This window comes from Physeter macrocephalus, chromosome 15 (assembly GCF_002837175.3).
Source record: "Physeter macrocephalus isolate SW-GA chromosome 15, ASM283717v5, whole genome shotgun sequence".
Classification (NCBI taxonomy): Eukaryota; Metazoa; Chordata; class Mammalia; order Artiodactyla; family Physeteridae; genus Physeter; species Physeter macrocephalus.
Window position 1 is genome coordinate 31,050,822 of NC_041228.1, and position 72,089 is coordinate 31,122,910.

Sequence of the window (72,089 nt, forward strand, 5' to 3'; positions counted from 1 at the left end):
CCTGTGTGTGTGTGTGTGTGTGTGTGTGTGTGTGTGTGCTGCCTATTTCTCCACTTTTTCCTGTGTGTGTGTGTGTGTGTGTGTGTGTATGTGTGTGTGTGTAAAATCTTCCTTTGCCTCTCTCTCATAAAAACCATTGTGATGGCATTTCGGGCCCAGAATGATCTCCTTATCTCAAAATCCTTAATTTAATCACATCCACAGACCCTTTTTCCAAATAAGGGAGCATTTACTCTTTCAACATATTAGGTAGTAGTCACAGTTTCCAGGGATTAGGAAGTAAATATATCTTCTGGGGAGGGGAGGCATCTTTTTCAGACTATCACAGTGGTTGCCATAAATTTAATGTAAACAGAAATGTTGTTTAGAATACATTTCTTTAAAAAATACTACTGAGAGTAAAATATAAAATGTATGAAAAGAAACACACAGCAAAGAGATAAGATTCTTAGAGACAGGAGAGTCTTACATCACTTTGGTCATGCCTAAAGTCTTCATGTATGTGTTTCTTTTTTACCATTAATAGCTAGGAATTACTTTTGTCTATGCTCCTCAATTTTAACTTGAGTTGAGTGAAAGAAGCTAGTGACACCATGAGAAGTTACAAAAATGGTACTGGGAGTTCACATAGCCAGCAGGTCTACACATGCCTTTCACTTGTTTACCTCCCTCTCTGGGATATTTCAGTTTTCCTAGGGAGGCTGAGAATGATTAGCACTTGTAGGTATCACATACACAGAAGATATTTAATAAATAGCTGATTCCTCTGTGAGATTTTAGCCTTTTCTTTTATAGTGACACATCAATATTTTAGATCTAAAAGTGAATCTTTGATTAAGAGCCTTGTGTCAACACAAAGGCAATTATTTTAACACTTATTTTGAAAAAGTCAAAATTAGTCAAAAGTAGTAGAAAAGGTGAATAAATACCAAAGCTGGTACTTTGAAAGGTGCAATAAAATAGATAAAACAATGCAATCAGATAAGGAAATAGAAAAAGCAGAAATATTCAACATTAAGATTGAGAGAATATGTAATCACAGATATAGAAGTAATTTTAGAATTGTGAGAAATTATTTTATGCAAATTTCTGTAACGTTAAAAGAATATATGGGGACTTCCCTGGTGGCATAGTGGTTAAGAATCCACCTGCCAATGCAGGGGACACGGGTTCGATCCCTGGTCCTGGAAGATCCCACCCACATGGCATGGAGCAACTAAGCTTGTGCGCCACAACTACTGAGCCTGCTTTCTAGAGCCCACGAGCCACAACTAGGGTGCCTGCATGCCACAACTACTGAAGCCTGTGCACCTAGAGCCCATGGTCCGCAACAAGAGAAGCCACTGCAATGAGAAGCCCGTGCACTGCAAGGAAGAGTAGCCCCCGCTTGCCGCTACTAGAGAAAGCCCATGCACAGCAACGAAGACCCAACGCAGCCAGAAATTAATTAATTAACTTAAAAAAAAGAATATATGGCAAAGAATTTAAGGATCTAGAGAAAATGATTTCCAACTAAAATATTATGAAATATTGGCAGGGTATCTAAATTAATCAATCACCATGAAAGAGTATGCAAAGGTAACTGAAAAATCATCATTTTAAGCAGTATAAGCCTGGTTTTGTAGCTGAGTTTAACCTAATTTTTAAAGAGAATACACTTCTAAATGGCACTGAAACTGTATTTAACAACAGAATAAACTTTTATGAGGCACAGCATAAACCCAACAGAAATATGTTAAAGTTAGTATGGAAAAGAAAACCTAGACCAATTAACTTATAAATATGTAAAAACTCTAATATCCACAAATTAAATTCAGTAGTAAGTTGAGATTAATTCAACATGACTAAATAGTTTATTCAAAAAATACAAATTTAAATCAATATTAAGAAATATATAATCATTATTAACAGAAAAAAGTACATCAGCAAATTATGGGGAAGAATTTCTTGCTTATATAAATTGATAATAAAAAGGCTTCAATAAAATTAAGTAGCTATTCCAAATGAAAGCCTTGACTAAAATAAGAATAACATGCATGATTAATTTTGGTTGGTTAGTATAATAGTTATGCTTTTCTCAAAACCTTTTTGTGAATTTCAATATATATAATATATAAGTATATTTACTGGTACTTTGAAAGGTGCAATAAAATAGATAAAACAATGCAATCAGATAAGGAAATAGAAAAAGCAGAAATATTCAACATTAAGATTGAGAGAATATGTAATCACAGATATAGAAGTAATTTTAGAATTGTGAGAAATTATTTTATGCAACTTTCTGTAACGTTAAAAGAATATATGGGGACTTCCCTGGTGGCATAGTGGTTAAGAATCCACCTGCCAATGCAGGGGACACGGGTTCGATCCCTGGTCCTGGAAGATCCCACCCACATGGCATGGAGCAACTAAGCTTGTGCGCCACAACTACTGAGCCTGCTTTCTAGAGCCCACGAGCCACAACTAGGGTGCCTGCATGCCACAACTACTGAAGCCTGTGCACCTAGAGCCCATGGTCCGCAACAAGAGAAGCCACTGCAATGAGAAGCCCGTGCACTGCAAGGAAGAGTAGCCCCCGCTTGCCGCTACTAGAGAAAGCCCATGCACAGCAACGAAGACCCAACGCAGCCAGAAATTAATTAATTAACTTAAAAAAAAGAATATATGGCAAAGAATTTAAGGATCTAGAGAAAATGATTTCCAACTAAAATATTATGAAATATTGGCAGGGTATCTAAATTAATCAATCACCATGAAAGAGTATGCAAAGGTAACTGAAAAATCATCATTTTAAGCAGTATAAGCCTGGTTTTGTAGCTGAGTTTAACCTAATTTTTAAAGAGAATACACTTCTAAATGGCACTGAAACTGTATTTAACAACAGAATAAACTTTTATGAGGCACAGCATAAACCCAACAGAAATATGTTAAAGTTAGTATGGAAAAGAAAACCTAGACCAATTAACTTATAAATATGTAAAAACTCTAATATCCACAAATTAAATTCAGTAGTAAGTTGAGATTAATTCAACATGACTAAATAGTTTATTCAAAAAATACAAATTTAAATCAATATTAAGAAATATATAATCATTATTAACAGAAAAAAGTACATCAGCAAATTATGGGGAAGAATTTCTTGCTTATATAAATTGATAATAAAAAGGCTTCAATAAAATTAAGTAGCTATTCCAAATGAAAGCCTTGACTAAAATAAGAATAACATGCATGATTAATTTTGGTTGGTTAGTATATTTATAATAGTTATGCTTTTCTCAAAACCTTTTTGTGAATTTCAATATATATAATATATAAGTATATTTATATATATCCAAATTAAAAATAATATAAACAAATATTTAAATATAATAAAGACTATTTGCTAAAAACCAAAACCAAATATTATATCAAATAGTGAATGATAAAGCCATTTCCATTAAAATCAGGAATAAGACAGGAAATCCCAAAATTACCTCTATATTTTAATACTGAAGGTGATTCTGCAAAATGCAATAAGAAAAAAAGTTTTAAATACTGCAAAAGGAGAAGCAAAATTTTTATTTGCTGATGATGTAATTCTATACCCAGGAAATCTAAAATAACCAATAAAATAAATTTAAAAATTAGTGAGGAACTTGTTAGGTATTAACACATTGAAAATTCACTGTAGACTTAGCAGCATGGTATCAGTACTGGAATAAACAAAAATACTGGCAAAAAAATGGAGTCCTAAAATATTTTCCTAAATATGATGAAAACTCAGTATATAGCAAAAGTTGGCATTTCAATACTGCAGGAAGGAAATATGATGGTTTATTTAATAAAGATGGTGGTATAACTAGCATTTAATCTGGGAAAAATAAAGGTAGATCCTGTCTCTTATCATATACAAAAATATATTTCAGATGGATTAAGAATATAGGCCTACAGTACAAAACAATAAAATGTTAGAAGAAAATTTAGTAGATTGTGTATTTCAAATTTGGTGTGCTTTTTCTTTCATTAGGTAGGAAACTCAGAAAAATGAAACACAAATCTTGAGTAACAAAAATATATAACAGCAAAAGGAACTATAAAAATAGTAAAGGATAAATGTTATCTTGGTAAAAATATTTGCAATTCATACTCAAAGGATTAAAATTCAAATTATACAATATATTTATATGAATTTTTGAAGCAAAAAACAATAAACAGTAATTTCAAAATGGACAAAAATTATAAAAATACAATCCCTCAAAGAGGAAATACAGGTGGCCAAAACATATTAAAAGATGCTCAATCTCATGAATTGGCAGAAAAGAACAAATTAGAGGCAACAGGCAAGAAAGAGATACAGCTGCTCCCTTCTGCTATGTCTGAAGGGTCTTTTCTTCCAGAGGAGCTATCAGGCTGTGCCCACAAGAACTCACCCAGAGTGGGCTTGCTGACTCTGCTAGTACTCATTCTTATTCTGTGTTATGCCTCATACAATCTAGAGTATTTTACACCTTCATATTTTCAAGTATTTGTTCAGCATCTGCCTGCAGAAGCTCTTTGTCTAGGATGGGAGTCAGATACATATAGAGATAATTTAAAATACAATGGAGTAGGTAGAAAAATGCTATAGAGGTCCCAAAGAGAGAGCCTCAAACCTTGCCTATGGAGGCCAGGAATGGAAAGACCAGTTGCCAGATATTCTTTTTCTTAATCTGTTGGTTAGAAAAACTGGATTCCCAGTTATAGCAGCTCTGTAGAGTCTGTAGTGATGTCATCACTCCCATCCCTGTCTTGGTCTTTTGTGTCTTTCCTCTTCTCTTTCCTGCACATCGATCAGTCTGATTAGAGTTTTATCAAGTTTATTGATCTCTCAAAGAACTAGCTTTAGATTTCATTGACTTTCCTTTTTTTAAAAAAAAATTTTTTCTATTACATTTGCTTGGTTCAGATAACTGGTGTGGTTTCTGTCTCCTGACTGGATCCTATTTATTTTTTATTTTATTTTTATTTTTATTTTTTGGCTGTGTGGCATGTGGGATCTTAGTTCCCTGACCAGGGATTGAACCTTAACCCCCTGCATTGGAAGTGCAGAGTCTTAACCACTGGACTGCCAGAGAAGCAAGCCCCTCATTGATTTTCTTTATTGCTTTAATTTTTCTTAGATTTCAATCTGACCTTTATAGTATAATTTCATTTTTTTCCGACTTACTTTGGGTTTAATTTGCTTTTATATTTTTCTAGTTTCTTAAGATGGAAGCTGAATTCATTGATTTGAGAAACTTATTCTCCTTTTTAATAAAGGTTTTTAATTCTATAGATTTCTCTCTAAGTACTTCTTTATCAGCACCCCATAACTTTTGATAGGTAGTGTTTTCCTTTTCATTCACTTCAAAATATCTTTCAATTTCCTTTTTTGATTTCTTTTTTGATCCATGAGTTATTTTGATGAGTATTTAGTTTCCAAATATTTCAGAACTTTTTCAGGAATCTTTCTGTTATTGATATAATTTCACTGTGGTCAGGGAATATACTTGGTATGTCTTGAATTATTTTGCATATTTTTGAGACATTTAATGGCCAAGAAAATGCCTAGAATATGTACTCTGCTGCTGTTGGGAGAATGTTCTATAAATACCAATTAGGTGACTGTTAAAATCTGAGTTAGTCTTACTGTACCTCTATTCCTGATTTTCTCACTTTATAAATTTAGTTTCTATCAACGTTTATAATTTAGAAAATATTATCATCTGCTCTTTAAGTTACTATGTACAGTGACATATAGCTCCCTCTAGTGACTAAATACAAACATTTGTATTTTAAAAATCATTTGTTTCTGAATGTTTAGAGAAATGCATTTAGTAAAAAATAAATACTTTGGGAATTACAGATTATTTTTAAACATGTCTCAGAATGGTGAATTTAATTAAAGTGTTACAAATAAAATTTTTGTCATATATATATAAGTTTAACTTTAAAAATTATATTTATCATTATGGGAGCTCAAATATCTATATCATTTTTCTAATCTTTTTGTCAATTCGTATATTGTCTAGAACTTTTACGTATAAACTGAAAGATGAGTCAATTTGTCACAAATACAGCTTACTGGTCAATTATAAACTCTACTCTGTCCACATAGGTGATACAAATTCTTCATTCCCCCAATCAATCAATTATTCCACATGCAATAATTGAATACCTATTACATGCTGTTATGGATTGAACTGTGTCCTTCCAGAATTCATGTGTTGAAGTCTTAACCCTCAGTTCTTCAGAATGTGACTTTACTCAGGGATAAGGTCTTTATTAAGTGAAAAGAAGGTAATTAGGGTGGGCTCTATCCGATACTACAGGTTTCCTTATAAACGGGGGAAATTAGAAAACAGAATAATTCATACAGGAAGAATATTATGTGAACATGAAGACGGCCATCTACAAGCCAAGGAGAAAGACCTGGAACAGATCCTTCTCTCACAGCCTTCAGAATGAACCAACCCTGCTAACACTTTGATTTTGGACTTCTGGTCTCCAGAACTGTGAAACAATAAATTTCTGTTATTTAAGCCACCTAGTTTGTGGTACTCTGCCTTTGTAGCCATAGAAAACTAAAACATGTGCCAAACACAGAACTTAGGGTAAAGTGTTCAAAGGTAAAAAGCGTTGTCTTGGTACCACAAATTCAAAATCTACTAGAGAGACAGTCTTATAAACTTTCAATCAGTATATATATGATTAAATTCATGTCACAGAGGAGAGAAATGCACTCCAGATATGATCAGGGTATGGGGCATCTTGTCTTTGAGGTAGAGACATCTGAGCTAATCTGGAAGACACAGTATGACTTAAAAAAACTGAAGGACAGAGATGGTGTTGGGAAGGAAAAGGAATAACATCGGCAAAGACACCAAAATAAGAGCTAACCTGTTAAATCATAAGATGAGCCAGGAGTTGGGAATAAGTGTTTTGAGGCTAGAATTTACGTTGTTCAGGACAGTGGTGAGAGATGAGACTGAGGAGACAGAAAGGGATATTACTGTAAAGAAGACAAATAAGCCTTGCATAAGGGGCTTACAACCTAGTTACAGACATAAAATTTAAATATGTGAAGAGCACAGAAAGGATAAACTTGTAAACATAAATGAATATTAACTCCATAAAACAGTAGTACTAATGACTTGTGGGTTTAAATCAATGTAGAATTAAGGTACTTAACAATATTACGAGAAGGTGGGAAGGGTAAATAGAATAAATATATTCGAAGCTCCTTGCTGGGAAATGGTGAAAGTACTCATTTGTAATAGATTCTAAAATGTCATAGATATGTGATAACATCTAGGGCAACCACTGAAAGGTAGTAAAAGAATGTAAAACCAACAAGTTAATTGAGCAAAATGAAATAATAAAAACAGTCGATTAATCAAAAATAAGGCAAAAAGGAAGAAAAAGGAACAAAAACCAATTGAACAAATAGAAAGCAAATGGTAGAGTTAAATCCTAATGTTTCAGTCATTATTTATAGCAACCAGTTAAATATAAAATTAAAGGGCAGAGAGTGGATTAAAAACAAACAAAAAAAACAGCTATAAAATTCAAGGTTGTGCTGCCTATAAGAGACACACCTCAAATATAAGGACATGGAGGTTAAAAGCAGCATAGGAAAAGATAAACTATGCAATTACTAGTCTAAAGGCAGCTCATGCAGCTATGCTATAATATATATTTTAAAAGAGGATTTTCAGGCAAGAAGCATTACTAGAGACAGAGATATTTCTAATAAAATGGCCAATTCCCTAGATAGACACACAATTCCAAATTTGTTTGTAATTAATAACATAACTTTAATTTATAAAATATAACCAGGCAGAACTAAATGAAGAAACTGATAAACTACAATCATAGTGAAAGATTTTAGCCACTTCTCTCCATTAGATGGCCACAGTGTTTATGTAATCACTACTCCAAGGTTTTGACATTTCTGTTTCATTCAAGTCAACAAAAGGGAAACCGCTTATAAAAAATGGGGAAATTTGAATGAAAAATAATATTTGAAAATATTTTAGGATATATATAATATATATTATATATATATTCCAAATTACATTTTAAAGTAAGCAAAACTTCTTAAGTGTATTTGAAAGAAATTTTTCAGATTAATTTTTCTGGGTGAGAGTTTGATTTCTCCTCTGAGATTTTACTGTATCAAAACTTGCATTTTAACTTTATTTTCTGTTACTTAATAGATCCAGAATTGCTAAATGAATTTTAATTACTAGTGATGAGAAATCTAAAAATGCTTATGGTCTTTAGGGAAGCTCAGCTGCAAGAAATCCAAGTATTTTATATTATTAAAGTTTATGCCCTCCAAGTAAGGTTTGTTGACAGGAAGAGAACATTATATTGCTTCCTGGAGAACATGAGAGATTTAGGTATAGATGACAGAGTTTACCACGGAGCTTCTTTTTATCCTTTGTATCCTGATTCTCCATCAGGTACTGAAGAAGACAGAGTCAAAACTGGCCACGTACTTCTAGAAATAGAGGCTGTCACTGAAGGGAAGTGAGCCCTGTGAAAGCCCATACTTAGAGTATCAAAGTTTGATTTTGCTCCTGAAGCAAATCTGGCCTTAAACTCTTTTGGATTTCCTTTCTTTGTTATTCCTGTATTTCCTGCATAGTTTTTTCATAATTCTGCCTGCAAATATCTTAACTAAACATTGGTTTCTACTGTGCCATGTTTTTAATTTTGTGTGTTACATTTTAAACAGATGGGATTTCTTCCAGTTATTTGAAGGTAGACAATAGAAGAGACCAGGGGAATTAAAATAATTTCTATATTGGATGTGTATTTCAAGTTGCTTTGATTCTCTCAGGTGCTTCAGAGAGAGTTATGCATTCTTCTTCATGGCTAGCTCTCCTGCATCCAACCCACAGATCAATGAATATTCATCACTAGTTCTCTTAAGGTCCTACTCACAGATCAATAAGCTTTCAGGCATACTAACCTCTTGGCATAATTAGCTTCTCGTTCAAACATGCCATCTGTGTTCCACCAGGGACATCTTTCTCTCACAAAACTGGCAACAGTGACAAAGTTCATTTGAATTCCTGGTCCTCATAATCACAAGCAGTCTGAGATTCTTTTTTGTAAATAGTCACCTTTCCTCGGAAAAACTCCTACTTCCTGTTATACTAAATCAAGGTTCACATTTATTTTCTGTGCTGCAAAAAGAATGCCTCATGGTATTTCTCTTAGACGTCTATCATCATTCTATAGTGTTTTTCCATGTTCCCCCAAACAACCTCCTCCTTTGCCATCACGCCTTTTCACCTAAATCCACGAACATGGAGGCTGAAGGAAATCGGCTGGAAATCTCTATGGGAGCTGTCAGACCATTCATTAATCAGACCTATAAGTTGTTGTTCAACAGTACAAGACATCAGTTCTCTACCCAGAGGTTAAGTATGTTGACTCAGAGGCAAAGTTCAGGGAAGCATTGTAGCCGCCTATGAAAACATGCTAACTCATCAGAGGTTTATTTCCTCCTTTAATGTCCGAAAACAACAAAAAAAACAGAAAGGTAAGCTCTAATAACAGGCCAGCACTCTCACTAGGTCTAAGCATATTTCAGGAGAGGTTAAGATGATACTCATTAAAAAAAAATGACTCAACCTGTTTTGAAGATATAAAATATAGATGCCAATGGATTTTCTTTTTTTTGCTTGTTTTCTACATCTAACAAGAAATAAACTACTGAAATGTTACTGCAAAAAAGTTTCTTTTCCTGGCTACTTTTAACTCTCCCAATATTTCAAGAGCAAATTTGTGCTCAGTTTCAAAATTGCTTATTAGGAGTCTACGAAAATGTTCATTTGTATTTTACCCTAAACCTTTTCAACTTCCAATAATATGAAAAAATGGAAAGGTGGCTTGGTTCATTGCTGGCACTTTTAGCTGATATCTGGTAAGAAAAATATTAATCCATTCTAAAATATTGAATAGATACCTATTAAATGGCAGGTGCTGCATTAGGGATTGATGTTGAAGAGGAAAAGCACGTATACAAATATACAGAATTATTCTTAGTATATGTTTGCTGTTTTGCAGATCAGATATATTTCTAAAAAATTACATGTAAGTCAAATTCTATAAATAGATTAAAAGTATAAAAATAGATGTATCTTGTCTCTCTTTATCATATATATATATATATGCACACACACACAGAGTATCAGAGGATGGAGAACCTGAACCTTCGTGTCTAACTCCAAATATATACATACATAAATTATATATTTATAACCTCCCAAGTTAGATTGTAACCTGGTCTTAGAATTTTTCTCAGAATACTTAGAAGAATGCAGTAAGCATTACAGGTGCTCACAAAATTATTAATTGGTTGATGTTAACACACTGATTCCATGGGAACGGTTCAATGCAGAGAGGCCAAGGAAGTCATATTAGGCAGAAAGTCCTCTGCTAGGTTACTTCACACATATGTTTTTCTGGGAATGCAGAGAATCTGAGTACAAAAGCGTAACGGTACTCCACTGAGATCCAAGCTATATTCACATCCCAAATCTGAAATGACTGTTGCCATTTGAGTCACAACGTGTACGTGTTAATTTTCATCCCCAGGATCCTAAATTCTAGGTCTTTGTTTCCCTATTTACAGCTATAGAGCTGTGTTCAAGTTAGTGAAGGATGGTGACCAAATTTTCTGTCATAAGTTTGGATAAGAGAAGACAATATAAAGATTTCTTTTCATGAAGAATTAGTATTTGGCAAAAGAGAAATTTCTTCCAAGTGAGTTATTCAACATGGAGGAAGAGTGGCATCACCGAGGCCTCGGCTACGCCTATGACTACATTGTACAGCAGACACTTGATACATATTTGTATTCCCCACAAGCATATGCACTGCTAGGTAGTGGGTATCTATGTAACCAAAAGTGGGGTCTGGCTGCTCGCCACGCAAAAACCAATAAAGAGGCAAGGTTGGTGGAAAGGAAAATTTGCTTTATTTTGGATGCCAGCAACTGGCGGCAGGTGAGGGCAGACATCTGTCCAAAAGCCAACTCCTCCCCGCCTCCCCGAGAATCAGTGGGCAAGAGCTTTTATAGGTGAAGGGAGGGGGCTACATGCAGAAACAGCACAGTCAGCTCTGAGAGTCATCTTGAAATTGGTCATGTGGTGGCCTGACCAGCGTCATCTTGAGTGTTTTCAGCATAGTTAATCTTCAGTTCCAGGGTCGGTGTTTTCCCATTTCCTTGAGGCCAATTCTCAGAACTGTGACAGCGTATATCATGGCTACAGTCTGGTCATCATATAATTAACTTCTTCCACCTGGTGGGTGTTTCAGTATCTGTAAAAGAGCTCACAGGATATGGCTCAGAATATTATCTATAGCCCTTGAGAAGGAACTAAAAGTCCTTGACTTTGCTTAATGACTAAACTATTATTATTTGGTCTCCTTTGACTGTTTTCCTTTGTTTCTGCATTTTCTCACTTGTCTGATTAAACTTATTCTTTGGCTAAAGTTTTTCCACAGACAAAAGGCAGGCAGAGAACATGAGGGGGAAGGACCATAGGGTCCTGCTCCATGTCATCTATACCTTGTTAGCTTTGTGTTCCCATTTCATAACACATCGTTCAATGTTTGGGGATAAGCGAGGGAGTCCCCACTGTAGCTCAGAAGCTTTCTCTCCACGTGTGATTCTGCCTTAAGCCACAGAAAAGGGTTGTAACCAAGGCTGGGCTCAGTTTCCTTCCTCAATGCTTCCATAACAACACAATCTCATCATATGTCTTGAGTTGTAGGTTTACTTCTGTATTATCAGAAATAAGGCTATTTCTTCTTTATCTTTGCTTCCTTTTAAAGCCCACTGAAGTGCTTGCACATAGTAGGTATTTAACACGTTTGTGAATAAATGAATGAGTAAATAAAGAAAATGGTTTTTGGTCAGCTCTAAGATCCTGTGAGGTTCTCGTTTCATGTGTTTCTACAGATAATATGTGTTTATTTTCAGAATCTTGATGTTTACCTAGGAAGAGTAACCAGTAGTTCCTAGGGATTAATTTGTCCAGAGCAAATAGTGATGAACACTGTAAGTTTCTCTGATGCATCAAATGCATGATGAAGCTATGAAAGAAGATACATTCTCCAAACTTTATTAAGTTGGCAAATTTTTGAAGGCACACAGAGAAGAAAGTAGCAATGGAAATTTATCTTTAGTTCTCTCATCAAATATAAATAGAAAACAAAATTCCAAAGAAGAAGGAAAATTTTGTTCTACAGGGTGAAAAAGAGATATGTTTCTATTTCGTCTTGTATAAATACCCTTAAGTATTTAAAGAGAGAAAACGGACTACAGTCTTCTACAGTAATAAGATAGTGTTTCACATTATTTTTTGTTATTTAGTAAGAAATGAACCTTTGGAGGTTATCTTAAAAAATGGCAGTTCCTCCTACAGAATTAATTATTCTATACTCATTTGCTATTCATTCAGTGTTGGCAAGTCACTCATGCTCTCAGATTCATCCTCTAAACTTTGATGACATCATCAAAGCAGAGTTAAATTTAGTTACTAAAATGCAAACATTTGCCCATGGAAGCAGCCACAGCACTCCCTTTTACCAAAATAAGACACCACTGTTCACCAATAACAGCAGCTAACTTTTACTGAACATTCACTGTAGTCAGGCAGTTTTCTGAGCACATTTCATCTATTAATTCATTTAATCCTCTTAATAACTTTAGTGAGAAGATATTACTCCCATTTTTCAGATGAGTAAACCGAGGCACAGAAGGTTGCAGAACTTGCTCAAACTCACACAGAGAACTTGGGATTGTAAAGCAAGGAAAATGGCATGAGGTTCCCTCCCTATGCAATAGTCTCAATTCTTCTTTGCCTTCTCTTGCTGCAGCCATCACCTGCTGGTGCTTTACATATAATCTGTGCTCTGATTCAAACACATTCCTATTCTTTGAGTTCTAAGGTATATCCCATGCTTATGCACTGCTCTTGTCCCTTGAGCTTGCTGTACTGTTTTGTTACTCTGTGAGGGATGTATGCCTCCCTGCCTTTAAACCAAGGTTTTAAGTAGACCTTTGCAGAAATTTTGTTGTTGAGGTCGGGGCAGGGGGAGTGTTTTAGAGGACATTCAAAAGGGAGAGTTACCTTTCTTTGCTTTAGTGTTAGTCTGCTTAATTTGCAGTGGTGAGTTGAGAGGAAGGATAGTAGAGGAAAATTACAGTAAAGATAGGTAGGATCAGAGCTCCCCTGCTGTGCTAAGAATTAGCCCCTTGTTAGTTGGATACTGGGGAGGATAATGAGGTCCTCTGGAAGGATCTGGGGTAGGTAGGAGAGCTCTAGAGAAATTTGGGTCAGGGTCTGTTTATTTATAGTTATAATGCTATTTAAATATTTAAAATTTTATTTAGGGCCCTACCAGTGTGTCTTGGCCAAAGGTTCTTACTTTGTAGCATCTTGTGTTAGTGGTCTAAATGGGATTCGAAAACCCCCAAATTCTCTTCTTATTCTGTCCTTCTCTTTTATCACAACTGAAATATGGTTTTGTTTAGTTATAATCCATTCATGTTCTCGTATCAAAGTAGTAAAGCAAATCTTCTCTGTCTAGCTTCGCTAAGAATATATTGAACTCTGATTAGTTCATCTTGGAACCAATATTTACAGGAACCAAGTTGACAACACTTTTCAAATTCTGTCTTCCCTGGTCTTATTTTAATCTCTTTCAGAATTATAATTTTCCTTTACTTTCTGTATTGGAAATATATCGCTTTATGCTTCTGTTGATAGAGGGAATAGCTAATGTCATCTGTCAGGGCTGGAAGGATTAAGAACTGAAATCCAGATTTTAGAGAATGAATAACTCAGGTGTCTCGGTTCCTGCTCTGTTTGGCTTACATTTCTTTTCCAGGTATGTGGTAGACTGCCCACATCCCTCTAGATCACCAAATAAATACCATTATTAAGGAAACATTCTATATTCATCTGTTTACTTAATAGTCTATTATACTAGACAGATTGAAGGCAAATATTACTAAGCCTATGTACAGGTAGAGAATTTGAGACATGGAGAGTTAAATAATTTGTGATAGGTCATGCAGGGAGTAATCACGCTATGTGGCTAAAACATTCAAACTTTGGTCTTTCTGACCTGTATCTTTTCCCCTAGATTCTACTACCTCCCTGATGAGTGACTCAGCAATTTACTCTTTCTTTTTCCTATAATTGCTATAAATAATTTTCTCCCTCATGTTATACTCAGATGGAGCTTGGCAGAGGTTAATGTCACTGTTAAAAACCTGAAGGATACTGGGGTGGTGGTCCCTACCCTATCTGTGTTTAATTTGCCAGCCTGGCTCTTGCAGAAATGCATGAATCCTGGAGAATGACTATAGTATAGACCACCTCAAGCTCAAATAAGTAGTAGCCCTGTTTGCAGTTGCTGTGCTAGCTGTAGTGTCATTGCTAGAGCAGGTTTATAAAGCCTGGTGTTTCCATGGTATGCAGTCTTTGATTGAGTGAGTGCATTCCTTTCTATTCTGGCCAGATAAGGGATCAGAAACAGTTTGCATTTACATGACTGGCATAAACGCATTCATTTATGCTTCTACTTCAGGGCTAGGCTACGTTAATTCTCCCACCCTCTGTCTCCCTCTCCAGTATAATCTGGAGAGATTCAGACTGTCTAAGTTGCTCAGGACATTACATCAATCCATTGTATCGATGACATCATGCAGGTTGGACATGAGGAACAAGAGGTGGCTAGCATGTGGAAGGCTTAGGAAGGGACATGCCCTTCTAGTGGTGGAAGATAAACTATATGAAGCATTTACTTTAGAAAACGTGTAAATTCTTTCTCTGTCCCTTTGAATCTGGTCTCTTGGCAGTTTCATAGTCCAGGGATGTCTTTCTCAAAGACCTGGGAGCCATCCCTTAGAGATGTAACCCTGACGAAACACACTGCCCCTATCTCCCAGCCTCTGTGGGAGGGCAGGAGCCTAACTCCTCTAATCACATCGATCAACCTCCCCACCCAACCATTCCCTCCAGTACTTTTCCACTAGCTCACCCCAGTGTTTAAAAACGCTCATCTTCAATCTCTCTCTCCTACTGCAAGTTTTTTCCCCTCAGTTTTATTGTGATATAACTGACATTTAACACTGAATAAGTTTCAGGTACACAACAGATGATTTGATATATGTATATATTGGGAAATGATTATCACAATTAGTTAACATCCATCACTTCACAGTTACAAATTCGTTTTACCTGTGTTGAGAACTTTCCAGATCTACTCTCAGCAACTTTTAAATATACAGTATACTATTGTTCACTTGAATTGTCTTCCTTGCCTGTTTAACTCCATCTGGAGCAATCTGTCTTTGATGCAGGCTTCATGATGAGAACTAGAGAAGCTGCTTTGGATGTATTGGGGATTTCAGAGCTTCCCTTTCAAGCCTGAACCACCTACCTCTGGACCATGACACAAGAGGAGAACAAACATCTATCTTATTTGATCAGCTGAATTTGTGTCTCTTTGTTGGAACAGCTTGGCCTGTGTCATAAGTAATATAAGGCTTATTTGACCAAGTTCCTTTAAAAAGGAGACAAGTTTGGAAAAAAAAAAAAAAGAAAAAAGAAAGAAAGAAAAAAGAAATTTAATTTTGTTTTTGTTTTCTTCCTCTGAGCATGAATTATGGCATTGAACTTTGTTAAAAGTCAAAACAAAGGAAAACACAACAGTGCATGCGGCATCCCATCACACACAATTGAAATAAATGAATGTGGCATTTAAGTCTTGGCCCAAAATTGTATTGTTCAAAAACAGGAAAGGACAAAGAGATGAATAAATTTATAATGTTTTAAGATTCAAATTGGCTAAGTTACACAATGATTTATTTATTAGGAAAACACTGCAGAGAACCTACCCTAAAGTCCACTTTATTTTCTCAAATATTTAGATTTTTCAGAAAAAGTGAATATAATAACATGACAAATGTTAAAAGGAGTACTTCTGTTATTACGGTGTTTAAAAAAAAAAAGGAACAAAGAATGTAGGTCATCATCCAGTTATACAAAGGGTTAAATCTCAACCCATTGCTGTCACCCACAGACAGTGTGCCTTGAAGGGAATTCAGGATGGGAAAAATAGGATAGGGCATTCTGTGTTTTGGATAACCTGGCCCCTAGTTAGCTGAGATGCATACCTCGGGAAGAATTTCAGTGACCCCAGATTCTTGCATTGTCCCATACATAGAAAAGCACTAAAATCATCAAGCTGAGATATCTATTCTTTGTGACTAGCAGTAATCTTTTACCAAGGTGTAGCTTGACAATATGTATTTCCTAGCCAAAAAAAAAAAGAAAAAATTCCTATCTACGGTGGCTCTTCCCCTACGTCTTTGGAGAAGTTCCTCAGAGCTATCTGAGAGGCTGTTTCCTGGGCTGCAGTCCTCAGTAAGGTCCTTGAATTAAACTGAAACTCACAATTCTTGTGTTATATTTTTTTCTTTAAGTCGACAATAGTCATGTGTATTTATTTTCTGATTTCCTAATGAACTTTTCACCATGTCCTTATTACGGTTTTCTTGGGATAATGCTCCTTTTCACCATGCCGTTCACTGACATCTTTCTTCTTTCTTTTCTCTTTCTCCACTTGTAAATATTCTTTCATTAATTAAACTAATTCAGCAAAAACTTTTGAGTACTTACATTGTGCCTGGAGTTGTTTTAGGTACCAACAAAATGCTAAAGTGATCCTAAATGGGGATGGACAATAAAATATGAACAATCACATAAACAAGAGAATACCAGTTTGTAACATAGTACAAAATGAGGTGGAGGAAGTGGGTGAGGGAAATGTAACGATGACAAGGAGATTAACTGGGTTGAAGAGGGAGACCTGAGCTAGGTAGGCTGACCAGGGCATACACGCATGCGCAGAGCCAGGGAAGAGGATACCCAACCCAGAAAGTGCAAATAGAAAGACTCCTGGGAAGGAGAGAGCTTGACTCCACAGAGAGGAGGAGGCTGTTGAAGCTGGAATATAGTGAACAAGGAAGAGAGTAGAATGAGATGAGGTGGGAACTGGAGAGGCCTCATTAGACGAGGGACTTAGGAGACAGCCTAGGTGTTTACATTTTGTTCTAGGCAAAAAAGCAGGGTTTTAAGGAGATCAGTAATAGGATCAGATTTACATTTTTTAAAGATCATTGGTGGTGCCTGGATTATAGGAGAGAGAGAACCTTGTCTTTCACCACTGAGGTCACATGCTGCTGGGGATGGGGACTCGGAAGTGATGACTTCCCCAGTTTGGGAACTTGTAGTGAAATCTCCGGACACCAGAGTTCATTTGCATATCACAGCTTGATTGGTTTGAAAAGGTTTCTTGTTTGTATTCTGGTCAGACCTCCAGCCAGATGGCTTGGGGCTGAAACTGAAGCAAAAGTCTATCTACCCAGATATGCACAGGGGTTTTTGTTGTTGTGCTGTTTTGTTTTGTTCTCCTGCTTTTTAGGAGGGCCTGAAGATAGCATTGGTGAGGAGCTGCCACAGGGCAGTTTGTCTCTGCACCTCAAGATGTGAGAGCTAAGAATGAGAGAATCTCAGGTGATGACATGGCTATTTTTCTGGGGCATCAAAAAATCAGCAAGCACCACAGCATGGGTTCCCATTAGCACTCCATTTTAAGTCTGCATTGTGCTTTTATTAGTTATGCATCCATCTTCTCCATATCAGGATCTAAAAAATAATTTTGTTCTTAAAACTTCTCAACACTCTATGAGTATCACCTTGAAGTTAAATGAGTTGGAATTAAATCATTCATGGACTAATTTACATGAGGCAGAAAATCCAAAGTAAGTGCTCTAATACTTAGCAAATTATTATTTAGGAGTTGAGCATATTTGAATAATTAACATAAATAATTAACATACTTTAAGACTTCTTGCTGCATTATGGGAAAAGGGATTTTAACTATTTGTGAAAAACTATTGGACAAGCATCCTTGATGATGATTAAAACAATAACAAGTTTTTTTTTTTTTTGCTTTCTTTTATGAGAAGAAGATAAATGTAGTTGAAATACTTCATCAACTGGGAAGTCTGTTTTATGCCATCCAGATCTGAATTTATACTTGTGAAATACACAAATATTTTCAAGGTATAAAATTTTAACTGCTGTTGAAATCAACTGAAGCACCCTGAAAAAAATGAAACTAACATAGCCCATAATTCCATTTTTCATTTTAACAAACTTGGCTAAACATTTTTTTAGAGTCAAGATTTTTGAAGTAAATCAGTTTTAGTGTCTATGATCTCACTGCCCCAAGTTATGTCTGCCAGGTTTCATGGGGCACAACCACCGTCCTCAGGTGCCAAACAGGACCAGAGTAGGAACCTGGCTTTGTAAAACGTCAAGAGCCAGGCCAGCAGCTGCAAATTCTACCTTTGTATACTCACTCATTGCTTTGTGTTAATAAACAGCCTCTCTTAAAATGCAAATGCCCTCTGGAAAGATGGGAGCTAAAACTTTGCAGAATTTACTTGTCCTTCACTTGTTGGCTTTGACAAATACTAAACATTAAGAAAATGTAACTAAAAGAAGAATATTTTGATTCTACCTGCAGATATTTTCAGAGTAGAAAAGTTATTTTTACAGCCCACAACACTACCTAGGAGTGTTGTATAGGGTGCCTGGACATTAGTGATACAGTGATAGGGCTGAGAAGGAAGGGATCATTGTGAGAGGTGGTCTAGATATTTAGAAAGGAGAGAAGAGGCATCCATTGTTGTCCAGGGAAGGAAATCCGGGGCTTGGATAACAGGAGATCTTGATTTTCATTCAAGATTTATAAACAAAGCCATCATAACTACTCAAGTAAAAATAGATCCAGGGCAGATTCAGCATTTGTATGAGACTTATATATCTCTGGGCAAATTTGGGGGAAAAAAATGAAAAAATACATGAATACAAAATTAGGTATAGAGCTATTGACTTAAAAAAACCAAAAGCACAACATAAAAACCATGAGTGGATTTTGTTCAGTATCTTTTTAAGGCGTGTAGCCTGGAAGTCAGAGCGCTCTGAGCAACTGCTCTGAAGAGGTAAGGTGGGGAGGTCAGTGTATATATGATTTTGGTGAAAGGAGTACATGCAATGCAGTACATATCTCAGTGGAAGTTTGCTGCAAGTCACGAGGATCAGGTATCTTCTGGTTTTAGTACTTTTTTAAGCATGAATGCAAGAATCCAGGTTCATAAAAAATTTCTCCTGAAAATAACTATTTAAAGGCCTGTTCTGCCAGTTTTCACAGAGCACAGAGCGTCTCATTTCTGACCTCCACCTTGAACTCCTTTCAGAGTGTATTAAAGGTCAGTGGCTGCAGTGGCTAATGACTCAATCCTTGTAGCGCCAGATGGCTAGCAGCCTTCTTTAGTTGGCAGAGCCTTGGAACACCTACGTGCCAAATGACAAAACTAAAACAACTTAGTGATGAGTTTGATGTCCTTTGCTAAAAAGACAATCCATGGATTGGTGGAGTACAGTGCCTACCAAGCAGTGGTGTACTCTTCCCCAGGGATTTTGGGTAAGAGCAAGTTTTAAAGAAGGTTAGAGGAAACTACAGGCAATGCAGAAACAGGGCATGATTGGCTGGGAGGTGGGGGATTTCCTTGTAAGTCTAGCAGGTCCTATCTTCTCGGTGAGGTAAACTAGCTAGAACTGAGTTGGAGTATTGTGCTTGGTGTTTGGTTTCCTTGGCAGTGGGGCATTTCCTGTAAACAAAGGCTGACTCAGGTTTAGATCTGTGAAGTGGGCCAGGCCACTTGGGCAGTCTCCCTTTTGTGGGTCCCCATATACGAATTAACTGTATTAGTGTGTGCAATTGAGGGCCCCTGAAGCTTAACTTCATGTGCAGTATTACTTGTGGTAGAGATGAGAATTTCAATTCTCATACGACATAGCTGAGACCCAAAGATAAGAAGGCTTCCAGTTAGTATTTTGATAGAGCTAAACCTTGAACCTGCTCTCATGAAGCTGGAATCTCTGCCATGACACAGCAGGACCTCCCTATGTGACCTCAGGCAAGTTACTTCATCTCTTTGGCCCTTCGGTCCTACCTTGAAAAATGAGAAGCAAAACAAAACAAATGCATATTTCTCCCCAGTTTAACAAAAAGCACTGCCCATTTACCCAAGTTGAAAAACAAGAAAGTTATCCTGTGTTTTCTCAGACTTTCACCATCCAACAGGGCATCACACGGTGACTGGCAGTGCTGCTGTCGTACTGCATTCTTATGAACCTCCGGGTTTAAAAAAATCTTAAATAATTAAACATCTTTAAACGAGATTTACTTATGCTGTGATAAAGACTGCATTTTACTTCTTCTGTCAGCCTGCCAGTGTTTGATTCTTGGTTTTACTCTACAACAGCCATGGATGCTTGGGCAATTTACCTCTCTTTTCTATGCCTCAGTTTCCTCATTTATAAAATGGTGATAGCAAAAAGTACTGACAGAATTAAGTTATGATGATCATTAAATAACTTCATGAATAGTACAGTAGGAATTAGCCATTATTATTTTTTAATCAGTAACCAAATCAAGAACAGCTCCTATCCCTATCTCTGAACATCTTCCCCCATTTTATCTTTGCTTTCTTACCAGGGCACAGAGTGCCTCATTTCTGATCACCTTGAACTCCTTTCAGAGCGTATTAAAGGTCAGTGACTGCAGTGGCTAATGACTCAATCCTTGCAGAGCCAATCCTTGTAGAGCCAGATCTGTTACACATATACAAATATCCACTCTTTTTTTTAGCTTCTTTTCCCATACAGGCCATTACAAAGTATTGAGTAGAGTTCCCTGTGCTGTACAGTAGGTCCTGACTAGTCATCTATTCTATATATAGTAGTGTGTGTCAATCCCAATCTTCTAACTGATTCCTTCTCCCACCCTTACCCCCCAACCCCATAATCATAAGTTTATTTTCTACATCTGTAACTCTATTTCTGTTTTGTAGATAAGTTCCTTTGTAGCTTTTTTTTTAGATTCCACATATAAGCGATATCATATGATATTTGTCTTTCTCTGTCTGACTTGAGGCACCTCTCCGCCTCTAATTAGCCACAGATTGATACAGGGAACTTGACTTGACTGCAGGCTATCATGAGGCAAGTATTAGCCTCTCAAAGCCTCTGTTTTCTCATTCAGAAATCGGGATAATCATTGTTCCTACTTGACTGTGGTGAGGACTAGATTAACCAAACCATGTAAATTTGTTAGCACACTAACACACTGCAAGTACTCAAGAAGTATTGACTATTATCATCATAATTAGTATTATCTCCAGGGGAGTTTGGTAACACCCTGTTTCCTTTTCCCGAGCAAAATACTTTACAGAATAAGTTCAGTGACATCCCAGTTCCAAGTTCTGAAAATAAGGAGCAAAAAGTTAAATATGTTGGTAAGGTTATCTCCTAATCAAGGACACTCCTTTTTATAATTGCAGAATCCACTCTTATGCTGATATATAGCAATCATATTGCATTCTTAGGAACCTCCAGTTTTAAAAAATCTTAAGTAATTAAACATCTTTAAGAGAGATTTACTTATGCTGTGCTAGAGACTGCATTTTACTTCCTCCGTAAACAATATTATAATAAGTAATTTCAAAAGATATGTTCAAAATACGAATGCTGTCAGGGAAATGTTGGTACAGATGGGATGTTTTTAGAGCTGAAGGTAATTAAGAGTTCTTGGCAAGAAGAAATTTTGACGAAATAGAATCCAATTCTTTATCCATGACAGTTTAATGTCATACTTTTAATAAACTCTTATTAATACTTATTTATGATATACCAAATGTGGGATAAAGGCATATAATAGAAGCCCTTATATTCTGAGTACATTCATTTAAAATATTGATTGAGCCAGTGTCCTACTTTACGATGTTCTACTTTAATGCAATAAAGATGATCTATTCGGTATGTCATTAACAATGACACCAAGTTCTTATGCTAAGTGTTTGGCGTAAAAAGAGAGTACACCTAATAATGAAATAGTTTATCAGCTCAGAAAGTCCCTTAGAGTTTCTTACACATTAGTGCTATTGTTTAGGTTTCTGATGACTAACTGAATGGTGTGAACAACTTTGGTTAAGATCAAGTACATCCCCTACCAATAAAAAGCAACACTTTGTTTAATGAAAAAATGAGAATAAATGGTTTGTTAATGTAAATCATAATATATAGGGATTCAAAGCATCGAAATATAAATTATGGTCATTATAAACTAAAATCTGTACTAAATGTTGTGTCCAAGAAACTATAAATTCAAATCTAGAAAATTAAACAAACATCCTTTATTGACTTATTTATTGAAAATTATGAGTATCAATTATATGCCAAAACTCGCACTAGTTGTGGCATACCCAAATGTTAAAAGAAATATACATGGGACCTGCTTTCAAGGAGCTGAACAATTAATGGAGACAAAACAAAAAATTACAAACTATGGTCTATTTGCAATCTGAAACTCTAAAACCTTGAAAGAAACAAAGAGAAGGAAGTGTTAGAGAATAATGGGGAAGTAGAACTTAGATAGGCTGGTAGTATTTTCAGAGGATATGACATTTATGGTGAGACCTAAATGATTCCAGGAGCCTGCCATAAGGAGAGAAATTGGGAGGAGCTTCCCATCAGAGGCAACTATATACATGCCAAGTCCCCAAAGTACTCAAGTGTCTGAGAAATAGGAAGGTCAGAGTGGCCAACGGTTAGTGAATGAAGGGAAAGATGGATTGAAATGACTTTGGACAGATAAACAGAAATCAGATGATGCGTGTAAGTAGGACAGTTATATTTTAACCTATACGCAATGAGGACCCTTAAGGTCTGGAAGGGAACTATTAATAGAGAAATTATACATTGACTTACTTCTACTAGATAGCAGATATTGTTCTCCTTAAATCATAGACCAAATCAGGAGGCAATGTAATGGAAGGAAGATAGGGAAGAGGGGAGGAAGAATGGAATAGAAGTGGGAGGGGAGAGCACACTGTGACTATGCCATTGGAGAAAATATGAGAAGTACAGCTTTCAATATTGATTTTTAATTTGAATACTCTCTTTTCCAGAGATTGGAAATCTCAGTTTCTAATTGATGAACAATTTGTTCAACAAACTTTTATCGATCATTTGATATGTGCCCAGAATTTCCGAATTGATCAAGATTTAATATAATCAGATTGACAATACAATAATGGAAATTACAAACGAAGGATATGGAAAAGTGGAACTCTCTTTGGTGCTGAATCAGGCAGTTGCTTCAGCTGGAAGACAATCTCATTCACTCATGTGAAAAATATTTTGTATGCTGATCATATGAAACTGTGGACAAGGCTCTGTACACTCTGGGGTGTACAGAGTTGAGTCAAATCTGCATCCTTCCCTCAAAAAGCTCACATCCAATGGAAGTAAGACAATTATAATAGAGTCAAACTTGATAGGAGTCTGAAGATCCTTTATATTTGCTGCACAAGAGTTGCAGCTTCATTCATTGATCCACAACAAAACACATGATCACCTAATTCATGCCAACTATCACCAACACGTCTGCTCTAGAGTATTATTCCTTTACAGAATTTTTTTAAATATGAAGGAAACTAATAAATGCTGTGTGCCTACTTTGTGCCAGACAATATGCTGGATGGGATTCCTCTTTTATTCTCATTCATCACAACTTTATTACAGCCCTCCCCTTTCTTTGATGAAACAAAGGCCCATATAGTATATGCAATTTGCCCAAATTTAACTAGATATTAAGCAGCAGAGATGAAATGTGAATTTATCTTTGATTCTAAAGCCTAAGTTTTCTCCTAATCTTGGCTATTCCTGGATATTTACTAAGAAAAAATATTTTATCTCGGGAAAATGGGACACGTTTTTGTTTGTTTTATTTTTCGGTACGCGGGCCTCTCCACTGTTGTGGCCTCTCCCATCGCGGAGCACAGGCTCCGGACGTGTAGGCTCAGCGGCCATGGCTCACGGGCCCAGCCGCTCCGCGGCATGTGGGATCTTCCCAGACCGAGGCACGAACCCGCGTCCCCTGCATCAGCAGGCAGACTCTCAACAACTGCGCCACCAGGGAAGCCCTGGGACACGTTTTGATGCAAATTTTAGAACAATAAGTTTGAAGGTAGATTTACAGAAGTAGAAAGATATTCAGAAAATATAGTTAAAGGAGACCTTCAAGACAGCGGAGGAGTAAGTGTGGAGATCACCTTCTTCCCCACAAATACATCAGAAATACATCTACATGTGGAACAACTCCTACAGAACACCTACTGAACATTGGCAGAAGACCTCAGACTTCTCAAAAGCCGTGAGGCTGAAAGGGTCTCGGTGTTCCGGCCGGGTGTAAGGCCTGTGCCCCTGAGGTGGGAGAGCCAACTTCAGGACACTTTGGTCCACCAGAGACCTCCTGGATCCATGTAATATCAAACGGTGAAAGCTCCCCCAGACATCTCCATGTCCAACCTTAGCCACTGGGGGCAGACACCCAAAACAAAGGGAATTACAAACCTGCAGCCTGCAAAAAGGACACCCCAAACACAGTAAGTTAAACAAAATGAGAAGACAGAGAAACACACATCAGATGAAGGAGCAAGGTAAAAACCCACCAGACCAAACAAATGAAGAGGAAATAAGCAGTCTACCTGAAAAAGAATTCAGAGTAATGACAGTAAAGATGATACAATATCTTGGAAATAGAATGGAGAAAATACAAGAAACGATTAACAAGGACCTGGAAGAACTAAAGAGCAACAAACAATGATGAACAACACAATAAATGAAATTAGAAATTAGAAGGAATCAATAGCAGAATAACTGAGACAGAAGAATGGATAAGTGACCTGGAAGATAAAATAGTGGAAATAACTACCACAGAGCAGAATAAAGAAAAAAGAATGAAAAGAATTGAAGACAGTCTCAGAGACCTCTGGGACAACATTAAATGCACCAACATTCAAATTATAGGGCTCCAGAAGAAGCAGCGAAAAAGAAAGGGACTGAGAATATATTTGAAGAGATTATACTTGAAAACTTCCCTAATATGGGAAAGGAAATAGTCAATCAAGTACAGGAAGCACAGAGAGTTCCATACAGGATAAATACAAGGAGAAACATGCCAAGACATATTAATCAAACTATCAAAAATTAAGTACAAAGAAAAAATATTAAAAGCAGCAAGGGAAAAACAACAAATAACATATAAGGGAATCCCCATAAGGTTAACAGCTGATCTACAATTCAGTAAATGGTAATAGGACCATACATATCGATAATTACCTTAAATGTAAATGGATTAAATGCTCCCACCAAAAGACACAGACTGGCTGAATGGATACAAGAACAAGACCCATATATATGCTGTCTACAAGAGACCCACTTCAGACCTAGGGACACATACAGACTGAAAGTGAGGGGATGGAAAAAGATATTCCATGCAAATGGAAATCAGAAGAAAGCTGGAGTAGAAATTCTCCTATCAGACAAATAACTTTAAAATAAAGACTACTATAAGAGACAAAGAAGGACACTACAAAATGATCAAGGGATCAATCCAAGAAGAAGATACAACAATTGTAAATATTTATGCAACCAACATAGGAGCACCTCACTACATAAAGCAAATGCTAACAGCCATAAAAGCAGAAAGGGGAAAGGCAGAAACTAACACATCATTGTAAAGCAATTACACTCCAGTAAAGATGTTAAAAAAACAAACAAACATAGTTAAGTGGAAAAAACCACTTTGGAGGTCAAAAAATAAATAATATCAATTATTTATTGATATTAATAATAATAATATAATAATAATAATTAATATTACGTATCAATAAATAATAAACCCCAAACCCAAAGCAATAAACTGTAGGACATATAGGAAAGGGATTTAAAGTTTATATACATCACTGGTAAATAAGTTTGCTTCTCAGAAGGAAGGGGATTAACAAGTGGGAAGAAAAACTCTTGCCCAGTATGCTCTCTAGTTAACTTTTTTCGCAAGGATCAATCTGTGTGTTACAGATGGAAGTAAGTAACATAAATACCCACGTAAGTAAACTCATTTTGTTTTCATTAAAATAACTGGGTGATAAGGAGAGCAGTGTGGTTTAATGTGTGTAACAGGGAGTTTAGAGACAGCTTCCTTCATCCTGTGCAGAGGTACACTTTCTCTGGAGTTCTACTAAATAAAGAGATCAACCACCAAATAATAGAATTGATAGTGGCAGAGCTTTTCAGGCTGTCTGAGGCGTTACTGTAGATAAATTCAGACTAAAGATTCTCGGTCGCTACAGGATCCCCACGTTGCAGATCACATATGCCAGCTGTGACGTAGTTGTCAGATTCTGCTCAGGCGTCAGGATTCTTGCCTTTAGACCTTTTGCTTAGACTTTTCAGAGCAGCAGTATCAATCACAAGGCCCTTTTTTCACCCACAAGGTAAGCACAGACTCTTACCTATCCCAGTGTTCGCCAAGTACTCCTCTGACTGTTAGTTTTCAGATGTTTTTATACACCCCTTGAGATGTCTAGTGTGCTGTTTCCATGGTTACACTTTCTGAAGAGTTCTTTTGGCAGTGATACAACCTGCATGACTCAGAAGATTTTTCAGTAGAACAGGCCATCTTTGTGAAGAGGCTGTGACTGCCAATGAACTGGATGTATCATACGTTCTGGGTCTGATACTTATGTTAATATCAGTTTATTTTCTCAAAAGCTTTTCCCAACACATTTACCTTTGGATCAAAAAACTTGTGCATGATTACAGAGAGCAGATCTCATGATATGGAAGGAAAAACCATGACCCAGAGTCACTGAGTATGTTCAGCTGATAAAACATAAAGCAGAACTGCCAGCTCCTAACTCCTACTTTGGTGTACTCTCCATCTGCATTGTGGTACCCCTATGTGAGTCTTTTTGGGTGGTGTCTGCTTACCCTGAGTCATCAATCATCACACCTTCACAAAGCCAAAAGAGATGCACCTTCACAACCCACCTTGCTATGGACTGAATGTTTGTGTTTCCCCAACATTCATAAGTTGAAACCCTAATCCCCCAATGTGATGATGTTTGGAGATGGGGACTCTGGAAGGTAATTAGGTAGAACTCTCATGATGGGAGATGAGAGAGCTTTCTTCCCCTCTTTCTGCTGTGTGAGGATACAGCAAAAAGGTATCCATCTGCAATCTAGGAACCCAATTAACCAGCATCTGACGTTGGACTTCCGAGCCTTCAGAACTGTAAGGGATAAATTTCGCTTGTTTAAGCCATCCAGTCTATCATATTTTTTTCATAGCAGCCTGAACTAAAACACATCCAGAACAATAGATTTCTTATTTCTGATTGAGTAAGGAAACAGTGGAAAAAATTCTCTTTAACATCACACCACAGAAATTTAATTCCCCATTAGATATCTTTCTTTTATTCTCCAACAGGTTCTTCCCAGTGCCAGACTTCTCATTTTCCATCACTGAATTTTGCATGGAGACAGCAGTCTCAAGCAAACAGGCGTATGATTGTCTTTAAATTCAAATCATTCTTTGAAATTAGACAAGGTAAAATGGTAAGCCAGGAAAAGTTCAGAGTCTTTCTACCTTCCCTTTCACTGTTACTATCTGGAGAATACATAAACAGTGAGGTAGAAACCATTCAATAAAGAAGAAAAAAAGCAAGATGAATAATAAACCAGCAGAAATTTAGTCCCTTAAAATCAGCATCATGAGCAAGATAATTTACAAAAATCTTTTAGGTCATGCTAATTTCTTATATGTGAATGTAAATATACGTACATATATTCCATACACACACACACACACACACACACACACACACACTCACTCACTCACAAGACCAAGCAGCACAATGAGAGGATATGGCTCTGGGTATCAGGAGACCAAGAGGCCAAGCTTGATGTAATACGTGAATCTTGGGAATTCAGACATCTGAACATTAAGGTGGTGAGAGAAATGCTTAAGCATAATTGTTAAAAACAAATAGTTTAAATAAATATGAATGAGATAAAAGTTTACACTAAGTTAAACTAAATAATGGATATTCATTGAATATCAAGATCATTTCCAAGAAGACAACATACTGAGACATAGATTGCTAAATGTAAGTTTAAATCTATCTACTTTTGGCTTAATTTTTATAGAAACAAAAGATATTTGGGTCTATTAATAAATATGCCTTCTGCCACATTTAGAAAATGGTAGTGTGAAAAACGTTTCTAAAAAACTATAAATTTTAATTACGTATTTATAAGTTTGTGAGTCTACTACAGGATGTGAATATATGATACTTCACAATTGCCGGTTTCTTAGTTTCCACTGGAAAGTAAAGGTTACTAATAGTAAAAATTTATAATCAGTATATAAAAATAGAACTACAAGAAACAGTAAGAGTGAAGGGAAACAACTTTGTATGCAAAGTGTGGGAAGAAAATGGTATGTATTTTGACATGAAGAGTACGCAAGGAATATAGCATGTATTTTTGTTAAAGAAAAAGAGTAATGTTGTCTAAAATAAAATGACTGGTTATTCCAGAACAAAAGGAAAAAGAATAAGATAAATCCTAAATGGATACAGAAATTTTTCAGAAGGTTTGTGGAAAAGAAATTATGTTGTGAGGTCAAAGCTGGCTAAATTGAATAGATTTATAAGGTGTTCCTTAAATGAGCTCACCAATGTACTGATACAAAACTAGAGTTTAATTTTCTCTCTGTTAAAGCCACAAATTTTGTAGAGTATTGATCCACTCTTAGTAAAAGTTTATAAAGGGTTTTTCTTTATGTAAATGTCATCTGCCTAGGAAAACAAAGATTCTGCATCTTAGAAAATATTTCCTATGTTCTATATAGCCTTTATCAGGACTTTGATTACTTAGAAAAACTGAGTCTTTTCAATTTTAAATGAGCTAAGGGTTTTTGTTTGTTTGTTTGTTTTTATAACCAGGTAACTTTCTGTATTTGCAATGGAAATCTTTTCATTGTCACTTTGGTTAAAAGGATAACTAAATATTGTTTCACAGTGACTTATGCTCCTATTTGATCAAATGTTTTAAACCTTTTGACATTTTGGAGAAACTTCCTCAAATCAAATTTTGAATGAAGTCTTTTTGACCTTGAACTAACTTTGGGATTTTCCAGAAGGCTCCTGGAAGATCTCGAAAGATTTCTTCTCTCTCCTTATAAAAGAGAAATGTTAATTTATTTAAGCTTATTTGATGTTAAATTGCATAGGAAATATTGTCAAATAAAAATAATATTTAACCTCCTTAGATTATATTTACAGTTATATCTTATTAACATAAGTAATTCAGAAATTATATGAAATTCCTAAAATTCTAGTATGGCCTGGTACAATGTTATCAGTCATAATTCCAACTATTATCTTAAAATACTGTATATCACAAATATAACCAAATTTACTCATCAGTTGCATTAGTTTTTGTGTGGGTATGAACTATCAACAGATCTTTAACCATGAATATTTTTAAGTCTTTTGTCATTCATGGTTATTGTTTTATTCTCAATTCTTCTCTGAAAGCATTTACAATCACCTGTACGCAAATATGCTTCATCTTCAAAGATATGCATGGAAAAAACCTTGACAAGTACTGTAGAATACAAGTTTCTGATCACTTTAAGATTGTAACACTGAACTAGGTAAGAATTTCTGAAACTAATGGAAAAACGATTCATAAAGCTGCTAACCCAAGATGAAGCAAAATAAGAATTACAGGAGATTGAATGTACTGATGAAGATAATTATAATTTTCATGACTTCATTCAAAACATTGCTCTGTAATGTTTTGTTTCCCAGATTTAAAAGACTCTTTTTTTTCTCCTCCCTTTTAAGCTATATATAACTTACAGCAAATGGTAAAATATACTTTTGTCAACAAAAGTTGAAACATTTGTTATTCTCCCGCCCTGATCCCTCCAGGATTCAGAAACTCTTGTTAAATATTCTTATTTTTCATGACAATATATGTACTTATATAAGTTCAATAAGAATCTGTTCTCCTTGTGTAATAGAAAACAATTAGACAATAGAAACAATAGAAAACAATTAGGCTAAACTGCTTAGCTTAAAGAGACTTTAGAGGTCTAATCTGAGATTCCTTATCACTAAACAATTTAAAGAACTAAGGTTGACTTTATGAAGCCAGTAAAGTCCCTTAGATATGACCCAAGTTTTGATTGAAATGTCATTTTTAAGAAAATGTATAGACTCATTATTCTTATTTTTATGTAAATAATCAAGCCAAGTTTAATAAGATTAGACTTTACAAACAAATTTGTTTCACAGTATCTTGGATAAAAATGTGACAACTATAAAAAAATGTATTTCAATAGATAACTCTGGTGTACCGGTTATCAGATTCTAGTCCTGTTCATTGTCTTTGAGGTTTTGTTATCTACTTGTAAACTTCACAGAAAGTACCACAACAGATCATATGTGGACAACCTTCATGCCTGTTGCTATACGGACCTCTTAAGAGAGTTCACCAGAACACCCAATAACATCAGATCCAGTCAAACTGCAAACCAGGAAAATCTGTCAGAGTGAAACTGCCAACCTCATTCCACCATGTAAGGATGCTTCAAACTCAAATCTAGAAATTTTCTCAACTGGATGCTCCCCAGACGCAGAAACTGAATTGCTAATTTACTTGAACTTTAACCTTTGTTAACCTTTTAACCTTTGTTTAAAATTAAACTTTGTTTTTCTTTTGTTTCCATAGAAATGCATCTCATTAAATTACTTGATTGCTTACATCACAGAGGCCTGATTTAGTAGAAGCTCACCTGCAACACCTTAGGACTTCCCTAGTGGCGCAATGGTTAATAAGAGTCCGCCTGCCACTGCAGGGGACACGGGTTCAAGGCCTGGTCCGGGAAGATCCCACACGCAGGGGAGCAACCAAGCCTGTGCGCTGCAACTGCTGAGCCTGCGCTCTGGAGTTCGCAAGCCACACTACGGAGCCTGTGTGCCACAACTACTGAAGCCCGTGTGCCTAGAACCCGTGCTCTACGACAAGAGAAGCCATCGCAAGGAGAAGCCTGCGCACCGCAACGAAGAGTAGCCCTCGCTCCCCGCAACTAGAGAAAGCCCGCGTGCAGCAACGAAGACCCAACGCAGCCAAAAATAAATAAATTAATTTAAAAAATAAAGAAAAATAAAATAAATAAAAATCCTTTATTTTTAAAAAAAACACTTTTTTTTTTCTTTTTCTCTTTTTTGGGTATACAGGAGAGGTGCCAGCCGGGGATAGAAATGTGGGAGCCATCAGGCTGTGTGATACTGAAAGCAGGGCTGGGTGACATCAGCCTGCGGGGGAGGGCAGACAGAGCTGGGCTCTGCAGCCCCTGACCATTTAGAGGCTGGAAAGAAGAGAGGGCGGCAGAGGAGACTGAACAGGAGGCCCAGAGGTGGGGTCACACCAGGACGGCGTGGTGGGTGGTCTCTTGGAAGCCAAGAGAAAAAAGGAAGGGCTTCAGGGAGGGATGAGTCAGCTGTGTCAGATCCTGCGGAGCGGCCAGGGTGAGGCCAGAGAAAGTATCCGAGTTCAGGAACACGGAGGTGATTGGCAGCTTTGACAGGAGCAGTTCCCGGCCAAGTGGGCTGAAGATTGGCTGGGAGGTGTGAGAGAGGCGGAGGCAGACAGATCATCGGAACGCAAGTTTTACCGAGAATGGTAAAACTTCATTCACCTCCTGAAATGAAAACATTTCAGGTGAACTTTCATTTCACCTCCTGAAAAAAACACCCACATGTTCATCTTGTCCTGAGCAATCCTGAGGATGTGTGATTGCTAATACACCATGTTGTGCCTATGTAAATAACTCAGAAAAAATTGAAACCCAAATACATACACATTATCCATTAAACAAAAAAGTGGCGAACGCTGTATCTTATTATAACCCATGTGATTTATTTACTTGGTTAAATATTGTCTCCTGCGAACCTCTGTTCTGTGGAATTTTTCAATCCTTGGCTAATATTCTCCTTAGGGTCATGATATTAACCTCTCTAGTGCCTTGTATCCTCTCAGGGGCAATTTAAAATGCCTTTCAGCAGCCACTCACACATCAAATGATATCCATGAGGATTAGGCAGCTGGAAGAACTAAATGACCTGTCCGCCCACATCCACGATGACAGGCAACTGTTGGAAACAGCGACTACATGACCCTCCATCCTGACTACTCAAGCAATGGAAACAGCAAATATGTGATTTCTCAGCCTGACTCCATTAACTGTGGCAATGGCGAGTAACACTCTACTAGTTAGTCACACTCTAAGCTTGTGGAGAGAATGAACAAAAGGGGAAAATTGTTCAAATTAAATATAAAATGGAGTCCAGATCTGAGAATTCCCTGAGCAGACAAAAGCCATGTTAGTAAACTAAATCTCATTTCATGAATATAAGCAATACTTAGGTTATTTCTTGTAAATGCATGTGACAATCAGAAAAGAAACTTAAGCCATCTTCCTAAAAATCGTATGAGATAATCACTTTTTACCAAGCTCCTACCATCTGGAAACCCCCATTGTAATAACCAATCATTGTAAAGGTTAACAGCTTCCTCATTTTCACTTTATAAGCCATCCTGTAACACCACACCCCTGAGCTTCATGGGAATCTTTGAATTTGAAAGCTCCCAGTTTGCACATTGTTCTTAGATACACAACTCTTACTGAATTTATTAATTATTTATTAATTTGGTGGTTTTAATTGTGTTATTTCTCGCTTTTTGACAGCACCCAGTTCCATAAAAATCTCTGCACTAAGGAAGGGGGAAGCATATACTTCTGTGGACAACTAGCTTTCTTCGCATGGATAATAATAGTAACAGTATGTATTAGTTTCCTATTGCTGCTGTAACCAATTACTATAAAGTGAGTGCCTTAAAACAACACAAATTTATTATCCTACAGTTCTGGAAGACAGAAGTCCAAAATGAGTCTCACTAAGCTAAAATCAAGGTTTGGCAGGGCTGCGTTTCTTTTAGGTGGCTCTAGGAGATAATCCATTTGCTCACCTTTTCCAGCATCTAGAGGCTGCTGGCTTTCCTCGGTTTGTGGCTCCCTCCCATCTTTAAAGCCAGTAACGTTGGGCAGGTCCTCCTCTTCACTGCCATCTCTCTGGTTTTCTCTGTTCTGCCTCCTCTTCCACTTTTAAGGACCCTTGTGATTACCTTGGCCCACCTGGATAACCCAGGATAATCTCCCGCATCTGAAGGTCAGCTGATTAGCAACGTTAATACCCTTGCAACCTTAATTCCCCTTTGCATTATAACCTATCTATTCACAGGTTCCTATGATCAGGACATGGACATTTTTAGAGGGCCATTATTCTGCCTACCACATAGGAACAAAAAGATTAGTCACAATGGCATTTATTAAGTACTTTCTGTATACAAGAACCATTGTATAGAATAATTTATTTAATCCTTACAATAGCCCAATCAGGTAGGTTTTTTTGTTTTTTTTTTTGTTTTTTTTTTTTGTGGTATGTGGGCCTCCCTCTGTCGCGGCCTCTCCCGTTGCGGAGCACAGGCTCCGGACGCGCAGGCCCAGCGGCCATGGCTCACGGGCCCAGCCGCTCCGCGGCACGCGGGATCCTCCCAGACCGGGGCGCGAACCCGGTTCCCCTGCATTGGCAGGCGGACGCGCAACCACTGCGCCACCAGGGAAGCCCCAGGTAGGTATTTTTATCACCATTTTATAAATGAAAAAACTGAGCGAGAGAGATGTTCAGCAGCCTTGTGTTTAGAGTCAGAGAACCAATGAAGGGAGAAAATAGGATTCAAATCCAGTTCTGTCTGACTCTAAAACTCCTGTTTTATCCCAAAACATCTACCTCTTTTCCATCAGATCTTGATCCCCTATTTTTCTGTGGATGTCCTTGCCTCTTACTTTTTTGACAAGAGTGAAGCCACACAACTCTCTCCTTTTAAAATACTTTTACATTTTTAAGTGGTTGGAAAAAATCAAAAGAAGAGTAACATTTTGTGAAAAGTGAAAATTATTGGAAATTCAAATTTCAGTGTCCGTAAATAAAGTTTTGTTGGAAAACAGTGTACTTATTTATTTACATGTTGTCTATGGCTGCTTTCTCGCTACAACAGCAGAGTTAAGTCGATGGGACACAAACTGTCAGAGTTAAGTCGATGCCCACAATCTGGTCTTTTACAAAAAAATGTTTGCTGACTCCCGCTTTTCACCAGCACTGCCAGTATCCAGCTCTCCATCAGTGGCAGAGCCCAGACAGACTACACTGGGCTGAGGAAGCAGCATTACTGTGGGGTGAGACTGATGTTTCACTCATACCCCTGTCTTGTCTATATTCAAGGCAGGTAAAATTTTTTGAAAATGGAAATAGTATTGAATACCATCCTTATAAACTTTCTCTGGTCTGTGAGTAAGGAATGATCTAGACTTCATCCTTAGAGAAATCTGTCTACTCTGGCCAAGCACTGTGTGAGGAGTCTTTTATTTATAATATCATTTACTCGTCACAGCAACTTTGAGAAATATTACTATACCCATTTTACAGATAAAGCCACTGAGACACAGAGAATTTAGCCCATTTGCTCCAGATCCCAAGTGGCTGAAATCTAGATTTTTTTCCATCAAAACAAAGGCCATGGGTCTTTTTTCTATACAACACTCCCACATCAACTATCCCCTGAATTCCAGAATAAGAAAGAGTGAACAAGAATTCTTAAATTACGTTTTTCATTGTTTCCACCTGTGACTCTAAAAGATGTTTAAATAAATAGGAACTCTCTTGTATGAGTATCTTTCACAATCAGTTGAGGAATCCTATACCATAGTGTGAAACAGTACCAAAGCAAGATAAAATCCTGCTTTTTTTCCCCACCAAAATGTACGTGCTGCAGAGAATGTGACTTCTCCCAGAGACTCTGAAGAGTGGTGCTTAATTATTCATCATGAAATTTAATTTCAGAGCTTGTAATCATGTTAACTGTTTAAAATGGAATTTGTCACTGAAACACATTGCGAGAAAATAGCGTATTATTTAACATCTACTCATCTCACTTCAAGATCAGTTTAAAATTGTATGCGTTTCGTGATTTCATGACGGCAATCACATAAGGGCCATGTAAGCTAAACTCCTACATGTTTTCTGCTAATTTGGTTGAGTTAGGTCATTTTCTATCATGAATTGGAAAGGATATTACAGATTAGGGAATGTAGATACCAGCTTTTTCCTTCCTCCCAAAGGTCCAGCTCCACAGAACCACAATTAGCTTACTCTGAGCTCCTTGAGATGCTTAGAAAAATATCAGCTGCCAAATTGAGGCTAAGGTAATAGATGAGGAAAGACACTAACTGAATTAAATGTAAGGAGGAAGTGATTCAAATTAGTTTTGGTTTTTTTTTTTGGTTGTTAAAGGACATTTATGACTGCTCTACGTTGCAGGAAGCGCCAGGGCATGTTTAGGGTACAGGCTCCAGTGACACCCACTGGGTTCAAAATCTTGCCTCCACTACCTATAAGATGTGTGATCACAGGCAAGTTGCTTAAATCTCTGAACCCCACTTCCTTGTTAGAAAGTAGGGATACTCCAGAGACGATCCACAGCCAGGTTAGGGCCCACAGGCCAGTATCTGTTCCAAGGAGTCTGTGCCTCTTTGTCTGAAGTGTTGAAACTCTGACTCTTGGATACGGCTGCCGCCCCACCTCACAGGGCAGCTGAGGGAAGCAGGGAAGTAGTGTTAAGTTGCTCTGCATATGCTGTGCTCTCACCCTGTCAGCAGGTATTCTCCCCCTTCATGAGGGAAGGTCTGGAATTAGGTAGTTACAAAGCCCCGTGTCACCACCTCCTAACTACATCCAATCTTTCCCAGCTAGGCTAGAAGATGGTCATCACAGGAGAGGCAAGGCAATTAAAAAAAAAAAAAAATCAAAACTGAGGAGAGGCCTCTCTTTCTGCTCTTTTGAAGACTTCTCTCCTGCACAGGGAGGTCCTGCAGGTATAGACAACACCCTGCTTCAACCTACCTACTCCCCTTTGAAAAAGCCATCACCCACAAAGGAGGCGGGGCAGGAAAGGGTTCGATGTTCAGTTTCCTTTAATGACCCCCATTCTGCCTGAAGGGCAGGTGCAGGCAGCTAGGCGATGGCAAGAGATGTTCACTTGAAGATCTTGCCCTGATTGAAGGCTTGGCCCACATGCTGGAAGGTCCCCTCCCAGGAAGAGTATTCTCGGACCAGTCTGAGTCTCCTCGCTGCTGGGATCCAGTTTCCACCAGGTGTATGACTCATAGTCTACCTGCCAATCTGGACTCCGCGGAAAGGCAAGCTACCGGCCTCGGGAGACCCAGACTCCGGAAATGGAGCTGCTATTGTTGGTTCCAAAGAGAATGACACTGGCAAAGGCATTCTTCCATCGTTTGTCCAATCGCTGGAACGCTGCCGTGATGAGGTTGCAGCTCGTGAAGGTCTGGGTGAGCTCTTCGGGGAAGCGGTACTCGGAGTGCCACAGGGACCAGCCATCTTTATCAAAGTGCTCCCCAAAGTACGGCAGCGCCACGGAGGGTGTGTCCTCGTTGGAGGGCTTGCGCGTAAATTCATGCAACACAGAGGTGCTCTTGGGCAGGGGAGCAAGGGATCCTCGGCCTTCGGCTCAGCAGCCGCCGCCCGCTCGGTTCATCCAGCTCCTCCTCAGGGGCAGCTGCCTTCGTCTCCTCTTTCCGCTCGGCCTGGGGCTTTGGCTTCTCTTCTCGAGAAGCTTTCTCTTTCCGTGGGGTGTCCTTCTTAGGCTGGCTCTCTGCAAACTTTTTAGCATCAAACTGGGCCATTTTCTCACAGAGTTTCACCTCCCCCAAGACAGCCCGGAACTGGGGCTGGTTAATGCAGGTGAGGAACCAGCGGTTTGTATTAGGGAAGGCCTGGCAGAAAGAAGCTTCCAGAACTTGTTTATAAAGCCACAACAGGGCGCAGACAACTGTGATGTCAGCCAGTATCACATGTTCGCCCACCAGAAAAGTCCTTGTCTTCGAGTGAGCGTCCAGCGGCCCCAGAATTCGCCTCACCTCCTGCTTTGCATTCTCGGTGGTCTGCTTGTTGTGGCGCATGTTGCTCAAGGTGGGGAACACCCAGGTACTGGCTGGGGGAACTATGTTGCTATCAGCAAGGCTCACCCACTGCACCACCTGGGCTGCTGCTTTGGGAGTACTTCCCTGCAGCTCCTCGTTGCTCACATAGTAGGCAATGGCATTGCTCTCGAACACAAAGAATCCATCGCCACCCTCAAAGGCTGGAACCTCGCCAGCAGGAAATTTATGGAGAAATTCGGGGAGGGGGGGGGTGTTCGGTCTGGCTGAAATGGAAGTGGGGTGGTGCGGAGAGCACACGGACCTGAGCCCTGCTGCTCTGAGTGGCAATGAGGGCCTTGAAGGCCCTCCAGTTTTCAGGCTATGGGTACAGGGTCCCAGCCACCACGGTGATTCTGCAGAGAAAGGGCCAAATTAGTTTTAATTTTAGTTAAACAGAGGCAAGAAGATGCTTTTGAACTTGACAGTATCAAAGATTACTGAGGAATACTTTTCATCAGAAAACTCCAGTTGCGGGTTTGCCTATACCCAGGTACAGAGTGAGGCACCCTACAAAGACATCTCAGAATGCCCTCCCTGGTCACAGATGACTGAGACAGAAAACCATTTCCTCAACATGTTGATGAAAATGAAGTTTAGTGAAGCTGAAGTAGAGGCATTTTTTCTTCCGCACTACTAAAACATAAATAAAATATTAGGTATCTCCAGGAGTGATGAAACAACTACCATCAAAAAGAAAACCTGACAATTGTCTAATAACCAGTTGTAAAATTTAAAAATTTAAAAATTTTTAAAAATTTAAAATTTAAAAATATCTAACTTTAGGTGATATTATGATTTTCCATTATCGAGGTGATCTAGTTCAATGAATGACATAGTTTTCATTAAAAAAAAACAAAAAAATAAAAAATAAACATTTTGTCCTATTGGGTATTCTTTAACCTGTTTCCACACAGCTGTAAAGCTGACCTGAAGGAACAAACCAACTCACATTTTAGTTTAAATTAGACGCACAGTCTTTTTTACATGGCCGAGGATGCCCTGCATGATCTGGAATCCTGACGTCTCCATCCTTGTCTCATGCGACTCTGCCCTCAACTTGCTGGCTTCTCTTTAATGCTTCAAAGCCTATTATTTTTTTCTTTTGTCCCTACATTTAAGCCTTTTCATATACTGTTGCCAGAACCAGAAAAGTCCCAGCCCTCTCTTCATATGACTGGCTCCCCTCTTCTGGATCCCAATGTAAATGTCAACCCTCTAGCAAGGTCATTCCTTTAGCTCATCTAAATCATGCTCTTCCTTCCCTCCATCCACTTTTCTCCATCACTGCGCCTTGTTAATGTCAGAGCATTCAAAGCAGTTTATAAGTAACATGTCTATGTGTCTAATAACTTACATAGTATCTTTTATCTCAAATTTGATTGTAAGTTCCATAAACTTTTTGGCACCGAATTTTATTTATCAATGTCTGCCCACTGCCTGATAAACAAGAGGTGTGCAATGACAATTTGTTGAAGAAACTGATGAGCTTAAATGTCCCTTCCCATCTCCAAACCACTCCATTCACACTCATTTATGGGTAATTGGCTAAATTCATGCCTTTAGCAGCAGTTCTAAAACTAGTAATCACATTCTGAATAATATAATGAAAGGTAATATAATTTATTTCTCCAAAGTTCGTTAAGCCCAATTCATAGATGCTCTACTTTATTCTAATATTTGAGATAAACAAGTTTTAAGACACAATCTCAATCAACAAAAAGCTTGTAATTTTAATGGAGCAACACCTCTACTTCATAGGTACTAGATAATCAGATAATTATTCAAGATAATTAAACCAGGTGCTGAAATAGTGAGAAAACTAGAAGTGATTGTCAAAGGATTTAAAAGAATTGAGATAGGATATTAACTTGATCAAGCATAGGAGGAAAGAAGAGCCCCACAGAGAATATTAACATGCCATGTATCGAAAAAAGGAACACAATCAGCCAGGGTTAGAGAATATCTATTGGGAAGCAGTTTATGCAGATTTGGGTTGATACTGTAGCCTCAGGGAGGGACATTAATGCTATACTGAGTGTGTCAATGTGAGTTCTTAGGCAACAAGTTGTCATTGTTGATGTAAGTGAGAGAGATAATAAGATAAAACTGAGGTTCTAGAAGAATCATCTAGCAGGACATATTGGAGGACAAAATGTTCTTTGTAACAAGACAAATGAGATAATTGAAGCAATGCATAAAAGATGGCAATGAAGATGGAAAAAAATAGGAAACAAAATATATTGAAGGTTATCAGTAATTCCTTTCACCTGAAAAAAAGGAGGTTTTGTCATGTTGGAATAAAAGACTGAGAAATTTTAAGAGACTTGCAAATTGAAGTTGTAATTTTTCTTAATCATAAAAACAAACTTAAATAATAAGAAATAATTTTAAGTGAAAGGTGATTCAATTTGAATAACCAATGGTACACTGACAACTTTTGACAAGCTTTCCTCACACATTCACTACTGATGTTTTATCAGCTAGAATGAACTTCTAATCAATTGACATTCAAAATAAAATAAATGAGCAAGGAGTTTGGATTCAATTTTCCTTGACCCATAATGCTTCAGCTTTATTTTACAAAATGGGCTTAAAAATTTTGGCCCTGTGAATAATAGAAGCTTTCTTAGCTTGACATTATTCTCAGATGTCATCTCATACCTCTTTAATTTATACCAAATTCAAAAAGTCTTTGAGAAGCTAAGCACATAGGTCTTTTTAATGGAGATAAGCTAGGAGGGAACACAGTGCTCTTTTGAGAAATTAGAGCAGGACTCTTTGAACCTTTTTTCCCCTTCATCTTGCCTGCTTTTATAAGTTTTGATTCTATTTCAATCTTTCAGTAAGTAAAAGTTATTTGCATAAATCCATCTCCAAGAAAAATTGCTCTTGGGTCTTAGAAAAAAGTCTGTTGAATCATCTTAAAGCATCTTAAAAGTCACAGAAAAAAACAGAAGCCCAGAAAATGGTATTGACTCTGTTCAGCAAAATCTCTTTTACCATCTATGCATTGCAGACATTTACAGGTCTGCTTTTCACAATAGATCACAATATCAGCAAAGCATGTTGGTACACTCCTTTCAAAAACAATGTACTACTATTTTGTTAATAAAATGTATTGGCTTTCCCGCCTGTCACAAGGGTAATTCCAGTATTCTGAAGCACATTTGGAAAATACAGAAAAACATAGACAAGAAGAAAATTATTTGTGATCTCATCACCTAACTTAACCACTTAGTCTGACTCTATCTAAATTGGAATCACACTGTACATTTCTACTGTATAACTTGATTTTTTCACTTGATAATATATAATAAACATTTGCCTTGCTTTTAAATACACTTCTCAAACATTTTTAATGGCTGTCTACTGCTAGTTGAATCACGTTTTATTTTACTAATCATCTATTGCTAGAAGCTTTGTGACTTTATTATAAATAATACTGCAATTAACATCCTTGTGTAAAAAATTGTGTATTTCTCTTTCTTTAAGGTGAATTTCTAGGACTGAAATTGCAGCGTCAGAGGTATTTATATTTTATGGACTTCTAGTATATTTCCCAAATTGCCTTTCTACTATTTATAAAAATATAGTTTCAGGTTAACTTATTATCTATAGCCACTCATTTGTGACTATCTCACAGGGCACTTAAGTTGTCATTTGCTTTGCAATTTTATCCTTTGAGCTGGTCATCAACGCAAATTATTTTCTGTTGGGGTCTTGTACACATTCTGGGATATGAATGCATGCTATGTTCAGTTTCCTGTTTGCCTCTATTGGGGAAAGTCAGTGGAATCATGATGCAATATGATATTGAAGAGGTAATCAAGGGTCAGATATCTGGGAACTATGGGTTATATTTAAGAATTGGGCAGTCACTGTAGAATTTGGAGTGTGGGTGTATGTGTGTGTGCACGTACACACGTGTGTTTATTAAAGGTCCCTTTTGTTTAGACGTGAAGGACTGGGCAAATAGCTTACTAACCAGTATGAAGCAGTATGCATCCGTTTGCAAAAGTGCAACCATACATATTGTTAAAACACTGACATAATTTCATTCTTGTTAGAAGTAGTTGCTACCCTGTGTCCAAGTGTCTTCCTGCCATTTGGGTAGTCCTGACTCTATGCCAGAATCAAGCAACCAAAGAATTAGTACCTGGTATAGCAGTGGGCTTCCAGAATGCTATTCCAGCACTATAGCCAGCATCTGCTCTTATCAGTTGATGTCTGTCTAGTAGAAACTGTAAATATTTTTTAGATAACCTTCCCACGGGGATAATTTTTAAGATAATTTTCATAGTAGTTAAGGAAAGATGTAATAGTAACTTGTCCCACTTTGGCTAGGGTAAGGGTAGTCTAGAAAAAGGGAAATAGAAAAAGTTGATTTAGGAATTAAAATCAAAGAGATGAACTGAATGTGGAGGTTTAAGGTGGATACTTTGAAATGATGGCCACAGAAGGCTTCTCTCAATTGTTGACATGTAAGCTCAGCTCTGAATGAGAAAGGAGCAAGGGGAAGAATAGTTATAAAGGCTGAGAGGAGGAAAGAGCTTGACACATTTGCAGACATGAAAGGAGAATAAGGCCACTGCAATCCAGGAAGTGGAGTGGAAAAGGTGGGAGAGTAGAAGAAAAGATTAGCATGGTAGGAGATAAGTACATTTTTATGGTGGCAAAATGATTTTCCTCAGATAGGGAGGGAAGACACCTCTACATGGTGGAAGGGTTGGTCCAGGTGCATATGGGTCAGTAGATTTGGTATCAGACATTGAACGAACCGTAACCTGATGTTATTTTTAATAATGTTATTAGAATTATAAATTATCAATTTTCCAGATACATAGCTTATCTTAATTTTTTAAACAATTTTTCTCAAAATATTCGTGTAGGCAAGGCAAAGAAATGCAGCCTGAATCACTATCAAGATATTATTTTAGTTATATATACAGTCAACTATAATGTATTGATATATGCATAATGTGTAATGATTAATGGATCAGCCATTGTACATTTGTTCATTTAATAAATATATACTTACTGAATGCCTACTATGTGCAAGGTATTATGTTGGGTGCTTGTATTATAGTAATAAAAAATATCAGGCACAAATTTTTTGGGAAAACTTCACAGCTCTCTTTCCTTGGGTTCTTTCTGACAACAAAGACTGCTTGCTTGTTGGTAATTTACTTTGAGAAAAGATCCTAGGAAACTAGAATAGGATAACAGAGAGGAGAGAAACAGGAAGGAGAGAAAGGCAGTTCAAGGATGCATTATTAATCTAGTTATCACTGTGGGCCCTTGGAGGAAGGTGTTGAAGCACATCAGAATTGTCTACCCTGGATATGGAAGTGGGGAATGTTAGCCACTGGCTCCCATCTCCCAATGGTCAAAAGTTGCCCAGAGGAGTGTTGACCCCCTTGCACCCCCAGGTACAAGGTATAGAACATTGGGCACCTTCAGTTCCCCATGGTGAGCAACCAAATAGCGCAGGATGCAAAGTAAGGGATGTGCAGCACAAGGTGTTGTAGGGTACACCAGCATGCAGCTGGTTTCAACGGCAATAGCTGGCGGGGGGGGGGGGGGGGCCATGGCCCATGGTGAGCAACCAAATAGCGCAGGATGCAAAGTAAGGGATGTGCAGCACAAGGTGTTGTAGGGTACACCAGCATGCAGCTGGTTTCAACGGCAATAGCTGGCGGGGGGGGGGGGTGCCATGGAAGGTGGGCCAAGGGGATGTGTGAGAGCCTTCATGGTCCATTGCTTATACTGCTTAGGTACACTCATTACAGACCCTTAAAATATGTAGTTGGCTGCACTCTACAAAAACTGTTAGAGGGTGTAATGTTGGGCTGGCCAAAAAGTTCGTTTGGGTTTTTCGTGCGATATTACAGAAAAACCCAAATGAACTTTTTGGCCAACCCAATAGTTGTCTAGGGCTACTGTAACAAAATACCACAAACTGGGTGGCTTAAAAAAAAAAAAAGAAATGTATTGTCTCATAATTCTGGAGCTGGGAGTCTGAAATTAAGGTGTTGACAAGGCCATGCTCCCTTTGAAGCCTCTAGTGGGGATCCTTCCTCGTCTCTTCTAGCTTCTGGTCAGCCCAGGTTCCTTGGTCCGTGGCAGCCTAACTCCAATCTCTGCCTCATCTTTATATCCCATCTTGTCTCTGTTTCTGTGTCTTCGTACGGCATTCCCCATTCTGTGTGTCTCTGTCTCTGTGTCCAACTTTCCCTCTTCTTATAAAGACACCGTCCCTATTGGATCAAGGAACCACACTACTCCAGCATGACCTCTTCTTAACGGATCACATCTGCAACCATTCTATTTCCAAATAAGGTTACTTGAAAGAAAAAATATCAGTTAAGGATACATTACAACAACTACAGTGTGAAGAACCAAAGTCCTAACTAATAAGCTGGTGGTGAGAAATGAAAGAAATTCACACCTCTGAGAAATATTGTGCAGGTGGAATAGAAACAGAAGATTCAAAAGAGGAGGTTGCTTTAGAATGAGAAAAACCGAATTCTGCTTTAAACACACCAAGATAGAGGTGTTGAGGGTATTCAATCACAGACCTACTATGTGCCCACTGTTTAAGTTGTCTAACACGCATCATACCATTTTTCAGAATTTTCTCCGTTGAAACTCTTATTCACACTTTGTAAATGAAGTCTCACAGAGTTAGAACTTTGTCCACAGTGTGAAGGTATTAATGTCTATGATATTCTTTGAAGTGAGGCAAGTAAATAATTTTCAACATGCTTTCTTTTCCTATTCCTCTTTCTCTTCCTTCTTACTGTGAAGGAGAAATGTTGCCTGCCGTATCAGTAAACAAAGGATGTTGCAGCCATCAAGCCACCACATTACAGCCTCCCCAACTTAGGATGAAACAGGATGCCTGCCATCTAGCAGTCAACCACTACAGCCACCTCTGAAGAGACACAGGATGAGAAAGCACGGGATACTGGCCCCAGAAAGCTGAGGTGCATATCAAATGAATGATTTCAGCGAGCCCAGACTCTTGCATCTTCCCATACATAGAAAAGTGCTAAATTCCTTAACTTGAGATATCTGGTTTTCTTTAATTAACAGTAATCTTTGATGTTCCGACTACCCGGTCTTTGTGGCACAAACTCCTGTATATCTTGGCTCCCTATCTTGCCTCTTTGGAGCAGTCCCTCAAAGCTATCTGAGAGCCTGTCTCCCAGGCTTGAAGTCCTCAGAAGGTCCACCAAATAAAACATAATTCTCAACTTCTAGGTTGTGCATTTTTCTCAGTCAACATTTCCATCCCCCCTCTTCCTCCTTCTATTAATACATCTTTGTCTTGAATTAAGTTTTCACTATAGGTAGAAAATGTGTGCTGCCCGTAGATGATGCTTCATAAATGTTTTGGGAAAAAAGTTTCTTACGAATTATTCCTCCTAAACTCTGAAATTTGATTTTGAAATCACTTCCCAAGTATAACCTGTGAACATTGTTATTGCATATTTAAAATTTTTTCCACCTGCAAGTTTTAAAATATGAAATTTACTTCAATAAACCCCCTCTATAATGATTTAATTTCAGACTCTAAAAGTTACATTTCATCCTACCTGTTTTAAGCAAAAATAACTGAAGCCAAACATGCTTTGCTTTGTCATAGTCCCACATGTACAAATTTTAATTAAGCATAATTATAATCAGCCTCTTCTGTCTTATTTTATATTCCCATCCCATATGCTATGTGTTCCTTGTTCCTATTAAAAAGATGGAGTTTTAATAAAAATCATCTTTTATTCTTTGCTCATATGCTATGATTTTATAGCTTTTAAATCCATTATTATTAGGTTCAGGAGCTGTTGATTATTAATTCTCCATACTTTTCTCCCAGTAATGATTAAGGTAAGGTAAAGAAAATGACAATTCCTAACCTTGTCTAGCCTTGAAAAGTAAGGCTCAGAATAATATTGGTGAGACTTTCACTGGAATGACTGGATTTGAGCAAAAAGTGTGTTACTTCTTCCATAAATTCAGAAGGGATGATGAATTTGTGTCAGCTGTCCCACCAGAAATCCCCAGAGATTGCCTAAGTACTCAGAGGCCCATTCCAGCCTAGAAAACCTTCTCCTAAATGAGCCCCAAACTGAGCTAGCCTCTACGAAAATTGGAAAAAATCAAAATAAATAGCTTTAATTTATTGGTTTTTTTTTTCCTTGTTGTTCATCGACTCTACATTTTAGTGTAATTAAGACCGAGGGTCTCAATCTTTGAATTGCACAGAATGGGTTACTGGAATGTCTCAATGCTGACCTCTGACCCTCTGTGACCCTGGAGAAGTCTAGCTCCAACTGGGGCAGCTGAGGTTTCTAGGCTGGTTACTTCTGCTACAAATAACTTTCTCTGTTTACTCCCAGTGAGCCACACAAATATCACAGTTTTCTATGTATGCCATGATACCAGAAGGATGGGAAGCACTGGTTTAAATTACCATATAGTAATGAGGAAAAATGCCAGCTCTAGATAGATCAGCTATAAGATAAACTCAGTATATTCTCATTTAAAATAACATTATTTATATCAGTTGTTCTTAAACTTTGCTTCATATTAGATTCAGCTGGAGAGCTTTAAAAAATCTTGATGCCCAGACTATAGCTCAAACTAACTACAACAGAATTTCTGATAGTGCAGCCTGGATGAGAGACAGTGGTTTATGTGATTCCTAGTAATAGGGAACAAATATGCGATTCTCTGAAACAGTCCTGATTTCAACTATTCTTTTACAGGAAAGCAAGTTATTAAATGTGTATCTAAATATGCGAGTTATGTGCATCTAAATAAGATTCAATTTTTATAGGTTAATACTATTCTTCACATCAAGAGATTCACAAAACAGGAGTAAAACTAGCTCTGGCTTATCCACCAAAGTAACAGCCAATCCACCGGAGTGGTAGATACAAAAACCTTATGTCATCACTTCAGTTTGATGAGTTTTTATTTTGGTATATGGCAACTGAAAACATTTTAAAGTTATTTTTTCTTTGTTAATTAATTAGTTTATTCATACAACCTATGAATTTTGCCGTTAATCAGGAAGGAAAAAGAAGGCATGGATTTGGGTGAAGGGAATCACACGAGCTCACACTGTGAGCACTTTGTGTTTTGCTTTGGGAGAATGTGTGTATGCAAGGAGCCTGGAGGATGACGGACTTAATTAAAAGAATTGGTATTTTTTTCTTAGATTGTGAGCAGCCAAACAGTATACATTGTAAAGAAAAAGAAAAAACAAACAAAAAAACAACTGAATAATTATCTGGGAAGACTAAATTGTGGAAAACAAATTTGAAGAACTGAATCCTGAAACTCTAAATTTTCCTTAGTATAAACTTTTGCTCAGATATTCAGCTCTTTTCACTTAACTAGTATAATCACACTGAAGAATCTGTGCCTGTTATTTCAGTCACAGAAGACATTTTGTTTTAACCAAGTACTTTTAACTGTTTAATCAATTGGTTTTAGTGGGTATGTAAACCTACTGAATATATGTATACAATAGAATTTTATGTTAGTTTTCCTAGTGACTTTGGGGTAAGGGTTCATTGTTTTTCATTAGTTTCTCAGAGAATTATCTGACCCCAAAGTATCAGGCATCAAATTTTAATGGTCCAAAATTTATCGTATAAATTACTATTTAAATCTTAAGTCATCAAGGGATGATTTTGTCTTCATTTGTCTTTTATTTCCAAATTTAGTAATATTTAAAATTAATGTAATGCACTCAGGAAACAAAAATAATAAAAGTTGGCTTTGGTCCTTCTTCGGCTTGATTTTGGTAGAGAAATGCTGAGGGTCAGTAAATATTCACTCTAGTGATAGAGTGATTAGCAAGTTCCCAGAACCTCCTTTTGTGACTTTCTCCAAAAGGAAGATACAGCTGCAGTTGCCACATACTAAGAAAAGGAAAAAAATAGCCATGAACCCACTGAAGAAAAGCAATAATGTTAGAGGGAAGAATCAAATCTGACTACGTGCTGGATCTGTTTCTTTTACTTTAACCTTTGCTTCCTGTTGCTTTTGTTCACTAAAAGGATATTGTCTATACATAATGACCTGCCTTGGGGAACCCTGCCCCTCTGACTGAATGTTAAAGCAAAGTGCCTTTGTTCAGGGAAACATCCAGACCCTGTCCGCCTGTGGATGGCTGCAAGAAAGAAGAAATTAGCACATCCCCTCCCTGAGGCTGGCTATTCCAGCGGATATTTGTAAAATTTAGGGCCTCTTTACTTTACGTCCTCATCTCCTCCCTCTCTCTGTGCTATAAAAGAAACTGGCATCCAAACCCCGATAAGATGGTTATTTTGAGACTTTAGTCTGCCGTCTTCTCGATCTGCTGGCTTTCCGAATAAAGTTGTATTCCTTGCCTCAGCACTGCATCTCCGATTCATCGATTCATCGGCCTGTGGTTCTGTGAGCAGAGGGAGCTTGGACTTGGTAACAATAAGAAGGGTGTTGGAGGGCATTATGCTAAGTGAAATAACTCAGAGAAAAATACTGTATGATATCACTTATATGTGGAAACTAAAAAAACACTACAAACTAGTGAATATAACAAAAAAGCAGCAGACTCACAGATATAGAGAACAAACTAGCAGTTATCAGTGGAAAGAGCAGGGAGGTACAAACTATTGGGTGTAAGATAGGCTACAAGGATGCATTGTACAACACAGGGAATATAGTAAATATCTTGGAATAACTGCAAATGAAGAGTAACCTTTAAACACTGTATAAAAAAATTAAAAACAAAGACAAAAAGATAAAATATTAAAAAAAAGAAGGGGGCTTCCCTGGTGGCGCAGTGGTTGAGAGTCTGCCTGCCGATGCAGGGGACGTGGGTTCGTGCCCCGGTCCGGGAGGATCCCACATGCCGCGGAGCGGCTGGGCCCGTGAGCCATGGCCGCTGAGCCTGCGCGTCCGGAGCCTGTGCTCCACAACGGGAGAGGCCACGGCAGTGAGAGGCCCGCGTACCGCAAAAAAAAATGAAAACCCAAAAACATGAGCAATGAATTCCCAAGCCATCCATTTCCGTTCTTTTGACTAACTGTTTTTATTCTTTTTTGTTGGTTACAGCTGTGTTCTTTCAACAGATGAGCAATTACATAGTGTTAATTTTAATTTAACCTGTGAATAATGGTGATTAAGAGATCTATAACCCAGACATGCTAATTAAGCACTCTGTATGAGTTCTAAAAGTGAAGAAGAGCCTTGGGTATCCATCCATTAGACATGTTTGTGAGCCCTCAGCTTCATCTAGCAATGATGAAATTTCGTTGGCTTTTATTGTCTAGTATCAATTTTATACCATGTCCCTGTCCATGAAAGGCTTTTCAGAAACATCAATGGTGTTGGAGAAAAATATCTTAATGCACTGACTTCTTTTTTTTTTTTTTTTTTTTTTTTTTTTTTTTTTTTTGTGGTATGCGGGCCTCCCTCTGTTGTGGCCTCTCCCGTCGCGGAGCACAGGCTCCGGACGCGCAGGCCCAGCGGCCATGGCTCACGGGCCCAGCCGCTCCGCGGCATGTGGGATCCTCCCAAACCGGGGCGCGAACCCGGTTTCCCTGCATCGGCAGGCGGACGCGCAACCACTGCGCCACCAGGGAAGCCCTGCACTGACTTCTTGTTCTTTTTGAGGGAAAGAGAGGCTATGTGCACAACAAGTAAGACGGACTCCCTGCAACACAAGTCACAGCTCATTTATTTAAAGATTTATCTTTCATCATTGTCAGAGACCCTGAGGACCAGAGAGCATCACTGTCTATGTCTCATGATCACTGTGTGTTCTTCCAAGTGTTTAGAAGAAGACTAGTCACAGTGAAACTTAAGGCAAGAGTAGGAAATAATTTCGTCTTGTCTGGAATGGATTCTTTTTGGTTTAAAAAAGAGATTTCTGTATAGAGCTGAGCTACATAGATCACAAATTACGGTTATGTTTAGAGATTTCTAATGCTTTATAATTTTTATTATTTTTTATGTTAACACCCTCTCAACCCCGCCCCCCAACACACACACACACAAACACACAGCAACTTGTGCAGAACTTATATAAGGAGTAAGTAATCAACACTTGTTATTGACTTGCTAGGTATGTATGTATGTATGTATGTATGTATGTATGTATGTGTGTATGTATTTTAATTACAATTTTTTTCCTTGTGATGAGAAGTTTTAAGATCTACTCTCTTAGCAATTTGCAAATATACAATTCTAGGTATTTTAGGTACTTAAGTTGACAAAATACCCATTTGCAAACACTTCAAGGATATGACCCCCAAATCACCAACTGATGTTGGATTATTATTATTTTTCATAAAAAGGCATCTGCCAATGGGGGTAGGCAAACTAAATTCATTCTTTGAATTTTTGTTTACGTTCTTGGATATTTCTTATCTTTTTCTTCAAATTTTCTTTTGAATCCTGTCTTAGCAATGTAGTTTAAATGTCCAAGAGCTCTTTTTGTTTTTATTTCCCTTTTTCTTAGTATCCTGTTCTTACTTTAGGGTGCAGGATCTTTTTGAATATCTCTGAGAGTACAAATTTTGTTTCTTAGGGTTAGATATTTCCTCCTGGTTAAGAAAATTCTTTATTTCTTTATTTCTTTATTTAACCTATATTTCTTTTTTATTCTGAAGGCTTTCTTGAACTATTTGGTGAGGCCTGGTAATTTCTTTATCTTTAGGAAAGGAGATGAGGACACTGATTTAGATCTTTGCAGATATGGGCAGTTTATCACTTGTCAATCAACTTTCTTTAGGGTTAGCAGGCAAGATCCAACCATTATGCGGTAAGCCTCACAAATACCAGAAAGTCTGAGTGGGGCTGACTCTGGGATGTCAGTAGCAAACTAGATTCCTTCATTCTCCCCAATTTTTCTAGTTTATTAAAAAAATTAAAAACTACTTATATTTTGCCTGGGAGAGGGAGATAATCTATGCTCACTGTGATCTGCACGATAAGAGAAATTATCTGAAATTTGTAAAAAGCAGAAGAGATTGTTAAGTATTCTTTTAGTGCACTCCTGGGATTTATATTTTATTGTCGGTGCCATTTTACAATTCTTGGGCACAGAGGTTAATCTTTAGATTTTTGTTCAGTAGAGATACAAATAATTTCTGTCTAGTAGAACAGATAATCCTAGAGATTATAGTTTGTATTCCAGATGGACATTAACCAGCTGTGTATCTAACCTAGCATGCCTACCCTACCATAAGTTCTATTAAATTGTCTCCCTATAACTTTGTTAGTTCCCTCATTAATTGAGCTTAACATATTTGACATGTGTTCATTTCGTAATTATATGAGAGTCATGCTCTTACCTTTTGGAATATTACATTGAAGAAGTGTTAAAACCTAATCAGATGACCAGGAACAAGTCCATGATCTGATAAAATAAGATTTATTGATTCGCAGCCCGAGAGTGCACTCCAGAGGAATTCTGCTGGCCCAGAGGGAGGAGGGAAGTGTCTTTTGTAAGGTCTGTTTTTTCACTGAAGGAGGAACTAAGGGGCGTAGTAGTCAGTTCAGAATTGGTTGCTCTTTCTGAAGCAGGTTTAGAAGGAATGGGATTAACTAGGAACGGGGTCTGTCCTAAGGTGATGAAGATTTAGCAATTCAATATCCCCAATAATAAATGAAAATTGCCAAATGGGTCCAGAGCATCATTGATAAGAGAGCAGTAGTCAGTCAAAGAGGGAGTTGTGATAGCATTTTACAACGGCTCTGTGATCTTGAGTGAAACAATGTTTTCTGTTAACTTTGAAGCTGGCTTTCTGTTTGCTTTCAGAGGCTGAAGAATGGCAAAGTGCTCTTTTCCTTTTCAGTTTGAGCTGACTTTCCCTCTTTCAGTCCTGGGTAGGATTTTACTCTTTCCTGACATGAGAAGGTGGGAGATAGAAGGTGAGATGGACCTTTAACACCATACCACCTTTGCTTCACTTTTCTTTTAAATCCTATTATTTTTCTCTCTGGTCACCTATGCAACATTCCATTTCTGAGTCTAGAGCAGGGGTCAGCAAACTTTTTCTGTAAAAGGCCAAACAGGAAATACTTCAGATTTTGAAGGCCAGATGGTCTTAGTCACAGCTACTTACCTCTGCCATTATAACGTGAAAGCATCCAAAGAAAATCCATAAATGAATAGATGTAGCTGTGTTCTAATAAAAAATTTGTTTATAAAACCAGACAGTGGACTAGATGTGGTCCATGGGCCATAGTTGCCAATCCTGATCTAAAGTCTCTCTCTGTTTCTACTCAAGTGATCAGCTCCTTTTTCTACCATTGTCCCCATAACATCTCTTCTAAGCTGTGGCTTCCTTGGCTGATTCATCCTTCAACACTGTCATTTGATTTTGATGTTCCAGAGATTTCTTGGAAGATTCACTAATAGCCCATCTTACTTTCACCTCACCATTACTTTACAATTACTTTTATCGTCTTTTTAAGCAAGGTCTCTTATGAGATGCGAGGTAAGTACGTGTGCTCGATTTATCACCTTGAACTGGAGACAGTATAAAAACTTTTTAATAAAGGTGACTCAAAATAAAATACTTGCATTGTCCATTAGGGTATGCCTAGAATGATTAGTTTATCATTATCGGCATTTCTTAAGGTTCCAAATTTGCATATTGCTGGACTATAGAATAATGCGGGCATAATTTTCCATCTAAAAGAGCTTAATAACAGAAAAGCTGGGAGCAGCTTTAAGAAACAGCTTTAAGAGAGTAAATATATCAAGTCATAACATTAATGAGTACTAATGTACATTTAATCAATACTGGTAAATGTTAAAGTGAGGCAATACTGCAAAAAAAGATCTGATTCTAATAAACTAGTTTATTATGTACACAGAAATACTTTAAAATCGAATAGTTCTGTTTGGATCTCAATTATCACCCCTCTTTTTCTCTAGGTTCTTTTGTGAAGATACAGATACAAAATGCCAAATAGAGATTAATGTACAGATTTTGTAAATAATGGTTCATTCATTTTCTAAAGTACAGAGCTTTCTGAAAAATCTAGATTGGAGAGCATGTCTGGAATCTGAGGCCAAAGTAGGGACAAGCTACTGCTTATTGCAAATCTACCCTTTGACCTCCATCTGTGGGAAGAGCTGAGTTTTCAAAGCAGATGCCAAATATATTTACCCAGCCGGATGCATGGACTGTTCCAAGCTTCCTCAGAAACCCAGTCACTATCAGACTAAGGTATATAAGAGAACATATTGGGCGCCTAGGCTTGCCTCCAGGAGAAATGGAGAGGAAGCCTTGGCTCATCGTAACAATGCAAGAGAGAGTGAAAGAGTTCTTACTTTTGAGACACAGTAACATTACCTACTTCACAAAGGACCAAGTGGATATTAATCCATTACCAGCCAGATTAGTTGTTCTTTCAACCTTGCAGGAAATATGGGGTGGAAAGAGAAACAAGGATTCTCTTCTATATTCTCCCCATTGTGGAAAGAAATGAAGATCCCTTTGCTTATGGTAAAAGCAAGCAGAGCTAAGAAGAAAAGGGCTCCCTCATCCTCCCAAAACTCATAAAAGAAAATGAATTATACTATTATACAAATGCAACTGACATTCTACTAAATATTACTTAATCTATAATACAGATACAGTCAGGTCAAATTCTTCTTTTTTTACCTTAAAACATGTAGAAGATGTCATGAAAGAAAGGAAACTTGGGGATTATAAGTAAATAACTAAATACCTAATGGAGTGAAATCAGTCATAAACTAGTTTACAATACAATGTGCATATATTAATGGTATGACTTTTAAAAGCTCATTTTTTAAGAACTAGCAAATGGCAGTCTAAAGTCACATATGCAGAACCATTAAAGTATCTTCAATAGCATTTCGACAGATAGTAATTAGGTCTGGACTCCAGCAGCCTGCAGCTGAGGCTCTGTCACCTGGTGAAGGTTGCTTACACACCACAGCATGACTCACAGAAGGTAAAAAGTAAAGTGAATCATCTTGGCTCCTTGTCCTTATTTTGAAAAAAAAAAAAAACTGGAACAAGCTCTCACTTCCACTTGAGATAAAATTGAAAGTGAAGCACCCAAAGTCCTGTGATAAAAGCAGTATTTCAAAGAGGTTTTGCTTTGAGGCTGTAGCTAAGATCGAATCCAAAATTACACAGTCTTTATCAAGACCCAATCATCCACTTAATTGAACTGTTTTCCATTGAACCAGTTCTGTGTCATACAGCAACCTTATTATACACACAATATATACATTCATCAAGTTACTATTTTAGGTATAAAAGCAAGCAAAGGGCGAAATAATTGAACTCTGTTTATCTAACGTGTAATTGCTGATGTGGAGTAAGAACCAAGTATGCCATTCCTTTGCGCTGCCAGCTAAAGAATGTCTCTTGCCATCTGGCTCTACAAGGATTAGGTCACTAGCCACTGCAGTTGCCGACCTCCAACATCCCCTGAAAGGAGTTCAGGGCGAAGATCAAGAGTGAGGCACTGTGCTCTCAGAAAAACTGGGAGAACAGGCCTTCAGATAGTTAGGTATTTTGGTAGGAGAAAATTTTATGAACCCAATTTCCTGCATCTTCTCATACCTAGAAAAGCACTAAAATCATTAATGCAGACATCTACTTCTCAAGTCTCATATATGCTGACAACCCCCCTTACCTCTGGAGCGGTAGCAATGTCGCAGAGCTATCTGAGAGCCTGACTCCTGGGCTCTAGTCCTCGGTAAATCCCCAAGTAAAACTGAAACTCACAGTTCTCACACTGTGCGTTTCTATTTCACTCAACAGTACAAGCCATTCGCTTCATTCATCCTTTCTGAAATGTAATTTACCCTATTTGTCCACAGCAAGTTGACACTGAGTTACTATCCAACATGCATAACTCCCCTTCCCCCACCATCACCATCGTACTCAACTTAGATGCTATCAAGAGGAAATAATAATTCACTGGATTAGAAAAAAGTTGTATTACAAGACAATTTTTTAAATTAACAGCAAAACCATGACACTCATACAAGTACAAAATGAACATGGAGCAAAGATTATAACATTAATTAATGAGGGGATGAGCAAAGGCTTTAAAAACTGTTTCAAAGGAGAAGCCAAAGAGAAGACACATATACAGGCAATAAAGCAATGCTGAATTGGTGTGTTAATAGATGTAAAACTGGCTTCTTTCTCAGGGGTTGGGGGAATCAATACACCTTCATTGGAAAAAAATGCATTTGCACATCTATAGACAGGAATAATTTGCATCAGTATCAGTTTTCTACAACTTACAGAGCTATAAGATAGCTAAAAAAATGAAATGCACAAAATACTCTAGATTCAGATATTGTAGAAAGCTGTGTTACACAGTGGTTAGCATTCCATAAAACATGCAATCTTTTTCTGTTTCTTTTTATTTCCTGACAGGAACACGACTAAATTTAGATTTCACTTCAACAAAACCACTAAACAGAATATTACATACATAGGATTATACACATTTCACCTTATTCTGTTTTGTGCATATGGAAGATATACCCAAAGTTAGTCAGGATAAGATAACTTGCTTTGTAAATACTGATGAAGCAGAAGTCTTCTACTATTCATTGACTTCTTTGTTATTATTTCTTGTACATTCAGTCATCAAGATCTGCCCTGTTGATTCTCCTTTTGTAAGTTCTCTTATACCTCACCACTGTTTTTCATTTTCATGGCTACCATCTTAGCCCAACTATTCAGTCAATAAATCACTGAACAGTTGGGTTATGATACCAATGAGTCTTGCTTCCCTGAATCTCTTTTTACTGTGGTGGACACTATACTGTTAGATTGGAAATACCATCTTCACAGGACTCTCCAATCCAAAATCTTTTAAGACTTTTTAGCCTTACATTCAAAGGCAACTGGTTAATAGAAAAGCGACTATAAGATGAATGAGCCACCTTAAATCCCTTTTATAAAACAGACCAGTATATAACTAAACAAAGAAAACAATCAAACCTGATTTATGGTGAGGAAAATGCAGATAGGTCAACAGGTATGTGAAATGGAAACTCTTTTCAAAAGAGCTTTAGAGGCTACTATATCCAACTTTTAAAATTCTTCTTTAAGGGATAGAAATGACTTTTAAAAGAAATTTCAAGGTTCACTAAAATGCAAAATTCTTTGTCTTTACTGTGACAGTATGCTATAGCTTCAGAGTGATTCAGAAGACCTTAGTTGAAGCTTTGGTCCATTAACTCTCAGCTGTGTGACACTGGTCAAGGTGTTTAGCTACTCTGAGCTACATTTCTTCTTTTGTAAAATGGAGATAAAAATGATAACAACCCTACTTTTCTCCAGGGTTATTGCAAGAATGACTGGAAATTGTGAATACTGAAACAATTACTAACTGATAAAATATTGTTCAAATACTAATAGTACTAAAATCAATAGTGCTAACTTTTGCCGCTTCCACATAATTTATTCTTCACTGTACAGATTTTGCAGTTACCAGTGATAGAAACTGATAATAATAAACTAGAAAGTACACTGCCTAAGTTGAAGACCCTTCTGCCATTTTCTTTTAAGAAAAATATGCAGTTGTCTTTTTTTCCAAGAATGAAAGTTACATCAGTGCCTAGGGTTCCCATGCATCGTGTATTAGTAGATAAATAGTTTGATGTGAATGTTTTCATCAGTTTCTTACTCACAATTTTACTAAGTTACACTAGATTTTGATACTTGAATTTCATTTACAAGAATATTCAAACAGAAAGAACTTGGAAATAGTTGGAAAATTTTATATAGAATATAACAAGAGAGATTTTTTAAAAATTCATTAACTTAGGTACTAACTTAGAAATACAAGTATGCATTGTGTCAAAACAAACCACAACAAATGACTATGCAAAATGCAACGACTTATCTTCAACTACATATCTTATTTAATCTAAGTGAATAAAGTATTACCAAAAAGTTGAAGAGGCAATTAATATCTTATTAAATATCTACTATGTGTCAGGCACAGTCTTGAAAAGCCCTGTGTTGGGTTAAACTCTGTGGAGATGCTTTACTGAGTTAATAAAAATCATGAATGAGCACATTATTAATTGGGTTTATGTGGAAGTCTCACAAAGCATACTTTTACACAAGAATTTGAGTGCAAGTAGTTTATTTTGGAAATGATTCCAGGAAGCACTCTGAACAAGTATGGAAGTGAGACAAGGCAGGGAGGACAGGCAATAGAGAGTGCTTTATTAGGCAGTTTTCCTTTGTGAGCAGCATAGAAAAAGGCCAATTTATAACCCTGTTGTAATGAGACTGTAGGAAACATGCCTTAGCGTTTTTCCTTTAAGAGGTAAGAGGAAGCTGGAATATTCATTCACCAACTTCTGTTCCTCATTGGTTAAAGATTTCTACTGTGGCGTTAATCCTTCAGAACCTGCAGAAGTGCTAAGCATGCTTGAGGCCAGAGAATACCCTTAGGCAGAAAGACACAGGAAGTCACTGGCCTGAAGCGAACCATCTGCAGAAGTAGACCATGGGGACATGGATGGGACATCTATAGCATCTAAACATTAAAACAATGAAACTTGTCAATATGCGAATCATTGAGGGGACACCAAAGAAACAAAAAGACTAATGCATTTCATGAGTTGAATCTCTTTTTCAAGTACAGACCATGTTTCAGGTATTGAGCTAGGTACCAGGAGGACAATAAATAATAAAACACAACCTGTGCACTTAGGGGTCTTATATCAGCATGAGGAAGTATACACATGTCAAGATAAAAGATGTAGATTTAAAGAGTTTCAGAAATTAAGAGTAGATGCAGTCCAGATTGAGAGCCTCCTAAACAAGCAAATGTAAGTGAAATTAATATTGAAGTATTTAGATAGGAAGAAAAATGAAAAAAAGATATTTCAGACAAAAAGAATGATCTGAGCAGAGAGAGACCCTGCAGTGAGGTTTTAAAGGTGAATTAGTCGCAGGATTGAAAAGACAGGAGACAAGGGACCTATTGTGTGTAATCTGTTGTTGATACGTTGAAAGCCTGGACTAAGATCGTGGCAACAGAATACAGCAGAAGTGTGGCAGCTACTGTCCAATGGCTCACTTTCCACCCAGTTCTATCCTCTACAAGAATGCCTTTCAAAACTGAAGAGGCTGGACACCTTGAAATCACATTTCAGGCTTCTTTCCAGTTAGAGTGCCACATGTGATCTGGATAAATATAAAGGAGGACACAAATATGGCAGAAATTAAAGCTTTCATCCTTGAAAAATTATTCTTAAGTTCATGTCCACACCCACCTGCCTTGTGTCAACAGTTTTCCTGGCCTTTTAGCTAGATTGACTTATCCCCTGATTTGTTTTTCATCAAGATGAACTTGGGAATTCTAGATGAATATTTTAGCTCCAAATCTCTCTAGATACTGTTCATACTCTATGCTTGTGGCATATTTCTTTTTTTTAAATTTTTATTTATTTTTTAAGAATTTTTATTTATTTTTTATTTTTGGCTGCATTGGGTCTTCATTGCTGAGCGCGGGCTTTCTCTAGTTGCGGTGAGCGGGGGCTACTCTTCGTTGTGGTGCACGGGCTTCTCATTGCAGTGGCTTCTCTTGTTGCAGAGCACAGGCTCTAGGTGCGTGGGGCTTCAGTAGTTGTTGCACACAGGCTCAGTAGTTGTGGCTCGCGGGCTTAGCTGCTCCGCAGCAGGTGGGATCTTCCTGGACCAGGGCTCGAACCTGTGTTCCCTGCATTGGCAGGTGGATTCTTAACCACCACGCCACCAGGGAAGTGCAATGCTTGTAGCCTATTTCTTGAAAACAGGACATTTTAGGACCAAGCTTCCATCTTATCCTGCAGTCTAGGTCCCTGTTCAGAGTGAAGTTCTTCTAGAAGTAATGATTTGTTACAGAAGTTTTCCATGGGGTTGAATTTCAGGTCCTAAATTGCATAACTGGATCCCTGTTCCCCTCTACCCTTCTGCTAAGAATTTTGCTGGGTGTCTACCAGTGATCCTCTTTGATAATACTTCACTGCCTAATAATATCGCTGTTTTTTGCATAATGCCAATATACTATGATGCTACAGCTATTTTCGAATATTCTTCTATCATTGTAGATACTGTTGATGTCTCACTTTGATTGCCAGATAAAAAGGCTACCAAGTAAATCTGAATTTTAGATTCAATTTCCATGAGCAATTTTTTTTTTATCATATCCAACAGGTCAGAGCTTTAAAACATCTCTTTTAGTTCACATGTAGGAACATAGATTCATGCAGGGATGCACTTATTAATTTCATTTATTCATTCAAACATTTACTGAGTGTCTGCTATATACCAGACACTGTGCACTGGGATTCCAATGGTTAGCAAAACCATAAGGTCTCCCTCCTTGAATGAGGTTACATTATAGTCAGGGAACAAAGGTAAACTGAGGTGTCAGGTCAAAAACACCAGCATGTACTTGGCCCTCAAGAAATGTCAATATCTTTCCTGTCCTGATCTCTTTCTACTCCTGGGCCATTTTAGGACTTCATCTCCCTTCCTCTGATACCTTAAGCTCTCTTAGCATCCATCAGTAACTCAGTTCTCACTTATGACCCTAGATCTTGCATCGAAGTCTTTGTAGCTATTTCTTTTTTTGTTGTTTGTTTTTTTGTTTTTTTGTGGTACGTGGGCCTCTCACTGTTGTGGCCTCTCCCGTTGCGGAGCACAGGCTCCGGACGTGCAGGCTCAGCGGCCATGGCTCACGGGCCTAGCCGCTCTGCGGCATGTGGGATCTTCCCGGACCGGGGCACGAACCCGTGTCCCCTGCATAGGCAGGCAGACTCTCAACCACTGCACCACCAGGGAAGCCCTGTAGCTATTTCTGATAAAAGAATCTAGTCTTATCAAACTTACTTTTCTTCACCAGTTCTCACATTCTGCCTTGTAATACGTATTTTTTAACACATCAGCAAATGTGGTGAGAAAATTTTTCAGTAACTCACTGAATTGATAGTTTTGGGAAAGTAAAAATTTGTTCCATTATTGAAAGATTGAGATAGATACTGCTCTCCTAAAATGCACTTCAAGCCTAATTGTACAGAAGTTATTCTTGTACGGCAAATTTTCAGTGGTTGTGTTCTCCCTCCTTTGCTTTTCTCTATTATAATTTTTCCACAGGGGGAAGAAAACAGTAGCAAAATTCATTTCATTTAAATGAGGTGGGGTGGTAGGGAGCGAGGACTGAGTACGATCTTCACCAAAAAAAGAAGAACTAAATTTTCACTTTAGTTTGGCATGGTTTAAGTCCTAATACTAGGCCTTTATACCAATAAATATGGCAGCTGGACAGATATAGAACCTGAAGCAGCATGTGATATATTTATAAAAAAATATAGGACCAATCCATTTCTGTTTAAGAGGACTGAAGCCTTAGAGGGCTCATTTTAGATCTCTGTGATATATATGTTCAATAAAATATATAATTTTATTATAGGGGAAAGGCTAGAATTATTCTCTGGATTCACTACCATAAGTTCAGAGACTCAGGAGACTTTTTTTTCTGTAGAAATAAAATGATATGATTTGAAGCTTGAATAAGATCCCACTGGGAGGCAAGATGAGCAGAAATGAGAAACGTACTGGGGGCAGTAGATCAGAAGATACCCTTTTAAATGTCCCAAGGGACAAAAAACAGCTAGAGGAGATATCTTAGCCAAGGAAGCACAGGTGAAGGGTGGCATGCACTTTTGTAACTATCACAAAGACACCAAAACTCATGACAATACTTGCCAATATTAAGTGATAATAAGGTCCTACAGGTTTGATTTAAACTTGGCCACAGAATCACATAGTATGGTGGTTTTCTGCCCCAGGCTACCCCCAAGCTGTTCAGATTCCAAGAGTCTGGAATGAGACCAGGGTATCAATACCTACAAAAATCTCTACACAGAACTCTAAAATGTTGCCATGTTTGGGAAATACATAATAAAACGCTAACGTCTGAGTGGGGTTGAATAAATTTAAAACATGTGGAAAGGAGAACCCGCCATTTGCTGCAACTATCACCATTCCATATTTTACCATTTAGTGCACATTTTGTATTTGTTAATGAGTTGTAGACACAAAGGAACAAAACAGTGGGGGTTTCACTTTAGGCTTATTAATAAGTACAGTGTCACAAAATGTGCCATTCTATGTTGTCCTTGAAAAAGAATATGTATGTAACAGCTCTCTCTATCCAGCCTAGTTCAAACCAGTAAACCTTGTGTACTTGTGTGTGTAAGTGCACATATGCATATGTATGTAAACATTTCTGCTTTGGCAAGTGTGAGGTTTGTTTTGATAGACAAATCTGAGCTTGAGGAAATATACCTACAACAATTCTGACCTGAAAATATGCTGATTTTTTTTTCTTCTACTTCATCAAAACTAATTCAGACAGTAAGAAGGTACAGACAAGACTCTGCTGAATTGTAGATTATACTTTCTTATCCACTAGTTTCCACATGTGCTGAAGACAAGTATTTCAGATGGTCACGGATTTGGAAAAGGGGTAAATGGAAAATCAGAGGTCTAATATGGATGTTTTATTTGTTCTTCTCTTTTGTCCTTGTCCCTAGGTCCTGTATAGGCAACACATCTTTATGCACTGATGTCACTCCAGTTAATTATTTCTCTGAGCTGAGGGTGTCTTCACGTGCCCCAGTGGGATTATGAAGGACATTTTTCGCAAAAAATTTGGTCAAATTCTGTGTGTATCAGGGCAAGATGGGAAGGGGAGACTAGGGAGACTGATACGAGTCACAGCAAAGGTTACTGATTTTTGTTTCTATACACTGTTGGTATTCCTTTGAAGTAATGCATTGCATTTTCCTCAGACCCTTATATCAGTTTTTAGACTAGAATATATATTATTGTTGATGGCTATGTTCTATTTGGGGGCCATCTTTTTAATTACTCTGAACTGCATTTGATTACAATTTGCTTCAGGTATTATGGAGTCATCTTAGCATATCAGATCTCTTCTTTGTCTCTTCACTTTCTGTTTGTATCCAAGTCAGAACTATTCTGCTCTGGAAGCACCTCATCAGATTGTTTGCTATGTTTACTCTGTAAGTTTAGTTACTGATGTTCTGGAACATTTCTCTTGTTAGGTTGTTCCAAATTTATAGGTCACCATTATAGAAAATCTCAAATGTCACATGAGGAAGCTTCCCATAAGACGCTACTGTTCCTCTCTAATTCCCATCGTTGCTGATATCTATCACATATTAAGGTTTCTTTAGACAATTGCCATTCTGTGCAATCTACTCACTTAAAATTTTGCTGATGGACCTAAGACATACCACTGTGATAATGTGTGAAATTTATAGTAACTATGAAACTATTAGATTTAACTTTGTGCTCTTACATGATAGTTTCTATATTACTCTTCAGTAATCTTTTTCAGTTCTCAGAATTTTGCCTTAGATATTTATTCTCTTCAATACATTTTATTCCATCTGGATTTCATGTTAGACTTTGCTATGATAGCACAAATATATTTAATATTTAGAATATTTCTAACAGAAACAAACATACTAGGGCCAACTGGGATCAAGGGGTAGTTTAGCTTGCAAATAATAGTGAGAAATTATGTATTTCTACTTTAGAGTCCATGTTCTCTCATTAACGCCCAGAATGTGATATTCATGGGATAACAAGATCTTTCCTACACTGAGCTTTGCTTCAGGTAACCTTTAAAGACAGCAACTTAGCATTTTAGAAATAGTATGTGGTCGGGTAAAAAACAGCTTGGTTCCAAGCCCTACTATTTTCTCTCTGTGATCTTGATCTATACTTCAATTTGGTCTCTATTCTCGTATCCATAAAATAGGGGAAACAATGCCTACCTTGTAGGTATGTTCTGTGGTTTAAAATAGTGTCAGGCTCATCAAACGGACTCAAGTGATGACGGCCAATGCAGCATGAGATCTTTAATTCTGGACATTTTCCTTTCTTTTGTTGGGTTCTTCTGTGCTTGATTCCTTTGGCTTGTTATTTTAAAAAATTGCTAACATTTTCATTGGAGAAATCTCCTCTTGCTGTGCCCTTTCCTTTCTCCTCGACAACAAGTGATCCGGCTCTTAAAAACATTTTAAGATATTTTCATAAATAATTTTTCTAAGCAAATTATTTTATCTGAGTTACTTTATGACTTAGAGGTATTTTCCTTGAATGTCGACATATTTTAAAAGAAGCCATCATTTGGTTTGTGAGCCTTTGAAGTGCAATATTAATACTGAACCATGGTAAAGTGGTCTATTTCAAAAGCCCAGTAGAGTTTTGAAGGTAATAAAATATCTTTAATTTTTCTTGCCATCTGGATTGTGAATCATGTCCTGAAATTATAAGGATAATGTCTTTCAACTATATAGGTTCAAATGACCCAGGACCGCCTGCATATGTTAAATTAGATGTAAATTTTATTCACTGTTTATTTCTCTGTTTATTATAATAACTGGCCTAGCCCATTACAGATGATAAGTACATCATAAATAATTTCTGACCTATTTGCATATAACTTATTGAATGAGTGGACAGTTCTGCTATAGATGCATGTTAGTAGCGTAACTAAATCATTTTCATAGTGCTTAGATTATAGGTTTACTTGAGCCACTTCCAGCTCTGGAAAAACATTTTGAAATATAACTAAACAACACAGGAGAAATTTAGCCAAAGATAATTACTCATAGGGGTGTGACGAGACACTGACTGCTCATGTTGGTCTCTGAGTGGTAACTTTCCTTACGGTTCCAGCTACAAATGGGTCCCAGAGCGCCAGGACAATGGAATACCCCCGGCAGTGAAATGGGCAAAAGCCAGTCTGTGTGTTCACCTGGTACAAACTACAAGAGGGCAATGTGTTCCTGTTTGAGGGTTAACTAAGACTGTCCTTTGCATGTATAGAACTCTCTTTACCACATACACCATGAAATAAGGCTTAAAGCATTTGTATTTCTAACAGACACCTGTTTGGGTTAACAATTTGGTAATGTCTTAGTTGAAAAACACACTTGTACATCAGAAAAGTCTAGAGGAGCGTCTTTACCCTTGGATAAATTATATACTTTGTGAGTTGAGCTAAAAGCTGATTTCCGCCCCCGCACCCCACAAGTAACATTATTTACAAAGATTTTTTCAGCACAGTGTTTTTCAGTCATAAAGTCAGAATTCTATTCAAACAAATTGCTTCCTTAATATTGATTTCATGTATAAGAATTGGATAATTACATAAAAATTCAAGTTGAATCCGGAAAACAGTTTTCCAATTAACCTTGTGCTGAATGTAATTACAGGTGGATCTTCAAAACCAAATGAGATGGCCATTTACAAATTATAATTGCTTTTATCTTGAGAGTGGGAGAAGCAAAGTTATACTATTTAATGTCATGGTAGTGTGTCAAGGCTTTGAAAGGTTAATCATAATGCTAAGAGTAAGCTTTGATTAAGTAGTAGTTTCTATCACTTATAAACATTTTCTTTTTTGTTAAATATCCTTTATCAAGGTTTATTGGGGGGGTGCCTTTCTCACATAAATTCTACAATTGTCTCTACTGTGAATAAATTGGACTGATCAGAACTTGGACCTGTTTTTATAAAGAAACAAATGACAGATATAGTATATACGAAGACCTTACGTTTATAGTATTCTTTTCTGATCTCTTAAAGATACATACTGTCAATGCAGAACTATAATGCCTGCTGCATTCAATTCATAAAAGAGAAATAAATATTATTCTGTAAACTATACTCAGTATTTCTAGAGAAACTGAATAAAATGGATCATATTTTTTAGATCTATTTTACAAGATAGAAAATCAAGTCTCAGATAGGTTAAATATAATAATTTGCCGAAATGACCCAGCTAGAAAGTGGCAGAGCTAGAATTAAAGACTCCTGGTGTAAGAAACACCTAGAGAAGAGAGTGTTTTAAAGAGAGTGACCTAATTTATTAAAAGCTGTAGAGATTTAGATAAGCCCAAGGAATTCCTATTAAAATTGGTAAAATGGAGGTATTTGAAACTGTAATGAGAACAGTTTCAGAAGATTGGTGTGGTTTGGAAACCAGATTGGAATGGGTTGAAGAGGAACTTAGGGTTGAGGAGGTAGCAATCTCAAGTGCATAAACATTTCAACAAGTATGACCACAGAGGTATAATGGTCTTGAAATAAAGATCATCAAGGCGGAGCAACAAAGAGCACCCTTTATTTGCAGCTTTCTGAGAGTCAGGAACAGTGTTCTATGTTCCAGGCACTTAGATTGGTCTGAAGTAAAAAGGTATAAGTACACAAGAATGTGGTGTGAGGCAAAGCAAATGTTCTGTTTTCACTTCTCAGAAGCAGATGCCTATGGATATGCATGTCCATAAAAGTACAGCTGGTGGGTTTGAGTTTAGCATGAACAATGAACAGCTTAGCAATCAGAGACATTGCTCACTCTTACTTCTCAGTTGAGCCGTAAAAACTAAGGCTAGGGGTTTGCAATTCTGGGTGTAGGGGACCACGAGAAATAGAAATGAAGCCATAGCTAGAGGGATTTTTAAAGATGAGAGCTATTAGAATATATTTCATGCAGTAGAAAGATATCCAGAACAGAAAAATAGACCACAGAGGCAGGGGAAAAAGGACTAAGTGGTGAAGTGAAGACTTTAAGGAATCAAGAAGAGATGATATCCAAAACTCAGTGGAGGGAAGCTTTTGGTGGGAGCCGGCTCAAGTTTTGTTCATACGAGATGTTGGCTAAGGCAAAGTACCTATCAAGATCTAAAGTGTTTTTTAAATCTGTAAAACGCAGGAGTTGGATTATACCTTTTCTAAATCCCCTTCATGCCCCTATAGTTTGTGATTCTGTTCTAAGAAATTGTCTTCTCAGAAATTATTACAAAAATTTTTAATGGTCTTCTTTCTTATGTTCTTCATCATTGGAGGTAACACTTCACCACTAGCTTTGTTACCTTGGGCAAATAACTCTGCTCTAGTTTTCCCATTAGTAAAATAAATACCTACCTGACAGGATTATTGTGAGACCTAAATAGATAAAAAGATAATCTGCCTGCTTGAGATACTGTCTACCAAACAGTAAGTGCAATAAATCTTAGAGACTATTACTATCTTTATTCCCAGGTAAAGCCACATTAAGCTATGCACGTCTCACCTTGCTGACTTAGCATCTGGAAAATTCCCTTACCATCTAACAAATTATTACTTTTGCAAAGTTATCCATTTAATGAGCTAGTAAGAGATTCCCTCACCACAATTTGCTTATGTGTTCAAAAATATGTATTATAAGACAGGATGTGAGAAATAGTAGAGAAAATTAGATTGATAAGACTAGGTCCCTGCATCAGAGATAGTTATAAAGACTTCAATGCAAGACAAAGGGTCAGAAGTGAGAACCAAGTTACTGATGGATGCTAAGAGGAGAGCCTAAGAGATTGGAAGAAGGGAGATCAGTAATAGATCTCCCACAATGGACTAGGAGTGGAGAAAGATCAAGACAGGAAGGAAATCAACATTTCTTGAGGGCCAAGTGCATCCTGGTGTTTTTGATCTGTCATATCCTTTTACCTTTGTTCTGGGCTATGACATAAGCTGTGCAAGGAGGGATAATTTCTGGTATTGCTTACCATTGGAACCCCAGTGCACAGTGCCTGGTGTATGACAGACACTCAATAAATGTTTGGATGAATAAATTAAATTAGTAAGTCCACACCTGTATGAATGTTTCTTCCTACTACAAACTAAAAAAAGATGTTTTAAAGCTCTTTTGACCTGTTGGATATGATAAAAAGATATGTGATAGAAACTGAATCCATTCAAATATAGACTAATAGTGTGGGATTTATAATAAAAATAAATATAATTTTTATAAACTTTAACATTGTAAAATCCATCCTAAAACAATGCGGGTCAAAGGAAGTGAAAAGTGTCAATTTCCTCATCTATTAATTATAACTTTGACCACCCCAACACCTAAAATCTTATTCTTTTGTGGTGAAGAATTGTGTACTAGAAGTTAAGCAGGTCCTTCAGTTTTACTTCAGTTCTTTTTCTGTTATTTTTTTAATGTATTTAAAATTGTATTTAACATTTATCTATGAATAGATATAGATGAATACTTATGTATACATATAAGATTACATGTATAAACACATTCATTTATATATAAAAAAGAGTCTTGAATGGTATTTGTGAAATGTTTAAAAGAGTTCTTTTGGTTGGTGGTATTTTAGTAAGCTTTTAATTTTTTCTTTGAAATGTTGTGTCTTTTGGGGACTTTAAATAATACAATTTTAATGGACTCCTAAACTAAAGGCTTAGCTTACTTTAATCGTTTTATACAATAAAGTGTTCAGAAGACAACAGTTCTTCCTGGGAAACCCTCCTCAGGTTGAACTAATTCATCTTAGCCCAGAGGGAGAAATGAACGGTTCTAGTACCCTCCTTGCTTAGAAATCTCAATAATTTGAAAACGGGCTAGCCTTAATATGTCCTTAATCTTTACTTTCATTTGAGAATTACATAGAAGAATAGAACTGAATCCGACTGAATCTTCAAAATTATATTGAAAAATTTTCCATACACCCAACCTCAGAAGGAAAAACAGAAATTACAAATTTATTTCTTTAAGAGAGTCAAGAAAAGTACAATATAAGAATGTTTATTCAATAAGACTTTAGATGAACCTTTCAAAAGTGAATAAATCCAATAAAAGCTTTGTTTGTTTTGTATGAGTGGGTTTTTAAAATTTTCCATGTAGCTCTGATTCTCTCTTGGAAGGCTTTTTGAGTATGTATTTGATATAATTCTCTGGAGATGTCCAGTAGATTACATTCATTCTGAGATCAAGATATGTGCCATTTATCTCTGCATCCTCACAATCATAGGGATACCAAAAGTAAAATGTGACCGTGTGTATGAAAGACAGAGAGGCAGAGAGAGATTGAGAGATTATTGTTAGTTCATTTGGTTTGTTTAATAAACAGATGGATGGCTGAATGAATGAGTAATTTTATGTTGTCTCACATTTTGGTCAAGAGAATGAACTAGGTGTGCTCATGATCTGATATTCTGTGTGTGTGTGTGTGTGAAGAATGCTTATGATCTACTTTCAGCAACATGCAGTTATACAATACTGTATTATTAACTATAGTCACCATGCTGTACCTTAGCATGAATATATAATCACATATGTATTCATGTATGTACTCAGAACTTACTCTTACAACTGAAAATTTGTACCCTTTGACCTATATTGCCCTGTTTTTCTCTTCCCCCAACCTACTGGCAACCACTATTCTCTGTTTCTATGAAGTCAGCTTTTTATTTTTTATTTTCTAAGATTCTCTGTCTGGCTTATTTCACTTAGTATAATGCCCTCCAGATTCATCCATGTTGTTCATTCCATGCTATCCATGTGATTTAGTTTTACTGTGTAGTTTTGCTGTCTGTTTTTATTTTGAATTTGTGAAAATTTAAAATCTATGCTACCACTGCCACTGCCATTTTCCTAGGCTTCCCCCTTTGTAAGGAAGCTTTTGTTCAAAGAATAGTATACATTTTCCCTAATGTTGCTAAATGTAACCAATTCCTTTAAGAAGAACTCTTCTCCTTATTCATATCTAGATTAAAAAAAATACTTTTACTCATTAAGCCCACTGAAATTTATTTTGGTTACTACTATCATTTAAAGTACAATACCAAATATTTAAAATTAGCTTTATAATATAATTGTTTTAGACTACAGTTAAATGTGAAGCTACTGCTAGTCCCATATCTCCTCTAGATTTGACCAGCAAGCTGTCACTTCTTTTTTACAGTCACCTAATTCCACCATATGTTATTCTTTATGAAACTGATAAGTGCTAATATGATATTACAATGTGACTTGTTGCTATGAAAATAAATGATACATGAACTAGAGCTCTTAATTTTTTGGCATTCTACGAGAGGGAAATGAAGCAAATGACAAGAAAACAAGTAAATATTATGATTTAATTTCATTTTAATGTCTTTTGGCAAATGTTCTGGGTTTAAATTCCTTTGGGAAAATGTTCTGGGTTTAGTTTTCAATCATTCCAGGTTTGTATTTCATAAATGTATAAAAAGTGATGATCTGAATTTGATTGAAATGCATTCCAAGAGCCTTGATTATCTGAGGATATGTTTTTAATCAGCAAAATGGATTGATACTGTACTTTAGAAAGAATTTTAATAGCAAAAATTGAAATAGATTCAATCATTCAAGCACTGATTAAACATCTCTTATTTCCTGCAAGTAAGAATGATGAAGAGTTGGACAGTCCTCAATTTCACATTGCTCACAATCTAGGTGCATAAAAATGGGCTTCTCTGTAAACTTAGTCTGTTGATTGACTGTGTGACTATCAGTGAGTCTTAATCTTTGGCTGTTAGTTTCTTTATCTTTAAAATGAGAATAATGGTTATAATGCCTACATAACAGCATTTTAGAGAGAGGGGACTGAAAAGACAATGAATGTGAAAATGCTTAGCATATAAACTGTATAGTGCAGGGCTTCTCTTATGTGCTAAACCTCCTCATGTGGACTCTGGAAGTGGTTGAAACCACTTGGAGTTCCCACATTCAGAGTTACCTAGAGGAGGAAGAAAATGACTGGACTCAATTTAAAAAAAAACAATCTGAGGGTCATCAATACACAGAAGCTGTTGGAAGCAAAAGGATGAAATGAGATCAATTTGTCTAAGAGAAGAGATAGAGAAAATAAGAGGTCATGGGATATTCCAACACTTACATGTCAAATGGAGAGGAGAAGTCAGGAAAGAAGACAGAAGGAGAGAGGGGGAGAAAACAAGGAGAATATGATGTCACCTAGGGGAAACAATATTTCAAGGAGGAGCAAGTGATAAACCATGTCAACAGCAGCTAAAAGGTCTACTAAAATGAGGACAGATAATTGACCATTAGCTGTGGTAGAATGTAGCTCCCTGTTAACCTTGATAAAGCCATTTCAGTTGAGGAATGAATCAGAAAGTCTGGAACAGGTTGAAGAAATGATGCGAAGCATCAAGGTGAATTGAAAATGTAGAGACAGAGAGATTATTAAAGTAGGCAAGGTCATATTGAATTGACAGAATTAGTCAAAGATATTCAGAGTCTGTGAGGACACATTCCCGTAACCATTAAATATAACCACTGCTTTCTTTTTTTTTCATTAAGTGGCTTAGGTATGGGAAAAGTTCCTGTGAAATTATTAATTCATTGAGAAACTGAAGGTAAATGTACCTGATAGAATTTACTGTTTGGAAGGAAACTATAATGTTGAGTCCCCAGTGAGGATTATAAAATAACATTAATTCATGTCACAAAACAAAAAACTGCATTTTCATATAATGGGCACAATCATTCTGAAACACCAGCCTAATTAATATATGGAGGGTCTGCTTAAACATCTCATGCTTGCCAGGAAGCCACTTTATTAGGATTTTTGCTAAATTTAAACAACTGAAAATAATTTCCATTTAAAATATGCACCAATGCATTTTTAATTTATTTAATTTTTAACTGCTTTATTGAGGAATAATCTATATACAATAAATTTCAGGTTACATAAAAAACTTGATGTATTTTAACATGTTCAACCCATGAAACCATCACATACTAAGAACATATCCATTCATTCTCCTAGTTTAGGATGCTGTAACAAAGTACCATAGACTGGGTGGTTTATAAATAACAGAATTTTATTTCTCACAGGAAGGAGAAAGATGGAGGCTGGAAGTTCAAGATGAGGGTGCCAGCATGGTTGAGTTATGGTGAGAGCCCTCTGCTGGGCTGCAGACTGACACCATCTTGTGAAAAGACAGCAAAAGATTTCTCTGGGGTCTCTTTTATAAGGACACTAATTCTATTCATGAGGGCTCCACCCTCATGACCTAATTACTTCCCAAGGGCCCACCTTCTAAACCATCAGATTGGGAAGTTAGGATTTCAACATGTGAATCTGGGGGGGGATACATTCAGTCCATAATGTCCATCATCCCCAAAAGATTCCTCATGCCCTTTTGTCATCCTTACCACCTGCCACTCTCTGTGTACTCTCCCTGCTCCCAAGTAACCATTTATGTATTCTGTCATTACAGACTAGTTTGAATTTCCAATAATTTTATATACATGGAATCATACACTATATACTCTTTCATTTTTTTCTGGCTGCTTTTACTCAGAATCATTTTTCACATTCACCCATGTTATAGCTATCAATGGTTCATTCCTTTTTATGTCTAGAATAGTTTTCCATTGTATGGTTTTACCACAATCTGTTTATTCATTGACCTGCTATTGAGCATTAGGTTTGTTTCCAGTTTGGGGCTATTACAAAGATGCTATGAAAAATTGTGTTAAGTCCTTGCATGAACATAAGTATTTAATCAGGAGAAATAACAGCCTAAGAAAGGAATCATTTGACAGGGGTATGCTGAATTTTTCCAGAGACCGCCAAACTGTTTTCCAAAGTGATTGTACCATTTTACATTCCTATCACTGTATGAAAGTCCCATTTTCTCCACATCTTCTCCAAAACTTGGTATAGTGAGTCTTTTAAATTTTTAACCATTCTAATAGATTTGTTGTGGTGTCTTCCTATGGTTCTAATTTGCATTTTCATAATGAGTAATGATATTGTGGGTCTTTTCATATGCTTATTTGCCATCTTACATCTTCTTTGGTGAATTTTCTATTCAAATCTTTGGCCCATTTTTAAATGGATTTTCTTATTACTGAGTTTTAGGAGTTCTATATATCGATATATTCCAGACAGTAGATGGGTTAATCTGATAGGCTGCCATAACAAAATACCACAGACTGATGGCCTAAACAACAGAAATTTATTTTCTTACAGTTCTGGAGGCTGAAAGTCCATATCGCATTAGGGCTCCACACTCATGACCTCATTTAAACTTAATCACTTTTTAAAGGCCCTATATCCAAATACAGTCTCATTGAGGAGCTTAGGGCTTCAACATATAAATTTTGGGGGAACACTATTCAGTCTATAACACTAGGTTTTTATCAAATATTTGCTTTGCAATTATTTTTTGAGTGTCTGGTTTTTCTTTTCATTATCCTAATGGTGTCTTTCAAGGAAAAGAAGTTTGAAAATTTGATAAGGTCCAATATATCAATCTTTTATTTTGTGGAATTTGCTTTCAGTGACATATCTAAGAAATCTTTGCCTAACTCAAAGTCACAAAGATTTTATTCTAGAAGTCTTAGCCTGTTAGGTTTTACTTTTAGGTTCATGATGCATTTTGAGTTAACTTTGGTGTATGACATAAAATGTAGATAGAATTTTTTTTTTGCACATGGATAGCCAGTTATCCCAGGAACACGTGAGGAAAAGATTATCTGTTCTTCAATGAATTGCCTTTGTCACCTTTGTTGAAAATCCCCGTAATTGTGGCTCTAATTTGGGACTCTCTATTCTATCCCATTTATAAAATTGCTTATCATTATACTAATACTTTCCTGACGACTGTAGCTTCAAACTAAGACTGAAATCAGGTAGTGCTGATTCTTCAACTTCGTTTTTCATTCTCATGGTTGTTTATTACTTTCTAGATTCTTTGCATTTTCATATACTTTCAGAATTAGCTTATAAATCTATAAAAATGCTGAGATTTTGATTGGGATTGCATTTAATCTATATGTAAATTTTGAGAGAATTGGCATTTTAAGAATATTAGGTCTTTTTCTCTGTGAACACTGTGAACCTCTTGAATTATCTAGGTCTTTAACTTCTTTCAACAATGTTTTCTAGTTTTCAGTGTACAGGCATTGCACATCTTTGTCAGAATTATCCCCACATATTT

The 72,089-nt window shown here is 37.1% G+C and overlaps 1 pseudogene; it reads right to left on the minus strand.

Moving 5' to 3' along the window:
* Positions 1 to 36,165: 36,165 nt before the first annotated feature.
* LOC102986955 (elongation factor 1-gamma-like) lies at positions 36,166 to 47,708 on the minus strand (annotated as a pseudogene).
* Between the last annotated feature and the right edge of the window lie 24,381 nt (positions 47,709 to 72,089).